At 40.4% G+C, this 72,089-nt stretch overlaps 2 protein-coding genes across 2 annotated transcripts in view; both read left to right on the plus strand.

The window, feature by feature from the left end:
* Positions 1-1,778: 1,778 nt before the first annotated feature.
* LOC117732029 (voltage-dependent calcium channel subunit alpha-2/delta-1) lies at positions 1,779-57,904 on the plus strand. Its single transcript, XM_034534636.1, is given in 42 exon segments — positions 1,779-1,867; positions 6,365-6,446; positions 6,889-6,987; positions 6,989-7,003; positions 22,101-22,160; positions 22,863-22,898; positions 23,741-23,789; positions 23,792-23,869; positions 30,320-30,451; positions 31,419-31,488; positions 32,042-32,092; positions 32,292-32,391; positions 35,977-36,135; positions 36,845-36,949; positions 37,604-37,682; positions 38,099-38,148; positions 38,235-38,324; positions 38,435-38,509; positions 38,605-38,685; positions 38,973-39,047; positions 42,394-42,465; positions 42,867-42,938; positions 43,220-43,281; positions 43,780-43,856; positions 44,767-44,778; positions 46,417-46,477; positions 46,571-46,662; positions 47,667-47,748; positions 49,422-49,484; positions 50,076-50,179; positions 50,716-50,805; positions 50,905-50,972; positions 51,071-51,109; positions 51,328-51,399; positions 52,647-52,799; positions 53,062-53,114; positions 53,512-53,567; positions 53,692-53,821; positions 54,581-54,693; positions 55,588-55,670; positions 56,015-56,094; positions 57,868-57,904. Coding segments are annotated over 42 exon segments (3,246 nt in total).
* A 10,534-nt stretch (positions 57,905-68,438) lies between these two features.
* LOC117732827 (hepatocyte growth factor) overlaps positions 68,439-72,089 on the plus strand; it is a 17,867-nt gene continuing 14,216 nt past the window's right edge. Inside the window, exons 1-4 of the mRNA XM_034536020.1 lie at positions 68,439-68,626; positions 69,877-70,036; positions 70,243-70,355; positions 70,961-71,075. Of these exons, the coding sequence (XP_034391911.1) occupies positions 68,578-68,626; positions 69,877-70,036; positions 70,243-70,355; positions 70,961-71,075 (437 nt within the window). The 5' untranslated portion in view covers positions 68,439-68,577. The remainder of the gene's footprint in view (positions 68,627-69,876; positions 70,037-70,242; positions 70,356-70,960; positions 71,076-72,089) is intronic.

A 72,089-nucleotide genomic window follows, 5' to 3' on the forward strand; every position in this document is an offset into this window, starting at 1 on the left:
TCAATTTATATGTAAAGAGACACTTGTAATTGTATAATGGTTGTACATTTGAGTTATGTTACCTACATTGGTGTCTCAGGCTTTAGGCAGAGATACACTGTCTGTCAGGGTCTGTCTGACAGATGTCATTAGTTTTTATTCTGGTCTTTTATCCACTTCAGATAATACATTAGGAGAGGTGTAGCAGCGCAGGCATTAGTCTGACACCTCTTCCTATTCAGGATGTAGTGTGAGATGTTCCCAATATTGCAAAGAAGGCTGCATCCTCTCCACTCTGCTTTTTCTGTTATGTTCCTCCTCTCTCTACATCAGTTCTCACCATTCACTTACTTTTCTCCATCCCATCAGCAGGTGCATCTCTTCCATTGCAGGGGAAATGAGTGAGAAAAGTGTATAGCGAGTAAGAATGTGGAGAGGGTGATGTGTCAGCGAGTGAAGGGATGAGAATAGTGGACAAGGAGGTGTAGTGTAGTACAGTGAGAGCCAGAGGAGAGGTTGGGATGGGAGAAACAAAGAGAGAAAATGGAGGAAGGGAGGAAGGGAGGGTGCGAGGACACGATAGATGGTGTGTGGTTGCCAAGCAACGATTGATAACCAAATCCCCAAGCATCTTGCTTGTGCTACCCTTCCCTCCCTCCAGGCCACACACACACACACACACACACACACACACACACACACACACACACACACACAAACACACAAATACACACACACAGTAGATGTATGCTCTATTAAATGTTATGCTTTATTAAATTATTTAATCAAAGTGTTGATGCTCTTAATTTCTAATGATAAAAACTGTGATTTTATACATTATCCTGCAGTGGTGCAGGAACTTATGTTTATTGATACATGCATGTTAGAATACGCAGCACATATATCTGCAAATCCAATCTCATAAAACAGATATGATTAATGTTACTGATATTTATAGGGCTATGTGCTTTGCCCATAAGATTTTACACTATGTGTGTGAAATCAATAGATCTCTCACACTAGCACTGATTCCCATGTGGGATAGTTTCTCTGCTCGCTGCCACTCATGCTCCTATGACTGATAGCGACTGGCAAAGATTGTGCTATCAAAGCCACTAAATTCTCCCATCTCTCCAGGTTGAGGGAATTGAAAGGTTGTAGACCATTTTAAAGAGCCAAACCCGCATCTGTATTCAGTGTGGGCGCGCTCCTGTGTATGATACCTGTGTCAGACCCTCCTTTTAGCAGGTGTTTCTTTATAGGGAGGTAAAAAACTAAACAATGTGTTGCTCCAAAGAGGTAATGCTGTACACCTTGAGAGAAGAGAAACAAATATAGAGTGATGCATTTTCAACCAAAACAAATATCTTATTATTAATTGTGTAATGTTTTGTTATTACCACTATTAGATATAATAGGCTAGATAATTGGGAGAGGTCTAAATTGAATTAGGTCAAGTCACTGAAGACTGACACAAGTCGAATTGCAAGTAAAAAGGAGCATTGGGTGTGAGGTGAGTGAGAGTTAGCGTGTGTGTGTGTGTGAGAGAGAGAGAGAGAGAGAGAGGGGGGGGGGGAGAGAGGGAGAGAGAGAGAGAGAAATCCAGGTTCACCTGTTAGAGCGCCGGATGGCTGGGTGAGCAGATTAGAGGTGTCAGGGTTCGTTAATCCGGGAGGGAGCGACAGACTGCCGCTCACGCTGCTCGCGCACACCGCTCCCACTCATCCGCGGGGAAGGAGAGCGGCGCACATTTGGTGTTGATGCGCGTCGTGGAATTTCCCCCCCCTTCTTTTTTTACAATGGATACCTGCAGGGTACGAGCCTGGGTGTTCCTGGTCCTGTTATGGCAGGGCGGCTGTTTGGCATCACAGTTTCCGACACAGCTCATGTAAGTACATCCCCTGTAATCCCATTTCGAGCAGTTGCTGTTCTGGTCTGCGGACTCGTGCTCAAGTGCTCGTGTTGTAGAGACAAGTCGCCCATTAGGCTAATGAGCCACTCACGGTGTGTCGGTGGGTTCAGTGGGAGTGGGATGGGCAGGTCGTTTCATTCATGCACCACTGGTCATCTTGAAGGTAGACACTGATTCAGTTCTCCTCCCGGATGCTGGGTGATGAATCTTGGTTACTGTAATCAGCAGATCTGTCTGTGGCAGCGGAGCTCTGTGAAGTTGTCGAGGAGTTACAGTGGAAGCCACTGGTCTTGTTCCTTCTTGTAAAATGACCACATGTGCCTGTGGCCCTTAGGGATTTGGAAGAATCCTGTCTAGTCTTTTGGTATAATAAAATAGTAATAATAGTAATAATAAAATAATCTTCTGCTCTCCAGATGTGGCAGAATAGTATAGGAATAATTTGCAAAAATCCGATTTTGTTAATGTTCCTTTGCTTTGATGTGTAATTCCATACAAAGTTATCTTGAAATCCATGTTCACAAGATTGTTCACATTTTTAAGAGCCAGCCCAACAGTCATTTTGTGACCATATACATTCAAGGAATATTCACATATAATTCGAGAGTTTGAGTGATACAATTGATGGAAAATCAACGTTGTAACCATAAACACAATTGTATCAGTATTTGAATCGATTCAAGACTCATCAATCTGTTTAGGAAAAAGAACAGACTTTAGTTCTGACGATGCTGAAAAACACATTTATTTACCAGGACATTTCTTAAGATACATTATCCGAAGTGGCAGTGAAGAGTAAAAATTTCCATATATTTGTACAGTTACCTGCATTGTATGTGTACAACACAATTTGCATTTAAGTCATTTGTATTCGATTTTTACTTGAATTAAATGTTTGACAATAGACTACAACCCCAACTCTGGCATCAGACATTTGTAATATGTTGACCCTCTCATTTATATCAAAGTGGACTGACTATTTATAATGCCTCTGAGTGCAATGCAATACAATATGATGCAATGAATGTGATATGATATGATAATACGATCAGAAGAGATACTGCAATAGCATGCTTTTGCTGTGAGCTGCATGAGTGAGTGTGCCACAGGTTGGACAATTATCATTGCTCAAATGTGGATTAAGATTCAGATCACCAACAAGCATTGCAAATCTAAGGTGATAACGGTTGTAAGAAAAACAAAGGATTCTGCTGTACTGGTCAGAGTGTGTATAGCAAGCTATGTCTTAGGCTATAGGAGGACTGAATTGGCCACTATGAGTATGAGTATACTCATACTCATAAGTGGTCAATAGGCTACACAATGTGAGCAGAGCACCGGGGTTGTTTTGGTGCATCACTGTTGGTGGTTACACGCCTCATTCTGTTTTGCTGTCTGGACTTCTGTCTTTGCCTCTGTACTGCTGGGTAATTAGACTGTAGTTTAGCCCAGCCGCCCACCGAGATACACACGATGGGCCAGTGTATTAATCTAGTGCCAAAGTTATGACATCACAACATCTGTCTCTTTCTTTCTTGTATCATCTTTTTGTCTGTCTTTCTGTTTTGCTCTCATTTGCTCTTCCTGTGTCTGAAAAACAATGTAGGGCAGTGTCTGACCCAGTTGCCATTTGTATGTGCGTTTGTATGTGTGTGTTTAATTATCCAGCGTTGTACCAGAGGCTGTAGTAATCAAAGCAAGCTACCAGAGCAGGAAAAATTTGCTACTTCAGCTTAACAACAACTACTTTATTAGTGTTTACGCATCTCTAAACCACCATGTTGTTTCAGACTGACTTCACATAGATCCACCACGACAGGATGTAAGGCCCCTCACCTTATGGTATTTATGAAGCATTGGCATTAAACTAGGTTGGGACCTCAAGGGATGGTTAGAAATGCATGATTTAAGAACGATGAGTTAATGTTCAGAGACTTTTCATGCCAATGTATAATACATTTGACCTTTTAAAGCAAATTAAACAAAGGTATTTGACTGCAAATATTCATAAAAAAGCAACAGGCATAGGACTTTTGAGAGTAGCAAAAAAAGTCTATCCAGATTGGATGTGCAGAAGAACTCATTACCCACAAACTGCATCACAGCCTTGGTTGTCTCATCCATTTGTCAGCACCTGAGAGTTTTTGTTATAGAGATTTGCACTGGTAGCCGTAGAATTCACAGAAGCTAAACTCTGGAGAGACGTCCCTCTGCTCCTCTGAATGTCAAGTCCCTGGAAGAACATAAACACACACGTACACACACACACACACACACACACACACACACACACACACACACACACACACACACACACACAAATTAAACATATAGACTCTCACTCACAAATGACTTGTCAATACTGCGAGCAACACCTTACAATACGTTCAATGTTTGCAGATTGGGGGACAAGGAAGGGTGAGGCAGAGCAGAGGAGAGGTGAGGATCAAGAGAAGAGAGTTCCTGAGGAGTGAAGATAGTGAAAGAGATGCAAAAAGGAGGAGAGAACTGGCAGTTTCTCAACATCTCATGCATAGTTGTAGCTAATAATAACTATGTAGCAAGTATCATAAATAATTTGATTTAATTAAATGTACAATAACAGATAACTGTAAGCATAACATTAATATACTATATACACATATAATAAATAAACAATACACGTAGGTGTACACATGAGCATTATCAAAGAGTAATTATAAGTAGTACAAAGTATAGCCTGTGACCACTGAACACAAGGTTTAGGGTTATTCTGGAGCCTTTGATCAAATCTCATAATCTTCATATTTATCAGCAGAGATAAGTTTCCAATGAACATCACCATTTAAGCCACCATACATTAGAAATAATGGGAAATCTACAAGCTCATTATAATTGGGCACACTCAATCTGCTGATGAAGATCATTTGCTATGCTCAAAAGCCCCAGAACTGCTGGCAAGATGACTGGTATCATCAAACAAGTTTCTCCACTATTGTTTCTCCAGTTTATTAGAACTGACCAACAAATTGAAAAACAAATCTTGTGTTGCTCTTATGGTTGGATCTAGCACCACTGGTCCATTTAGCCCCTGTTTGCAGATGACACCTGAGTACCCAAACACCCTTTTGTGGCTCTAAATCCCCCTAACGTACATTAAAGTAGCTGGATCTATGTCACATAACCATAAATCCGAGCCAGTGTTTTCCTGAACCGCTAAACCATCTGATTTTGGGAATTACGGGATAGCTTCAGAATGATTGCTGACCCTGCTCTAATATTCCCATCTACCCTCTCTTTTCCTAAACAATTTCAAACTGTGCTATCCCCTCTGGTATTCCCACTTTTGAAAAGTGTCTCATCTTTCTCCACAAGCGACTTGTTCGGTATTTTACCCATCCACTGTGGATTTTGTGTCTCTGATGTATCTAGACCCGTATATATTTTCTGGCCTGTGGATCTTATACCTTTCTCTCTTATGTTTTCATTGTATCACCTCCCTCATCTGTATTGAGCCTTGATGTTTTGCACACAACATGCCCGACACTCACATTACTGCAATGGCACTTTTTGAGAAATATTTTCTGGGTGAGAGAATACAATCTCTTTTTGCCATTGGGAGGATCGCAACTGAGTCTGTGTAGTGTGAATGCATGGCAATGAGAGCCTCTGTATCACATGCCAACCTGTTATCATTCTCATACAATATTAATGGGTTTTGTCTCAGTGTGCCTGATGTGGGTGTGTTCATGCATGGCCGTGTATATGGTGAATTAATGCATCCACATGCACAAAAGTATTTTTGATCCTCCAAGCCTCTCAAACCAGATGTGCCTCTAGATGCGGTCAGATAATTCTAGTATCTGTGTCACTTAATGCACAATGTCTTCGGTCTTTGACATTCTTTTCTCGTCTGTCTCTATCCGACAGCCGCTGTAAAGGCAGAATGTGATTATACTTTGTCATTATATTATAACAATTGCTGTGAGCTTATGTGGTTCTACAAGATGATTGGAGGTGGATGAGAGGAATGTATAAAATTCAGTGTGTGGCACTGTCCAGCTGGAACTGATTTCCCCTGAGCTCTTATACAGAGATAGCATGTTGGTCGTGGCCACCGCCCACCTCATCGCCTGTCCACTCACATCTGAGTCAACATTGGTTGACACTTATCCGATTGTCTGTCATCATTTAAAATTCTCTGAAAGTAATTGTATTGGGTGATACTAAATTTCACGTGTTTGATCAGACGACATTGTATTTGTTCCAGATATTTGATTGGTGGACCATTTTTGCTTGACCTATCAGAGTGATTCTCTTTGGCCTTGTTTGATTTTACACGTCCAGGTGGTAGTGTTAGACAATAAACATAAGGTAACTTGATTGTTGACAGTTTATTTGGACTTTGAAATGTTTTGTGACGTCTCTTTCCAAACTGGTTACATTTCAGATACAAGATTAAGATTGGTTGTGTGCTTTTGCCTTGTCCCATAGGATTAAAGAATGGGTTGAACAGATGCAGAAAGAGCTTGTAACCCTGGCAGACTCGGCCACAGCTGGGAACAGCCTCACTCAGGTATAAACAACACATTTGTTTACTGCTATATTAATGCTCTGAATTTAGTACCTTTAACACTACTATGAATGCTGTTCATCTGTACACATGACATCTATTGCTTCTGTCCATCCGGGGGAGAGAGATCCTCCTCTGTTGCTCTTCCTGAAGCTTTCTTCCCTTTATTCCCTGTCAAAGGTTATTTTTGGGGAGTTTTTCCTGATCCGATGTGAGGTCCTGGGACAGGGATGTCGTATGTGTAACAGATTGTAAAGCCCTCTGAGGCAAATTTGTAATTTGTGATATTGGGCTATACAAAATAAACTGAATTGAATCTCCCACATACATCAATTGATCAAGGAAGATGCTATATTAAAAAAAAATACATTTTCAAACATGAGAATTTGTTAAATCATCAATTATGTGTGGGATTTTACACGTTCACTACTCTCTTTCTGTCTAGATTTCTGAGAACCAACACCTGTATACTGTGGAGCAAAATGACGCAGAGGAGCTGGTGGCAAGAGCAGCCAGGAAAATTGAACAGCTGCTGCGGAAGAGGGTCTGCTGCCTTGGAGGTACGAATCAGTCCACTTAGAGGAGCCAACTGTCAGTTTGCAATTTTGACTTTGGTTTTTAAAACTGTACAGAATGATAGCTCCATTAACCAGGACTAGGAACATAAGTTTCCGTCTGCCTTCTTGTCAAGACATTGTAGACTTGAATAAGTATATTCAATAGCCAAAGTGTATGCGGTGAATCATGTGTTCAGTCCACTATTTGTTTCAACTATTGGAGACTGTGTTCATTTTATCAATATTTATTGAAAAGCAACAACAACAAAAAATCAAATATTGAAGATGCAATGTATTAGTATACATCTTTTGGACATGGTGACATTTGTGACATTAAATCAAATCAAATTAAATATTGAAAGAAATTAAATAATAACTTTGCACATTCTTATTACAATGAACAAGCTTACTTCGCTGACATGCATCAAAGTTGTAATACTGAATACATCTTTAAAATGCCATACTTCTATTTTTTTTCTATTCTATTTTATGGATGAGATAATATAGTTTTGATATACTGTAACAGCAGTGGGTGAAGCATGCAAACAAAAGAATAGAGAGGGGACTGAGATCTTTCTTTCAAATGTGATAATGAGAGCTTTGACCCTGGGGATGTTCCCTCTTCCCCCCCTTTCAACCATTTTTTACTTAGAAATGGGTCAGAGATTTTCATCTAGAGTTTGAACAGTTTTTATACATTGAGAGTTCACAGCACCTCTTACTCTGCCTTTATAAGGCATCACCATTGTTGTCTTATTAGTAATGGAGAGAGAGTATTTATGAATGTCGATAAACACAACTCCTGCCAAGTGTCTGTCTTGTGTATGGTAAGTAAACACTGGTGTTCTTATCATTTTTCCGAGTACTGGGGCCATAAGATGCGTAAACAACAAGGAGAAAATTGGCTTCAGTGCATTATCCAAGTTATAGAAGAGAGATGCTTGTGTGGGTTGTGTGCGTGTGTTTGTGTGTGTTAAGGGTAGGTGGTGGGTGGGGGGTGAGCTGGCCTGATGCTGACAGACCATTAAACCTTGGGACATCGATCATTCTCACATTTTATTGTGTCATTTTGTGTCATCCTCACCTACGTGTCACCTTAAGGCACACTGACATTTCTTTTTCTGTCCTGAGATGCATGCATTGGGAGATAAATGGAAGAAGGGATGATGTGAAAGATTGACAAATGCATGAACTTGATGGATACATGGAGTGACAACAGATAGAACGAACGGTCTAGTTGTGGGAGTCTTTAGGACTTCCGGGGTATAACACATAGAAGTGACACTAAACTAGAAACTAGAAACCATCTTGCAATGTGATTGCCGCAGCACCAAACCAGACCAGGGGGATGTAAATACCTGGCATAGCGCTCAAAGTACTCAAGACGGTCCCTGTAGATTTTATATCTGTACTTTGAGCTGATTTTTGCTGACCGATCGTCTAAGTTAGGGGTTTGGCTGTTTAATCAGACAGAATACAAGAAGAGAATCTTCATTCCAGTTGGGAGATCTTTTCTTCTTGAGTCTCTTTGATTTGATGTTGGGGGTGACTATTAATTTCGATATAATTGAAAAAATCAACACACTTGAGTCACTTTTACTCAGGTGTCAACCACTTTCAAACTTTTATCCTCGCTTTGCCTCTCCATTTCTCTCTCTCACCCTCACATCTTTTCATCATTCTGGATGACCTATGAAGGGCCACAGTTTACCTAGCCACAGGTGTGTTAAAACAAGTGTCTGTGTTAACGTGTTTCTACTCATGCTCCCATAAATAAATGTGTGACACTTATTTATGGAAGCATGGAAGGATGTTATGCACATGTAACATGCATTATTAATGAGTACTTGGCTACACACTGTTAGGAGAGATTGCTTTATCAAAGGTTTTACAATGTATACAGGCACTTCATCTCAACAGGAAATACACACACACACACACACACACATTCACACTCCTGCTGTGATGTAACGCATAGTGGCTATAGTGGCTCAAGACAATTCCTATTTTCGCTCTCTGGTTCGCTATTCCTGACCAAATAATCATTAGAATCATCACTGTTACTTGTGGCATAATGCAGCTTTATGCTAAGGACAGTAATGGGTTGGTCAATTATCTCCATTGCTTCACCTATTAAGTTAATTTACATATTAATTCATTTTTATTGTAGGCCACACATGGTACTCTATATATGCTTCGCTACTTTACCTTCCTGCAGTGAAGTCCATTGAGTGTCCTCTCAGCTCAGTCACTCGTATATCTGTCAACACAGAGCACTCACTCTAGAGGCCCCTAGTTTCCATTGTTATTAAAGAAACATGTTATGTCCGTAGGTGATGACAACAGACAAACTCCTACACACATAGAAGTGGAGCTGTGCAGTAGTCATTTGAAAACATACTTCAACTTAAAACTGTGATCAGCAGTTTATATTTGCCGACATTGGGCAATAATTCATAATTAGCCTCTCAGAAAATTATAATTCAAGTGGTCTTAGTGAAAACTAGACTTCTGCTTCTTGACTCTCTTTTCAGGCTTGAGAAAATTAGCCTGTGAAGGGAGACTTTGGCCAATCACAGGTCATTTCAGCTAAAGGGTTTTCCTTATGTCTGTTCTACAACAGCAGATGCTTTTGCACATCCCTTCAGATTCTGAAAGCCGTATTCAATAGTTGAATACCCTGCAGGAACAGTTATTATTCCAGCCTTGGCCATGAGTACATGGTCTACACTGTAAAAGGAAGACTGACTTCAGACTATCGGCAAAGCGTTTCACAGAGGAAGAGTAAATGCTGCTAATAGTTTAGCCTTCTGCTAAATCTAGCTGGCTCTATTAGAAATCTATTAGCTATTAGAAAACTATTAGCAAGATTTTCTCTCCATCTCTAAAGTGCTTCGCCAATATCTCACAAAAGCCTTTAGTCATAGATTGTTATTTTAAAGAGAGAGAAAGAGAGAGTGAATGTCTCCTAAAATGTGAGAAATATATTCAGACAAGACAAACATACTTAAACCAGCTCAGCTCTTAAGTCTCTGGCTTCAGAGAACTGGATGAACTAAACTGGTTCCAAACTAAGAATCCTACTAGGAGAAGTAAACACAGCACATTGTCGCACAACCTGAAGGACAGTGAGTGATCAACACATACACACACACAAGCAAACTAATCCTTTTATTGTGTGTCAAGAAACACAACTGTGTTTTCTTTTAAACTCATTTACTGTAGTTATTTTTACTCTGTTATATTATAATTACCTAGCTATCACTTGTATGTTGAATTGTATATTTGTATGTTGTTATCTCTTAATGCTTTGGCAATACTGTCTTTGCATTCATTCCAATAAATCATATTGAATTGAGAGAGAGAGAGAGAGAGAGAGAGAGAGAGAGAGAGAGATAGAGAGAGATAGAGAGAGAAAGCAGTTGACCACATAGTGCATGAGTGTGATGTGCTGGAGGCCAGATCCAATTACTTCAACACATCTCTCCCTCCCCCATCCACAGCCTGTTCTCGCTTGGTCTTGCTGCCTATGTACACTGTAATTCCTTATTATATTATAAGTACTTAATCATTGATGCTTCAGAACTGTTTTTCAAAAGGCAAACTAATAAAACACTGAAGACAGAAATCCACGAATGCTCACAGACCAAGATTCACAGGTCCACTGTCCACCACTCAACTGCTAACCACCAGCAGCCATGTCTGGTTTATCCTCCTTTTTTTAACAATCCGCATGAAGTGAGTCTGTGTGTGTGTGTGTGTGTGTGTGTGTGTGTGTGTGTGCGCCACACAGTATGCCTAACATACTTGCTTCTGTCATTATTACTTTCACAATATATTTTGATATTGTCATATTCAGTAATGCAGGTAGGTCTCAACATTCACAGTCATTGCAACATATATATGGTATGTTATAATAATAATAATAATAATAATAATAACAACAATAATAATAATATTAATCCTAATATTACTCATACTAATTAATAGATCTCAATGGCATATAGCATTTGCATCAGGTGATAAAGCCATGATATTGAGATGATATTTACTGACACCATTTTACTGGATAGGATAACATTATTACTGCTATAGAATTGCATAAAATGTCTTCGATATTAAATATTGTCTGAAATGTCTACATTGAAATCCCAATTACATTACAGATTTGAGTTATTATCCTTAATGCATGACTAAAAGTTAGTCTATTACTCTCTGTTACAGAGAATCTCAATGCCAATACCCATATTAACATTCAATCTTACAACATGTAACAATGTAACAATGTGATCATATTTCATTTTCTGCTTCTTCTACCCGGTAGTATTGTCACACTAATTGTTGTTTTTAATTCTTTGTACCACCCTGGATTGTACAAATAGGCTTTCCCTTCTATATTTGACCTTTATGTCTACATTTAAGAGGAATATTAGGTCAAATAAAATGTGCTCCAAATAACTGCAAACATTTCCAATTACTTTAGATTAGAAATATATACTGTAAAAAAGATACAGTAATCTTTTTTTTCCAAAATTGTAACCACATATAATATCTGCTAATTTATATATTTTAAGGGTTCTCATCTTCAAAATTCCTTATGTAATGCAGTTCAGTTCAGTTAACCAGTTCCCTTCATTTAGAGGCGTGTGTTAAGTGTTTGGTGTTTTATTTGTGCACGTGTTTAACAGTCTTGGGCCCCAGGTGTTGGACCATATTTGTATTGATTCTGTTGCCTGCTGTGACATTGTGATAATAATGAGCACAAGATGCGACATTATGATGTTTTCATGTGTGTGTGTGTGTGTGTGTGTGTGCCAACGTAACACAGTAATGAACAGAGGCTATGATACGATCAGAGATATTCCAGTCTCCAGATGTTACTCAACCTCCCATATCTGCTCTGATCATGTTAAACAGTCAAGTGGTGTCTGCATGTGTTTGCATTCTTGTTTATGTGTGTTTGTGTGTGTGTCTGTGTGTGTGTAAATGGGATAGACAGTGAACGAGAGAGAGAAAGAGTGAGACATAGTTATAATATATTTAATAAATAAATATATACATTTGATATGTATATTTTTCAGAATTATTATTGTGATCCTAATAAGTTATATAGTACAGTAATCAAGATGTGACGAGGTTAATGGTCTCTCTCAACGACAACCCACGGGAGCATTGCTGGCCTCTGACACTGTTCCCATCATGCCTTTCCACATTGCTTTGTTTTTTTAAAGTTTTGCCCTCCCAGGAAATTGCAGCAATTTAGATTTTATAAGTCTCACTTTTGTAATCAATTTGTCTTGATACCACCTACGGAAAGGGCACCCAGTGTAAAGGAGTCATACACTGTAACCATAGACTGTAAACAATATGGATATAGTCTCTGAGACATGAGCAATAGTTTTCTTGAGAGCCTTTGTTAAGCTCATAGTGGGTCGCCGTCTCGCCAGTGACAATTTACGGCTAATCTAAATCTTCCGTTAGTAAAACAATGTATTAACCACTGATGAATCCTTTAGTTGCAACTTATAAATAATGCAGTCTTAGAAAGTGGTCCCTTTCTCGTTTTCCCTATTGAATTAGAAGAGTATCAATGTTTGTTTTGGAAAGAAATCCAGCAGATTCCCAGTGAAATCTGATCTGGTGGCACAAACTATACGTGTTCTGTAGTGGGCAGTAGAAATACGCTGTTACGGCCTTTCTAGTGTGCCTAGGGGTACACAGGGCGTAACATACGGCTTTCAAAAAAGGTGGCAAAGGTGGAACAAAGGCGGGTGAAATACTTAAGGAGCAATAAGTAGCATTTATTGACATAGATTAACACAGATTTTACTCAGCTTGCCTCCTTTTCTTTTCATCCTTGCACTTCTCTGATTCTGTCGCCCTCTCTCTCCAGTCTACTGTATCTTCCCTGTGTCCAGCTCCTGGCCTTTGTCACTGTTCTCGGTCCAACTGGAATAGGAAATCAACCTTTCCTTATCTCATCTGTCTCTCTTTTAACATGCTCAGTCATTTCTCCTGTGTCTTCCATCTCCCTCAAACTGTCCTCTTTACTACTTTGTGCTCTTTTGTATCACTCTTTCTTACCCTTCCTCCAGTCTCGTCTCTTCCTCCATTTGAGTCTGTCCATCTCCCCTATTTTCCCATTTCCTGTTTCTCCCAAGTCTCCTCTTTTATTATCTCCCACTTTTCTCTCATTACTCCTTACACACACGCACGCACGCGCACGCGCACACACACCCCGAGACACACACACATACACACACAGACACACACACACATACCTTTTCCCAGGAAACAAGCTAATGCATTGCTGGGTAAGCCCCCATCATTCTTTACTGAACAACCTCCACCCACCCATGTATATATCTCTCTTTATCATCCAACTGTTCATTCGCATGAGCAACATTTTAATGAGAAGTACGAACACTGTGATCATGCTGAGTCAGAGTATTATTGTTCTCTCTTTGGACTGGACTTTCCATTAATCAATATACTCGTAAATGTATTTTTCTCTTTTATTTTTCAGACTCTTTTCTGCTTCTCATACTGACCCTTCACATCTTCCCCATTGTTTACTTTCCTGTCACCGCTTTGAGTTGGGACTCATTATGGCGAATAGATAACCAGTGTTCATGAAAGTAGACACATTGTCAGAAATGGCGATGGAAAAGACAAGACTGGATGTGGGTGTTAATGATCTTTTAGACCATTACTGCTCTTGTGGGTATTGCTTTGTTGTCTGGGGGAGCAGGCAGTGTGCTCTGAATGGCCCATTGATTTCAGGCGTGTGGAGAATTAACACACACACAGGGAGTCTGGGAGTCTCTGTGAGGTTTAGCAGAGCCTGTCTCATCTTCCCTGTCTATCCTTTAAGCTGTGCTCTGCTTTCTCACTAAATGCATGGTGGCAATATCTGTCTGTGGGGCAAGCCGTTCCAAGCCCGATACCATCCAAACACTCAGGCCGGCTGACTGTTTCTATGCTCTCTAAGGCTGTAATGTAATGACATCATGCATCGATGTGTATGAACAAGGGAAGGTGCATGAAACAAGAACTATTGTATTACGTGCCCTATTTGGTCGTTGGAATATTGATAGACACAGTTGTTGTAGTCATCATTAGGCCGTTCTCAAGTTCAACTGGGAGTAAGATATAACTAGTATGTATCAACAATTCTGCTTGCATATTGTTTTTGCCTCCTTGTTTAAGTTTCTCATTAAATATTTTTCTCACTGAAGCATCACATTCCACTTAAACTTCCCTGCGCCCATAGATCCAATTCCCAGTCTCTCCTCTCCTTCCTCAATTAGAGCTGCAGGGGATCTTCTCCGGTCTCCACTGGTCATCCAGTGACAGAGTGGACTCATTATTGTGTGGAGCCGGGGTAGCTATACCACAATAAGTGAGAGAGAGACTAATGAGCGGCTAGATCACGCTGCAGGAGTGTGTTCGCAGTGTCATTAACTAAACAGTTGCAGTGCTAAATTTGTATTTTTCAGTTGAGAAACGCTGGCTTCTAATCAAACTGTCAGAGACGGCAACTGGCAGTGTCTCTGTAATGAACTGTTATGCCAGTTTAGAGGACGCTAGCTGTCACTCAGGGAGTGGTCTAATCAAATCAAGGCTTGGTAGTTTAGAGCGGATTTGATTGTGGCTTTGCTTTCTTTGGGAAGCCTGATAACCTCTCCCTGCATACATGTTTGACAAAGAGAGAGATAGAAAGGGATACAGAGAAAAGAGAGAAAAAAGAGAGGGTAATTAGTTTCTTTCCCTGTACACCCCTCCTTGCCCTCCCCCTTATCTCCCAGAGGGACGGGGAGCCTCGTCAAAGCCCTGTCATGAATTTTTAACAACCCTTTTGGTCTGCTCTCTTTGGAGTGTGTACGTGTTTTTGTATTTGCATGTGCATGTGTATTTACAGTAAGTCTGTGAGGGAAAAGAAATATTGAAATATTCTCTATTCTTTATTAATGTTAACAAGTTGCATGATATACCGTATATTGCATAACGTATTGGACAGCTGTTGCTTATAAATGTATGTATCATATCACAGACAACATTATGGAGATAACTGTAATCAATATCCATATGTTCACGCATTGCTTTAATGTGTGTTTCTGCATACATTTTCAGTGAAAGTATACATTATGCATTTAGCAAATTAAAACATGTTTGAAAGATGGTCTAGATTTGTGCATTGTGATAAATCTCAGCTCAATGGTGTGACATTAACATGATGTGATGTTACATTGTCATTCGCTGACATTAATGGCGAAACCCTCTGCACTTGGCCTTTTCAACATGGATAAGAACTGCTGCTCCCGCTTTCCTCAGGTGGTGCATTATTAGTCTTTCCTTTCCTTTTTTTCATGAAAAACTCCTTGAACGAAAATATGAAAAACTGGGTTTCTGTTTTGACTATTGTCCCCTTGAATCTATTTGTAGTATCGGTGTCACTGAATTTAACTTACAATAAGAAACAAATGAGAAAAAAGACCACACCCAGGTCTACCGGTGTTGTTAACACCACTAAATACTAAAGGCATTGATAAAGCAAGTAAGCAGTGGGTTAAAACATCTGGGTTAAGTGAATACAAACATTGTGGTTGCTACTGACGGTAGCTTGGCTATTTCAAAATCATGGGTTTGTGCAAGATGTTCCTGGTTCGCATTATTGAAGATTCTCTCTGACCAACCAATTGTCTGCAGTGTTAACTACAGCTTCTAGCTTGGCACCTCGACTGAGGTGATACAAAAAAAAAAAAAATACTTCCTATGATTTTTATTGATGGAAAAGCAAAAATAACTGTTGTAAGATTTAACAAACTGAACTTAAATGGAGTAATTGGTTGAAATGCGACTTTAAAAGTGTTTAACAAGGCATCAAATATCTGTCCGGCATGTTTTCAGAGTACTCATACAATTGTTCTACCTTATTGGAGCTATTGATTCAGTAGTACATCTCTAGACTGAATCACTAAAGTAGTCTAAACACAATGCCAATGTCTGGTGAATGCAAGCATCATTGAGTCTTTGATGGACACCATTTTTAAATCAAAAAAATATGATTTAATACTTGATGCAGTGACGAGACTTGCTAGGTTTGCACATGGTGCGTAATAACTTTGTGATCACTATTTTGTGTGAATGTGTGCATATGACAGCAAACAGTCGTGATTTTGTTGAGTGTTTAGCTCGAAGTGAAGGAGCTACAAGCCGATTGGCAGAAGCCGAGCGAAGTGAACGGGCTGGGGTGTACGGTTTGACCATGTCCTGGATGTAGACCGGACCCGATCTGTTCGCAGCAACGGTACGCAAGTACCAATGTTTTTGAAGCGGATGCGGGCGGCCACCGGTAACCAGTGAAGGTCGCGGAGGAGCGGAGTAGTGTGGGTAAATTTCGGGAGATTGAAGACCAGTCGAGCAGCTGCATTCTGGATGAGCTGTAGAGGTCGAATGGCATTAGCAGGTAGACCTGCCAGGAGGGAGTTGCAATAGTCCAGCCGTGAGATGACCAGAGCCTGGACCAGAACCTGTGCCGCCTTCTGAGTGAAAAGGGGTTGTATTCTCCTGATGTTGTACAGCATGTACCTACAGGAGCGTGTTATTGCGGTAATGTTGGCAGTCAGGGAGAGTTGATTGTCGAGCGTCACTCTGAGGTTCCTGGCAGTCGGAGTCGGAGCCAGCACTGAGTTGTTGAAGTTAATAGTTAGGTCGTGGGTGGGAGAGCCTTTCCTGGAAGGAGGAGAAGTTCAGTCTTGTCCGGGTTAATTTTCAGGTGGTGAGCGGACATCCACTGAGAGATGTCGGTCAGACAGGCAGAGATTCATGCTGCTACCTGTGTTTCGGATTGGGGAAACGAGAGGATCACTTGGGTGTCGTCAGCATAGCTGTGGTAGGTGAAGCCATGCGAGCGAATGACAGAGCCAAGAGAGTTGGTGTACAGAGAGAAGAGAAGAGGACCAAGGACTGAACCCTGATGGACCCCAGTAGTCAGAGGACAAGGCTCAGACACAGATCCTCTCCAGGTTACCCGGTAAGAGCGGTCGGTGAGGTAGGATGAGAAGAGTGAGAGCGCGGTGCCTGAGATACCCAGGTCCTGGAGGGAGGACATGAGGATCTGGTGGTTCACTGTGTCAAAGGCAGCGGAAAGGTCTAGAAGGATAAGGACAGAGGAGAGAGAGGCTGCTCTAGCAGTGTGAAGCTGCTCAGAGACAGCAAGGAGGGCAGTCTCTGTTGAGTGGCCTGTCTTAAATCCAGACTGGTGGGGGTTCTAGAAGGTTGTTACTGTGAAGAAAGGAGGAGACTTGGTTAAAGATAGCTCGCTCTAGAGTTTTGGAAAGGAAGGGGAGGAGAGAGACAGGTCTGTAGTTATTGACTTCAGATGGGTCGAGAGTGGGTTTCTTCAGGAGAGGGTTGACTCTTGCCTCCTTCAGAGAGTTAGGGAAACAGCCGGTTGAGAGGGAGGTGTTAATAAGATGGGTGAGAAAGGGAAGAAGGTCCGGAGCAATGGACTGGAGAATGTGAGAAGGGATGGGGTCAAGGGGGCAGGTGGTTGGGCGGGCAGAGGTTACCAAGGAAAGAACTTGATTAGGAGACAGGGGGATAAAAGAGGAAAACAAGGGGGAAGAAGGTGAAGTTACTGGAGGTACTAAAAGCATCTCATCCAGTCTTTGCTCATGCACAGTTCTAATATGGCCTTTGTTATACTTTCTTACTTGCACCATCCAATAGATGGAGATTCAGCTATAAATAAAGTTTAATGCCATTACTTCTTATGGCATTTATTTAAAAAACACATCCCTGAGTGGAGTTTATGTGAGGCTATGGTAACTTTACTGTTTTGAGGGAGAGAAAGAGTGGGTTTATTTAAGGCCAATGCTTTCCTCCACAGGGTTAAGGAGGTAAAAACTCCAGCAACACTAGTGGGAGTATATAGATCAACTTTATTGTAAGACAAACCTGTTTTGTCTTGAGGCCGTTTCAGCTTCTGTGAGGCCTTTATTATTCTCCATGCACCTTGGAAGTAGATGAAATTGAGCCAGAAACCCCCACTTCGCTTTCCTCCACAGGGTTGTCACATGCCAGGCTAAGGTTTGATCTGGATTAACATACACAGTCTTGAGCAATATTGTCATTTTTGTGTCTCTCTCCTGGCCGACTGCCTTGGGGTCTCACTGATCTCACTTTTCCATACTGCAAAACATCCATTTCTCAGTAAGAAACTCTTATATCTATATTGTTAATACACATTTTTAATAAACAAGACTAGTCTAAAGACATATAGCAGACTTGTGAGGCGGAAGCTTTGAGCTAAACCCTGATCTCAGCATGTTAGAAATCAACTTTTTTTTAATAAACCAAAGTACTGAATGAATTGAAAGGGTATTATAATGGTGCTAGAAAAGTCAGAGGATCACCAAAGTACATTGAAATTAATCCTGTAGGGATCATGAATGTCTGTACTAAATTATGTCCCAGTCCATCGTGTGTAGATGTTTGATATTTCACAAGATAACTGAAAACACAAGAGGGAAATCAGATGATCACTAAAGTTATTGAAACTGGCGGCAGCATTCTTGATTGCCTGCAAAAAGTTAAGAGCAGACATACTGAGGAGAAAAGTGAGTTACAGTAATTAATGCGAGAAGAGATAAAGGCAAGTATGAGCATCTCTAGTTCAGGAAAGGTGGAAAGGTATCAGAGACAACGTCTCCAGCAGAGACAGCCAACACATGATTGTGCTTAAGGAAAATCCAGGGGATCACCAAATTCATTCAGATATGTAATTTGGGGAACATGTCTGTACAACAATTCACAGCAATCCAGTCTGACCAACATGATGGACCTTGTCATGGGTAGAGCCATAGCACCAGTCGGCAATTGACATGGTGGCTCTTTGGTAAGCACACATATCTTACAAGTAACAACTTAACAGCAACGCTGATGCACATTAATTTTCAGTCACATAATAATTTCTGACCACTCACGAAGAAAAGAAAATGTTTTACTTTTTCCTTTGCCGTCAAAGCTCCCACAACTTTAATCAATGGAAGAGGATAGCCCCTGGGAAAAGTTTAAGCTCTTGACGGTAAACTAAACAATTTCTTTAAAAATGTCCATCAAAAAAGGCTACAACTTTACTGTAAAGAAGAAAACAAAGATTAAAAACACTCACCAACAACCAATAGTCTCTTTGGCAAAACATTATTAGGAACTGGACGTTAAGGACTGGGGACCAAAGACAGCAGGACTCGAATGCAGATTTGAGACTCGGTAGTAGGGTGGGGTTTACTCTGGCGGGGGTTTCGGTACACGGAGGATCAGTCAAACAGGCAGAGGTAACAAAATTGGCAGGCAAAAACGTGTAGGTAGACAGAAGGGGTCGAAGCAGGAACTGCTTGTAGGTTCACACCTGTGAAGTTGAGATCAAAATAAGTTAAAGAAATTGGCATGGCCCCAGCAAGGGGAAGGAGGGTCCATTGCACACTTCAGAGCTCCACCCTGGCTGATTTTGCATAATTAGTATTAACTAGTTTAGTTGTTGGCTGTATTCAGCTGGAATATGCAGTACAATGATCTTGTTAACCAAGGTTAACTTAACAGGAGTGCTGTGTGCAAAGCATGGTGAACAGTGCGGGAGTCTGTTCACTCTGATTGCTGTGTCCAACCGCGTATCTTGAGAAAGCCACGTTACACCATGTGGAATGGCGAGTGTGTAAAGGAACTATCCGTCGATGTCTTTTCCGGGAAAATTGATTAACATTGCTCATAAAGACCGCAAGTTAGCTAAACGCTCAAATTAGCTTAGTGTTAACGGTGCTGACGATGTTCTGTCGGTTCACAACGTTTCATGTTACATGTTCTTGTGGCTAACGCTAGCTAACATCTTTTCGATATAACGTAACTCTATTAATTAATAGCAGTATAGTTGACCAAGCAAATCTTTCAAATTAGGAGGTCATTAGCAGACTTTTGTTATTAAGGTTAGGAGCCAAAAGCAGACCACAGGAGACAGAATCAGATAATGGAATATATTTGGAGACCCGGCAATGAAGTGTAGAGCTCGAGGTCCGACACATAGGAAAGCAGATCCCGGCGTGAGTTCCGTGGCTCGACGCCAGAGGAAGGCACAGAAGATTACAGGCGTAGGAACAGTGGAGAACTTCACAGAGCGGCAGTGGCGACTACTGGGGAAGAAGGACGTAACAGACTGACAACCCAGGTCGTACAGGATGCTGTTGCAGTAGTCGGGTTAAAGTATGAGAGCTACAGTATAACGGTTTTTCTTGCTTAGACCAAGACTGTTTCTGCACATTTAGCTTAAAGCTTTGTGGTTAGAACAGTGGCGGCTGGTGGAATTCTTTTGGTAGGGCCATCCAATAAATTTCAACAAACATCCCAGGATGATTCAATGCAAAAAAAGTATCAAACACACATTCACTTTGCCCAACATGGCTGCTTGACGAAGTTATCCACGTGTGTCCTGGTGTTCTCATGTTTTCTGTGTGCTAAATGTCCCTTTCTCTCGTTGGAAGAGAAGTGCTCGCACTTGTATGTAGTTTGTTGATGGTTTTGGGTGGATGTGTCGTACAGGATGCTGTTGCAGTAGTCTAGTCGAGAGGTGATGAAGGCGTTGGATGAGGCAATGGCTTTCTGTGGCTGAAGAGGAGAGGGAGGGGCGTAGACCGGCAATGTTTTTTAAGTTGAAAGAAGGTGGTTTTTGATGTGCTTGATATGGCTTAAAAAGGAGATGGTTGGAATCAAAGATGACACCAAGGTTACTGATGTGTGTGGAAGCAAGAACAGAGGTGCCATCGATGCAGAGGGGGAAGTTGTGGTGGGTTTGTTGAGTGATTTGGGGACAATGACGAGGACTTCGGATTTGTTGCTGTTGTGTTTGATAAAGTTGGCTTACATCCAGATCTTTATATCTGTGAGGCAGTTGCTGATGGGTAGGTAGTTGGTGTGATGGATTTGGTGGAGATGTAGAGCTGTGTGTCGTCAGCGTTGTGGTGGAAAATACTTCTGGTAGCTGGACACCGTATCTTATTTTAGAAATATTATCAAGTGAAAATCACATAATGCACTGGCTGCAACATTTGCCTGTTCCAAACATAACAAAGCTCATGTCTAAAATGTATGTATCCTTTTTTGATAGGGCACTTTTGCAGTGAATTTAAAAATGCATGAAATAACAGTTAAATACATATCAACTGTAAAATGTAGAAATCAGATCTCTGTCTCCCCATTTTCTGCATTTTTGTTTTCTTGTTCGTGTTGTTCTCAGTTTTGCCCTCATTTACCCTACAAAGGAAAGAATAATGATGGCATCAAACTGTGAAAGATCACAAAGAAAGCCAGTTAAAGCATTGAATGTATTGTGCAATTGGAAAGCAATGTCTAAATATGTTGTGATGTTTCAGTTATGAATGAATGATATACCCTGGATCTCTACAGAGCACTTAAGGCAGTCATTTGTTCCCAGAGTGATACATATGTGCCTGTTAGTATGTGTTTGTCTGTTTTATTGTTCTTTTTTTTCATTTATCGTACAATGTCCTTGTACGATAAATGAACTACTCTTACCACTATTCTCTTTCTCTCTATTACTTCTAAGTGTGAATGTGTGTGCACTGTGCATGAGAGATGTGTAAATCCATATTGAAGTTAATTACAATTATATCCCCCTGTTATTTAGTATTATCCAATTTGATTGACAGCCTCTCAGTTGGCAATTTATTTGCACTTGACTTTATTCAGGTATCTGCTGTTTGTTACGCTGCTGACCATTTTCTCTTGCTTTCACACTCTCACTCACACATACACACACAAACACTACTCTCCAGTACAACATTTTCCTTCTGCCAGTCCTACACTGTGGTGTGGCCTTTAGCAGACAGTGCTGTAAGACTGCGACAGCCCTGTGGTTTGAGCTCTGCTCGTGAGATCATAATCACTTCTCAGTCTTAGGGATGCTGTCCATCTTGCTTTTTAACATGCTCTCTTTTGCTCAGGCTTTAGAATTAGACTGGCACCGTGAAGGAGGCATACCTTGTGCATTTTACAATCTAAATCCCTGTCATATTTCACTCTCCAGAAACTGGCCACATCTGCTGAGATATTCCAAATGGAGCATTCGTGGAAAGACGAGTTTGAGGTAACAGAAGGACACAGAAATACAGACCTGCACACGTATATTTACGTTTTATGTTTGCGTACTGTTGGTAAAACACAGGGAGATACTCAGACAATAACATTAATGGCCATCAACTTTATCTGGATTTCCAAACCATACATTTTTTTTCATTGTCTGAATGGGTTTAATTTGTTTGCATCTGTGTGTCGTTAGCAGTGATTACAGCTCCATTATTAAATTGGTTTATTGCATATTATACTCTGTGTTATGACTCATTATGCCCTTCATTTCAGATGGCAGGTACTCTGATTTCTAAGAACTACAGCGGCACGCAATTATAACGCAGAGTAAAGTGGTAGTCAGTAGAAAAATACTTGTCACAGAGATGTTTATAGATATGTCTAAGCTGTGTATTGCCATATTGAGTCCTCAATGGCTTCCCTGGAGCATTGAAAAATGGCTGTAGGCACACAGTTACAGATGTAAAGAGAGGAACGCTGTACACACTTAGCTCAACTCTTACAGTATTTATTTGATAGTACAGACTAGTGTCTTCATTAACATAAAATTGGAGAATACTAATGGAGTTGCTTGCCGACAAAATACATAGCTGTTTAGAAAGGGATAAGCGTGTCATGATTGCACAAATGTTACGCATCTTTGTGCAACACCCTAAAGCAGCCACAAAGTGATGTTTGTGCTTCTGTGTGACTTGTTTTACAGGGTGATGAAATGTCCTACTACAACGCAAAGGACAACGTGAGTGCTTATATTTTGCTCTCCTTCCATATTAGCCCCTGCAAACACACAAATCACACTCAGATGGGCCATCTCTCGTCCTCCCTTTCACCTCCTCATCTTCCCTCCTCTCCCTCCACTTTCCTTCTCCTATTCACCACAATGGTATCTTATTTCTTCACTCTCGCTTTCTATCATCGCTTCAGCCTTTTACTGCAATCCCTCCCTCTTTTGCCTCCTCTCCAAGCTTTTCTTCCCATGTAGCTTCCTCTCCATCTTCCCTCCTCCCACCCTCTCAGGTGAAGAGGTTTTCTGCCTTGTTTCTCCTCTAATTGACAGATGAGATGTATGAGCTGGCTACACTGTTGCTTTATTAGGAAGCAACTCTCTCACCCCCCTCCCCCGTCTTGCTTGTTCTCTCCCCCTCGACCTCGTTCCCTCTCTACCCTGCCTCTCTTCTTTCCTTCATATCTCATCATGCTTTTCTTCATATATCTCTGCTCTTATTCATGTAAATTGGTGAATGCACACTAGGAGTTATAAATCTCCACAAGGGGCAGAGACAATCTTTCTACTGCTACTCCGAAGTGAAGATGATAAGAAATTGCAAAAAAGTAAGATATTAGGAATACAGTCAATGATGCTATTAATTCTTAAACAAGCTGTAAAATGTGCAGCGATGACATTCTCACATCAGACAGGACTTGATGAGGAATATAATCAGTCTTGTGCTCTTGAATAAACCAACAAACTGTTTTTCGCATGCAATGACGCTTCAGCAAATGGAATAATAAGGCTTTGTGTGGTGTCTTAAACTTACAGTCAGCATTAATGTCTGCATCTTGATTTGGTTTCCCCCTCAGCTGGATGCAAATGAGACAGAGGGAAGAAAATTTAGGATTCGACCCGACTTTAAGAGGACCCAGCGTTTAAGCGTTTGACTGATCACAACCACACGGCTGTCCACATCCCTACTGACATTTATGATGGTTGTTGAGTACACACACACACACACCCACACAGCACACACCAAACGATAGTCCCTCAAGCAAATTTGCCATGGTTAAATGATATATATATATAATTTGTACAGCATAATAGGAAGTTCTCCTGAACTCTAAGCATGTGTCCTAGGGATGAAAATGAGTAGAGGGTCCTCTAAATAAAAAGGATTGGTGCCTTTGTCTGGGCAAACCTACCAACGTTTTGATAAAGGATCTTTTGATTCAATCTGTTCATGTGTCCCAAGGCTTTGAAGGAATTGAAGCACAATCATTAATACATAGTTGATTGATATGAATTCTAGGAATCTGGAAGGAATCAGCATTCCATATATTTAATGATAATCCTGCACGGTTTTCCACAGTATTGTTTTATACTTGCCTGCCCAATAGTGCCTGTACTGAGAAATCAGTAGGGTAGGCACTGTGTTTTGGGTATTCAGATGTTCAATTAAAATTTGTGTTTGAAGGGGATGTGTTTAGTGGGAATTATGACCTGTTTACAATACCTTTAAGCAGCTTATAAAACATAATTAAAACTACTAATGACCATTATATAATAATCCATGATACAATCTGAATTGTGAGTTTTATGATCAGTTGCACCTCTAGTGACAGAGGAATTGTGCTGCTTTCAGGACAAAAGTTTGTGCCTACTAACCAAGAGGTCTCATTGGCCTCAAGCAATGCAGGGACTGACCCACATTTTTACAGCAAAAAAGATCTTTAATAATAACAATAATAACTTTATTTATATAGCACCTTTAAAAACAGAGTGTGCAGCAAGGCAATAAAACAACAGAAAGATCAACAGTGAGGCTCAACAAAGCAAGACAAACTCAGAGTTAAACCCTGATAAAGCAGTAAAATAGATAAAACAATAAAACCAATCGATACGATAAAAACAAACTAAATTCCACTTACTGTTATCAAATCTGTGCCACTCACTGTGTGATGGCCATATGCAGGTTGTCAGTTGCATTTTAACTGTCTGGTATTGTAGTTTATGCCTCTTTAAAACCATTTTAGATTTGAATGAAACACATGAGCATCTGTTCAGAGTTTGCCCTTTTAAGAAAAAGTACATTTCTGATCATTTCATCATCACGTGGTGACATTTACCCTGAGTGGTTCAGAGTAATTTGATTCTCTGGAGTCTCTTTGACATTAGCACAGATCAAGTTGAATTTCAAGGCTTAATGATTGTCGGTTGAATATCTTAACTGTGGTCTGAATTATGTATTATATTGAATAGCTTTCTTTTTTGTTCTATTTTTAAATTTTGAGCACTTTGATGGTTTCTTATAGCGTGACTTACAATGAGCAATACAGCATTCAGAGCCTTGCTCAAGGATACTTCACCAGGACACACGGTTCACCATGAGTATGAACACAAGTCCAGTTCCAGGAAAGTTTCTCTAACCACCGAGCTGCATTGTTACTCTTTGGCTTGTGCTTGTGTATTTTAATCTGTGGCTCTTTGAGGCTGAGTATCTGTGTGTATGTGTTTAGATATTCAATGATCAGTGTACAGTGGGATGTGGTGCATCAGCAGTGACTTGGAAGGACAGCAGAAGGGAGTGACCTCCTCAGCCTGCTGGGGAACAGTCTGGCCTCAAGGCTACTCACTTCAACTTTCTGCTGACCCCAGACACAGGGGCAGAAGTGAGGGACAGGGATGGCACACTTTGTTGTCAGGGTTGGTTATCTGTAAATGTGCCAGCCTGGTTTATTAGCATGCTTTTGAACTTGTCGTGCCTTTGTAATTGTTTTTCCCCAGAGACACCTCTCTGTCCATAATCTGGGCTGGGTGCCATGCCTCATACTGCTTTTCTCTCAAGATACTGTTTATTGATAGCCTGTGATGAGTATGCATAGATACGCTGAGCTGCTGGGACCTGGGCCCTATTTCTCGTACCTGGCTAACGTGGTTAGCGGGATAATTTTGCGGATGAGATTACACAAGACAGGGTTTTCGGTTCCTTGAACCAAGTTCGGCAAAATCACCATAGCAACACATCCAAAAATGTGAACCTTTTCCAGCGCAGGCTCATTCAGTTTAGCTGGATAATCTGGCCACGCCCCCTGAAGAAAGTGGCAGCTCCCTTCCTCATTGATGAGGAGCGATATTAGTTAGATTAACGTTTTATAGGGAGAGAGTTCTTATCAAGTCCTGATGACTTCCTATACGAGCGATATCGATTCTGTCCACAAGGAATCCTTTATTACAGACCCTTCTGGAGCCGTACATTGAACACCACACGCCACAGCATTGACTCACAGACTGTTTGCAGAACCTGGTGGTACAGTGTGGTACAGTGTGGTACATTTGGTACATTGTTGTACAGTGTGGTACATTGTTGTACAGTGTCGGCAATGCAGAACATTGGGATAGCTGCTGTATGTCGTGGTTTTGGTGGAACTCATGGATGTGTTCATTACGTTCCCTGGCCATGTCCGTATAAATGCAATAAAAGTTCTATATGGTCATCTCCACATACATGAATATACACATCTATATTATCTACTTGTTCTGAAAGAGTTGAGATAGTTATTTTAGATCTCATTGGATGATGAATGCCATTAAGCCGACAGCCAGCAGGCACATTTAAAGAATGAGGCACTAAAATGAGCCGATATATTTTCCCAACACTGATGCTGCGTTGCGAGTAGATTCATGAAAGTCGATGCACAGACGAATGGATGCGAATAAAGAGGATTTTCATCCATTTTATCTAGACGTAGTCGGTGAAAGTCACCGAGCTGTGTGAGCCTACACGTGATGTTATGTATGTGTATATATATATATATATATATATATATATATATATATATATATATGTATGTATATATGTGATATTAATGTTATGAACCCAAACACAAGGGCATTAGATGTTCTGACGTTTGTGGGATTTCCACATCAAGTATAAGCAGAAATAGTGGTTATTTCTTTCATGGTGGATGGCGGAAGTTATAAATGTTTCCATGGAGATAAGCCACGCCCCCTCTCAAGCGCGAGTGAAGTGAATGAATTGATTAGATTTTGCCATGATTATGATCTGCAATTCCTCAAATACATTCATGATCATCTCCTGCTCCTCAGCGAAGAAAAGAGTCTTCCTTTGAGTTTATTTGCCTTTGTGCTCTTAGTAAATCATGTTTTCTGTGATCGACGCTTCCCCCTTGGAAGTCGGACGGGCACGCGCAACTATCCTGTGAACTGACGTCTGGCTCGAATTAACGAGATGGTTTCACCGCGGATCAGCCTTTGAGAAACCGGGATAGCCTGATCTCAATCATCTTGTTAATTTAAACTGGCTAATAGAGAATTTGATCGATTTAGTTGAGCCACGTACGAGAAATAGGGCCCTGTTCATGGCTGAAGTCTGAGCTCAGTGAAATGAAAGAAACAATGTGTGTGTGCAGAGGACTCAGATCCGGTAGCTGGGCTGGACCCATCGTTTACTTTTTTAATTTTAATGATTATTTTCTCAATAATCATTTTTCTCAATAATCTAGGGACTAATTTATTGATTATTAAAAGAAAATCTATAAACACTGATACTGAACCTAAAATTCAAAAGAACTGCTGTGACAGATTACTGTCATAGAACGGGAGAATCAATATTTTTACTTAAGTACTTGCTTTACATGTAAACATGGTTGTGACGCATTCATTTAATCTCTGGAGTAATATGCCGTGAACATAATCAATTGTATTTTTGCATCAGTGCAGTGCAATTGAAAATAATTGAAACTAATTTACGGACTATTAGAGTCACAGACTGTTACAACACTCTATTACGTTAGTTAAATCATTCTTCTCCTTTTGTCATACATTGTCGTTAAAGTAAACAATAGATGACGCATGGTGTAATGTAACTTTTTTACATGGTGCGATGCCAAAACATTAAGAAAGTCTCACTGTCATCGATGACGTTGATTATGTTGACAAATCGCCCCAACTGGTCGCATACTTATGTAGTGGAGAACAATCTTTTGGACTGAAAAAGCCAGTCCCTGGAAGTTTATTTTTAGGTCTGACACAAGGTTTTAGGATTAGACTAAAGTTAGAGTAAGCCAAAGGGGTAAGATTTGTCATGTGGTGCTAATGGAAATGGGGTACAGAAGGAATATATTCAAAGAAGAATCCCCACTTAAATATGTAATATATGTCATATAGTCTGTCAAATATTGGCACACATGCAGAAGTATATGTTTTGTATGCCCGGAGAAAAGAGAGACAGAGGATTTATATGTTATTGCAGTTCCAACTCTCCAATTTGATCTTGACTCTATAAATGTTCCAGGAATAGCATTTGCTCAGCTGGAGAAAATTGGATTTTTCTGGGCAAAGTGGGAGGCAAGTTTATGAAATCAGCTTTTATAGGCCGCAACATTTCACGTGTCACGTGTGTGAGACGAGTGTACAATAGGAAGCAGACGTTCACTTCATATGACAGACAGATGACAAAAGCCACATCTGTTGGTCCAGTGAAGGACATGGTCACATGTGTGAAAGAGAAGAAAAGAAAATGATTGAATTCAGTGGTGTGGCTTTTAGATACAGAATATGACAAAAAAACATTTTGAAGAGAACAGTATACAGTATATGATATTCCTGATCCTCATGATAGAATGCTAGTTAGCAGTGTTTTCTCTTCCAGAAAAACAGAACAAAACAGCCAACAAGAAAGACGGCAACACACAGTGACACAACAGAGAGAGACTTATGGACTGATACAAAGAGTAAGATGTATACAAAGAGTGAGACCCCCAGTTTCTCATATTCACAGAAAATAATATGTTATCTAAAACAATAGAGTATGATCTTCCTTGAGTAGATTCCATTTTTAAATACAATCTAAACACTATAAACAGCATCACTAGTATATACACCTCCATGCTCTGGCCCAGTCCTACGTTCTAAAACCACTACCGTGCTGCACTGTTCTCCACTGTCGCTACTGGATGAAACACATCACGATATCAGAGGGAGTTTCTCTTTAGTAGAGTAGGCATAAAGAATATGATGAGTGTATTAGGGGATGGACTAGCTTATTAAGCAGTGAAATACAATCTACTCTTTAATGTTCAAAATAAACTAACCCATGTTATGTTAGTAAAGCATATTGAACCCCACTGAGATGAAGTCATCATAGGATGTAGATTCATCATGTGTGGCATCAAAGCCAATGCCGAGTGCAGCCGGGGAATTCATTAGTGTCAGTGGCAATATGGTCAACTACTGGATACTGTATCCCTTATGAAGCAGCAGTGGAGTTTAGCTTTTAAAATATTATGACTAAGTCCGGAGTACTCAAAACTAATAAAAACATAAAAAAGAACATATTTTCACTAGGTTAGATGTTAGCACTGTATTTTAGTTTGTTTGTATATACTATGTATGTATTTGTATAATTATGTGTGTATCTTACTATACAGCCATTTGGCTATCTACATAGCAATTAGCAGACATGTGTGTATACCTGTCTGTCTGTCTTCATCCACCTTCACTTAAAAATCACACATACAGTTTGTAATTTTCTCATTATCTAACAAGGTCTGTGGTGTAATTTTCTCTCCTTTTCCCTTTAAAAATCAACCCTTAATGAGGGAAAAACATTACTGAGCACACACACACCACATGCTCTCTCTCTCTCTCTCTCTCTCTCTCTCTCTCTCTCTCTCTCCTCTTCTATAATAAAAAGCATGCACTCCTGGCAACCAAGGCTTCATTAACTCACTCCTCTAGAGGCATGCATGCAAATGAACAGTGTTTGCTTTGCACATCAATGAGCTACGTCACACTCAATACAGAATACCAATCTATCTCACACATGCACACATGCATAGACATATAGATGAACAGAGACACATAATAATAGTACAAGAGAAGGAAGGACAGAAAAAGGATAAGCAGTAAAGAGAAAGACAGAGTTGCGGCAGCATGTGCTGTGTCTCCATCCGTCATAGTAAGTGTGATGTGGCTCTGAGCTGTCTGGGTGATGTGTCATAACATCCATAATGTCTGTTGCCTCTCACAACACACACTATCAATCACACGCATGCACACATACAAACACACGCCTACAAACACACACAGGTTACCGAGTGTTTCAGGTAAAATTAAACAGTTCACTGCAAACCCATTACAAGCCATAAAACCACTCCTCAGTATCTGTTACTAAATCCCTGCACGGCTGGGTGGGCTGGCCTCATATTTGCTCATGCGTCCCGCTAGGCGAGTGGGTAGAAGCTGAGCAGACTTGTGTGCATGAATCTTAATGCATTTGTTAATCTTGGATGCACACATGTCTACAATGGCCTGCTCATATGTCCATTGGTCATTATTACAGAACACACACACTGACATGCACACAGAGCAGCAGCAATGCGTATTGTAGTTTTTGTTTGATGTATATTTGTGTGGTTTTCTAGCCACCATTGTGCTGAATGAACTGAACTGGTCGGATGCATTGGAGGAAGTGTTTAGAAAGAACAGAGAGGATGACCCGACCCTTCTCTGGCAGGTGTATGGCAGCGCTACGGGCCTGGCTCGCTACTATCCAGGTAATTAAACTACAACCAACAAACAGTCTTTGCAGTTTAACACAGGGGAGAAACATTTAACACAGAATAAGAAAACACTGGTAGATTATTTGGCCTAAATTGTTTGTGGATCTGTTGATATGACACTAAAGTTGTGTGTGTTTACTTCCATATCAAATCATAGGTTCACTCATCAGCCGATTATTATTTGGTTAACCTACAGTAAGATGCAGGGTGTGGCTTTTAATCCAAAACTACAAACAGCCAGGGAATATATTCATGGGTTTGCTTGTTCCCACAGCACTGGGCAAATAAGCTCAATAAATAATCGTCCTTGCTCAACTTTGCATTGATTTTATATGTGGTGCCATAGATGGTGTCACGCTATCTTTAGCTGCATTAGTCTACTGCTGCTCACTATCGGCAGTGTTTTCTCTGCCAAGCTATTCATATGCATGAGATTCCCTGTCATAATTGCCACTATATAGCTTTATGGGAAAAGTGTATTTCTAATATTCATGAATCTTCATTGCCGCAAAATGTATTCCTCTTTGATCTTTTTTTCCCCCTTTTTTAACCTCTTAGCGTTCATGATAGGCAGTCACACACCTATACTGGTTTGTTTTCATGGTGCTCCTCACTAACAATATACAGATAGGAAGCACATGATTATTGTCAAAGCAAGTGAATCCCGTGTTTTGCATCTTGGAAGTATTTTATCTTATTTCCCTGCTGTTTAGCTCTTTGTGAAAAATGATCATAAGCATAAAACATGTTGTAATGTAGAAGGTGTGGGAATTCATCCAACAAGCCATGATGGCACAAGTCTATCTTCCCACGATGACTGACAGGGACTAGACACTGCTGGGCTGAATATGACACATGCCACATGCCAGCTATTTGCAGATCAACACTTCCGTCAGAGGTGTTTTTTCCCCTTTAATTATAGAAAGGTTATCGTCAACTCATATCTTATCTTGTCTGAAAGCTTCTCCCTGGATGGATGCTCGCAAGACCCCCAGTAAAATTGACCTGTATGATGTCCGCAGGAGGCCATGGTAAGCCAACTGCAAGCAAAACTACAAGTAGCATGACACTAATTCAGTGTTGGTCAGAATGTATGTTTTATGTGGCTTATATGATTCTTTTTTTAACTGTTATGTAGTATGTAGCCTGTTTGGTTGTATGTTTTTATGAATATATGTATTGTATATGTATTTTTAGTATAGTAAGTGCAGGAAGGGCTGGGTGATCATTAAATATTATTTATCAGCTTTCAGTGGAATTTTATTGTGACAAATATAGTAATATTGTGTACTTGCTTTACACAATTATGTTTAATTAATGAATCCAAACAAATTGTATTAATTGTTTAATTGTACTTAAAGTTCTGAAGTGTTGTGATGTAATATGTCATATCATAACATATATATCATAATATGTATCAATATCTGAAGTATTCTTATTAACAATGTAAATAAAATGTCAGCAATATTTAGTAATATTGTGTTCAAAATATATTATTATGAATGATACAGTGTTGGCTTTCGACGTATTTTACCTGCTCAGAGTGTGTGTGTGCTTTTCTTTTCTTCATTAATGTCCTTCTAGGTACATTCAAGGAGCTGCCTCACCCAAAGATATGCTAATCCTTGTGGATGCGTAAGTTACTTTACAGTCTCATTGATCCATAACCTCTTCACATCAGTCATGATTTCCCCTGATTATAACACATGCCTTTCTAGAATTACCACATAATGTAATGCATGTCCCAAGGCAGACGCATTTCTAATTATATTGAGTACAAAACTGAGCAGACAGATTGCAGTGAGAATCTGTTGGGTATTTGTTGTTGTTGCAGAAGCGGGAGTGTGTCTGGCTTGACTCTCAAACTGATCAGGACCTCAGTCAGTGAGATGCTGGAGACTCTGTCTGATGACGACTACGTCAATGTAGTTTATGTGAGTATTAATAAACCCATCACTGACTGTTGGGTGGTCTGTTTGAGCGAAGCGACGGGGAAGGCGGTGCACGCTGAGAAGAGAGGCAGAGTGACGGACGGATTCAGAATGTGTGCATGAATGGGCTTATGGACATTTGAAGGGAGATACACACATGAAGAGAGACAGAGATGGATGACAAGTAATGAAATATGGATTTCTCTCAGGTCTGGCCACTCTGAAACAAAACTTTAATGAAATACCCACTACTCCATTTGGTGTACAGGATTAAAACTCTGTACTACATGCCCCTACCCCACCTTCTACATCCCCACTTCTCCTATAGATATTAAATCCACACTTCTGACAAGAGTGGACCCTTGGAAACACCCATTGATCACTCCATCGCTCTTTCCTTTCATCATTGAGTCGTGCAATTCCTCTCAGCATTCTGCCGTATAGCTCCATACATCTCTTTATGCCATCGAAGGATCACCTTGTCCACAATATGCTTTGCCTCTTCTTTATACATAACCACAACTTTCCTCCTCTCACTGCCTCCACTTTCTTCCCCTTCGTTCTTATTTTTCTTACCCACCAATCCTTTCGATAGCCCCCCCATTCCACCTTTATATTCTGACCATCTATTCTAGGCTTTTCACGCTTGTGATAACATTCAAAAGGAGCCAATCAGAAGACTGTGTGATACTAAAATGTGTGCCTGTGAAGGTTTTTATTGAGATGGGTCTTTATAGAGATTGGAGCTGTCTTCTTTCTCATCCCACAAAGACAGCCATTCAGTCTCCGTTTCCTCTCTCCGGGGACGCTTTGTCTTGGACACAATGTATTCTGTTTCACGGTGGACTTGGGATTCTGCAAAGATGGGCAATTATCGGAATCTGTCGGGGAGCTCAGTGTGTGTGTTTATGTGTGTGTCTAAGAAAGTGAGACCGAATGAGATAGATTAGTTCAAAGTCCAATTCAGTTTTCTTAGAACATTTTTCTTTAAATTGTTTTCCAACTTCTCTCCAAAACTGCATTACACCCACTGATGTTAGTAGTCCAAGTAAAATGCACCCAGTTAAAGAAAATAATCATTTACGTTTATTACAATTTGGGTCTTTAAATGTTTAGCTTTGGCCAATGTTTCAGTCAATTACAATAACATTGTCCTAACCTAAGTCATTTCTGTAATCTGGGAATACTTAAACATTGCTGGAATGAACACTTTATCTGGAGGTGAAACTGAAAGTGAGCGCACGTCACCGGGACTGTAAACTAATGCATGCATACAACAGACATATAACATTCCCTTTGATTTTGTTTCCAAAGGTTTGGCTAACCTGGGGATTTGTTTACAACCCATATGATCAAGTGATCGGGTTTCTTGTTTCATCTTGACTTTTTTGCAATGTTACCCCATTTTCAGATCACAGTAATGTAACATGGTGGGTACAATGATACTGCCAATAAGAAAGGATTTCCAAAGCCACACAAATTAGAACAAAATACATCCCGATTCCTTATATACCAGAATCGTTATTCTTTCTCTCAGTCACCCTCTTTCTTTCTATCCATCTGTTTCTTTATGTCATTGACTCACTTACTCATACACACGCACACGCATCACCCAATGTCTGGCCCTGAGGGTTTTGTAATCTTACACTATATAATTAATCTCTGATATTACCCATAAATCCCTGCCCATTAACACTAGCCCAGGGACTAAATTGGCATTTGGTCATGTAAGATGCTCACACACTTCATGCAGCAGGTCAGAAGAATGCTGATGGCTGTTTCCTTCCGCTCAGTATTTCCATCTCTGTCATCTCATCATTTCCCCCAAAAAATGTGGCACTTTGGTTCTCACTTTCCGTCACACTCCTATCGCACTGTGCCCGCTCACTTTCATCAAACCGGTCCAGTCGATTAAACTGGTGTCAGCGGTGTTAGACAGAATCAGTCGGGGCAAGCCAGAGAACCAAACCTCCAGCTGGATTAGGGCTTGAAGATTAGCCTTCTCTCTTGTGTCATCACTAATCCATTACCAAGATCTGGACCATCACACACACACACACACACACACACACACACACACACATACACAGACACACACACGCACATACCTACACAGAGCTGTTGTAATAGGATTACAAGGGAACAGTGGAATCTGTTATAGATTGTATTGACATTTGTTTGCAAGGCCAATAACGCGATTTGACAAAGCCTGAATGTGTTTTGTTAGTACTTACAATTAAAATCTACAACAATGTTACATTGCTGATCAGATTAGGATTGATGTGTCACATACACTACGTGAGCTCATTACTTCCTCTGCCATGGAGTTTTTGTTTTTGACTGTTTGTTTGTCAGCAGGATTACGGACAAACTAGTTGCCCAATTGTCATGAAACTGTTTCAGAGGGTGTAGTATGGGCCAAGTAAGAACCCATTCAATTTTGGAGTGGATCCAAATCACGAGGCAAATACATGCATTATATTTCACTTACATAAACAGCCATGGCAGAGGTCTGCCCTTCTGGTTTTCTCGATGAGATACATATTACGATTTTTCCTTCTTTTAAACCCTGTATTCACATGCTCTCCCAACTCTTTTTATGTCCTATTCCTGTTATTTCCTGTTCCTCGCCCATCCCACATTCTCATCCAACCTTCCTCACTTCTCCTTGTAATAGATTATGTGATGAAAGATCCCTGTCTGCTCCATGGGGGCAATTATGTGAACTTCCATTCTGTTTGTGTGCACACCTTTTTAAGTGCTGTCACCTTGATTCAGTCTTTTGTCAAACCATGGCCATTGTGATATTGCCTTTCCATCCAATGGAGATGTGTATGTCTGTTATTGTCAATCTAAAAGGAATTTCCAGGCTGTCAGGCTCATTGGAGACACACACTCAAACACACCCACACACCCATATGGCCAGGGATCTTTTAGTCTCCTTGCTTGTCTGTGTAGATCAGTGTTTTCAGCCTCCCTTTTGGCCATCTCACAGAGACACATTGATTAGTTTAGATCGATGAGGTGCAGTATTGTTTTAGAAGAGTTCTGCAACACACTAGATGTGCTGGCTAACTACACTGCTGTCCCATGTCCTTCACATACCACTATTATATATTCTATTATATAATGTATCTGTGTCATTTGTGCTTATTGTCATTGTGAGCTCTTTGAATGTCCTTTCTGTTCACTCATAAACAATCATTTTGCTCCTGTTCAGATATTTACCAATGAAAACATGGACCTTCAGTGAGACTTGGAGCACGGCTCCTTGAGTGGAGTGTGTGTGCATATGTGTGCTCTGGGGTGGAAATGAGGAGGTCTCACCTTTAAAAAAAGATGGTGTTGCTGCCTAACCTCGTTCTTATATGGCAGAATCTTGTTTCCATGGGTACCAAATCTTTGAGCGCCGAGGATGTGAAGTAATTAGTGGGGCTTGATGAATGTGTCTATTTACCGCTGCCTGATAACAGCTAAGTCCAGGTGGGAGTGTTTGTGTGTCCTTCATGTGTATCATTTATTACATATGCACACATGTTGTAATTGTATGAATAATGTGTAGGTCATAAGTCATTGCCTGTTTCACAGTTTAACACCAGGGTGAAGAAGACGGCGTGTTTTGAACATCTGGTTCAAGCCAACGTGAGGAACAAGAAGCTACTGAAAGATGCTGTTCAGAACATCACAGCCAAAGGAATTACAAACTATACGAAGGGCTTTGAGTTTGCTTTTGAGCAGCTCTCTACGGTAAGACTTTACACTTTTATTCTGAGAGCACAAGAGGCTTTAAAGAAGTTTTGAATGAATGTTAGCCGAAGCCTGCATTATTTCAAAAGCATCATATCATTGTCTATTACTGCCACCTGCTGGTTGAAAGTGTTACCTCAACACAGGCTTCTACAATAAAAGAAAGATAGACTGCTATTATTATTTTCATTTGGCTGACAACCCTGCAATGGCAAAGCATTATCCTCAATGGGAGTTATTTAACAGTATTGCATAAAGTAATATGTCTGATTAACTCTGAACTTGCACTTCCACAAAATGATTCTGAGATGATAGGTGATATGATGTTATGATGGTTTATGACTTGAGACCTGTTGACAAGTCTGAAGCCTTTGATATCCATTCCTAGAAGCTTATGTCGGGACGGCACTAGAGGGAAGACAATTGGCTGATCCAAAAATCGGGAATGTTTCTTAGAAGGAGATCAAATTAAATTTCTGGAGATCAGCAAAGATAATTGGCTTTATCATCTGCGGACTATGCATATTCACAGCAGAATATCTCTGCTTTGACTTGATGATGACAATAGACGGGTCATGTAAACATCAAGTATGCCAAATTATATGACTTTTCTTTTTTTTGTGCCAAAATTGGACTTGACCAACCAAACCTTCCACTACCTGGGTGAAAAGAAAATGTAATCATAACATCATTTGTTTCCTTTGACTAGACTAATGTGAGTAGAGCAAACTGCAACAAGATCATCATGCTGTTTACTGACGGAGGAGAGGAAAGAGCTCAGGCCATACTAGAGAAATACAATGCTGAGAAAAAGGTAAGTTAAAGATATGTGCACACACACACACAAACACACACACAAACACACACACAGACAGACTGGGGCATTTGATCCTGCAGTGTGGAATTGTGGTTGTAGTTTCTATTAGACTCAGCTTTTTGGAGCTCCCTTTGGGTGCAGACTTCCGCGTGCATATCCTCCCTGCCCAAAAGTGTATGCAGAAGGCAGATTAGGGTTTTTTGCATAATATGCAAAACATAGACCTTCTCACACACACACACTGGTGCACGTTAACACCCACACATATGCACATGCACGAGGTTGAGGATATTAGCAGGATGAACAAACACTTTTTTTTTTAGATCAAACTCTCTCAAATATTATGCTTGTGACTATTTTAATATGAATTATATTTGATTTGAAGTATTACAGCAGCATCCGCATATGGTAAAACATATGTTGAAATAACTTATGTCTGTTATTTATATGATATGTAAATAATTGAATAAATTTTTAAATTGTCAAACATGATTTTCAGATTATATAATACCTTTATTTGGGACAAGACAATCATCAATTAATTTACATTAATATTAAATTAAGATAAATGGGACTACCAGAATTATATTTTTTAACATTGTAAGAGGTTAGGTTCTGATAAATATTGTTGAATTGAATCTCGTGCTTCAGGTGAGGATCTTCACCTTCTCAGTCGGACAGCACAACTATGATAAAGGACCCATTCAGTGGATGGCCTGCTCCAACAAAGGTACGGCACAAATCACACGGCACAAATCACAACACTCATCAATACTGAATAGTGTTCAGTTTGTAACAGTCCTGGTATTAGATTAAGTTGGATTTAACAGATCTTTGTGGTGATTTTAGAAACAGAGGAGCCGCCTTTGGCCAAGCAGTTGCGTAACACTTTCACAAGTGAATCAGTAAAGAATCAAATCACGTCTGGATTTCAATTTACTGATTAACTGATCTAACACTAAGCTATGAGTCATGATGCAGTACATACACTACACTGCAGTATTGCAAGCTGTTTCCTTTGCTCCATGTTTATGGGTTGCTTGTATGTACCCTTGCCATCTATCTCTGTCTGCTGTTGTGTTATCATTGTTGTGTGATCATGGCATTGAGTTCCATTGACATGATTGCGTCTGATCATTTATCCAGGTTACTTCTATGAGATTCCTTCCATCGGAGCCATCCGAATAAACACACAGGTTAGATCATGGTTTATTATTTGTTCACATTATTTTATAGCACTTCATGGAAGCATTACTCTGGTAAAATATGTTGTCCAATTTAGGAGTACCTAGATGTTCTGGGAAGACCAATGGTTCTGGCAGACAAACAGGCCAAACAAGTCCAGTGGACTAATGTATACCTTGATGCTCTGGTACTTGTTGTGTCCTACAATTCATTTGACAGAAATATTGTTACTGCCATGTTTATTTAACTTCATAAGATGCCTGAGTTGAATAGTGCATTTGCTTGACTCTCCATCAGGAACTGGGTCTGGTCATTACAGGAACACTACCAGTTTTCAATAAAACAAAGACCAGAGATGACAGGAATGGCGAGGTGCAGTAAATACATGCATGAACACGTGAGCAGTAGCTGGAGTGGATGGATATCATTTCCCTTTGCTCATCCTTTTCTCTCATACTGTCTCTCAGCACCAGAATCAGTTGATTCTTGGCGTAATGGGGATTGATGTGTCTCTGGATGACATCAAGCAGCTCACACCACGCTTCACTGTGAGTTTAAAACCCAAATGTGATCACATGCATGCAGACAAATACATTTATAAAACCAAAACTCTCGTGGCTTTTTCCCTCCAGCCAGTGATATGATTCTATTACATGTGTTGTTCTTTTCTAATCATCCGCGAATCAGAAATATCCTTGTTATTACTTATAATCCCTCTTGTCTTTTGGGATCACTGAGGCCATTCTTTTACACACTTTCTAACACAAACTACCAGTTGTTTTGCCATTACACTGTACACTGGACACAAATATTTAATTTCCCCCTCCCCTCTCAGATTGGTCCAAATGGGTACTACTTTGCCATTGATCCCAATGGATATGTCCTGCTGCACCCCAATCTTCAGCCAAAGGTATATCATCTGGCCCTATGCATCACTCAACGGGCCCATAGCATTACATTGTATTCTGACTATTCCATATGGTTAAACATGAACTGTTTGTGCCAGTGAATGATATGCAGGCCAGCAGATGGTGCAGGTTCTCCTCGAACTTGTCCATGTGCCATCACCTTGTCATGAATCTTTATAAAAATAATACATTCTCCAGTTAGAGTATGACTTGATATCTTCAGTCCTTAGATATCGGCTAGAAGGTCACTCATTACCATCTGAGATAATATAGATATACCTGTATAGACTCGGCAGCAAACTGGAATATATATATCTTTTTATATATATATATATATCTATATATATATAGATATATAGATATACTGTATCAATATATTATATTAGAGTATGTGCTTTAAAGTGAAAGTAGTACACCCCAGAATATAATTGTATTTACTCCACCATAGGAATATATCATGCTACTGCTGTTTGTAATTCCTTCCTAAAGATAAGAAAAAGATTTTTTTTACGATAGCCTTTGCTGTACTATCTTACTTTTAGCCAATCCAATTCATTAAGCATATTTTAAGTTTACAACAAGGCTCAAAGTAAACCCACATAATCGTTTTACCTAGACACAGACAGATTGGGATCTGTCTGTTTGTGTGTGTGTGTGTGTGTGTGTGTTTGATTGTGTGTTTGTGTGTTTGTAAATAATTTAAATGGTTACTGACTTGCAGCTGGTAGGGACATACTGTATGTATTTTAATCATGTTTTTCTTTGGTGGACTTTGAAACCCCCAATCTATACCATAAAACACCAAAATGCATCACTGTGCATCTTTTCAAAACTTTCCTAGAAAAGGATTCATAACAGGAAGCTCAGGCTCAGTGATACGTATGCTGTCACTTTTCATGAGGTGAGACACATACGTAGTGTAGATTGCAGAAGTAGTTCCTAAAGATAGCAATGTAGAGTTTTCTGTATTGTAGTCCCATATATTCTCTCAATTCTGAATAGGTAAAGTAGCAGTCATTGTAGTATTAATTAGTTTTATGCTGGAATCAATGTATCTTTGCAATGTATCTACTACCTCTGATTTCCCCCAAGCTGAAGTGACGGCACATTCTTCTGTAGCTGTTTTGTAATTGCCCAGATGTGTTTGTGTGAGCAGATTGTGTGACCCCTCTGAGTCCTCTCTTGTCACATCGATAGCACAAATGAGAGGGAACGTTGCTCTTAATGCTCTATGACATTGGATGACTCAGCATTACCTATTAAAATATAAATGGTTAAAGGAACAGTGTGTAGGAGTTAAGGGATTTCATTGAAAGAACTGAAATAAAATGTTACTATTCGTGCATAATCACTTGAAACTATCAATTGTTGTGTTCTCCTCACCTTAGAATGAGACGTTATTAATATTCGCTATGTTATACCGCCATGTTTCTACAGTAGCCCCGAGTAGAGAGCCTTTGTGAGGCATGAGCAGTGGGGTATTCAGTTGGATGCAATCTCAAACCTCACCACTAGATGCCACTAACTTCTAAACACTGCTCCTCTAAGTTAATTAAAAGGCTTTTAATACACCTAAAAACGTCCTGGTTTTGAGTTGTGGCTTTGTAGAGAATTTCTTTTTTGTGCAATCAACAGGTTTTTTATGGTTTCCATAAAGGTTGTTCTCTAGTTCTACAAGTGTTGTTGATTTTTATTTTTTATTTTTTTAACAGGGCTTTTGCCTCTTTTTCTTGTTGCACTTTGATGTTAGAAGTGAAGCTTGAGAAAATCCATTGGTACGAGGTTGTCAATAGATTGTTTTGAGCCCACGCTTTGTGGCCGATAGAATTGATAATGTGACTTCAGGTCAAGCAATGTTAGCCGAGTGTTAACTTGAACGACGGCTGGATTATCAGAATGTCGCGAGACGGCATCACATAGCACATGAAAAGGACCAATCGGTCTTCAGTTAGAAGCTACGAGCAGCTAAGGGCGAGTCTGAGGTGGTTGAGACGACACGGAGAGGCGACTGCTCATTCTGACAAACAATGGTGGCTCCTGAAGATGTTAGCGTAGATGCTGCGATAGCATCAGTTATACCAGAGCTGGAGGATGCTTCTTTGTTTTAAAGAAGAGCAAATAACGGCTGCAAAGGCGTGTGTGAGGCCTCGAGCCTGTCAATCACTCATTGCTTCATTGACTCGTAGCGATGGTCACCTTCGGACCTTTGAACATATCCCTTCACCTCCTCTGTCTATGTCGTGGCACTTTTTGTATTTGATTATGTTTTTACGTATTTCATATTCATTACACGTCTCTCCCTAGTTACAGTTTTTTAAAACAATTTCTTTCTCTTTTTTATATCCCCTCCTGTTTTGCTTGTGTATGTCTGATGTTTCATTCAGTGTTGTACCTCTTGATCTTTTATTCTTTCTTTTCTCATTTTCATGTTGAGACCCTTCATCTTCATCATCTTCCTGTGCTGCTTCATTTCATTTAACTTAACATCAAATGTAAGGAACTCAACTCGTGCTTTTTGATCAATTGAGTATTTAGTTTATTGCTTCTCTTGTCCAGTAACTGATTCACACTATTATCTTATTTTTACATTCAACATCAATCCTCATTCCCTTTCTTTCGTTAAAGTTGGAATGCATATGTATGAATCTATTGACTCAGTGTTATATGAGCATATGTCAACATAAAAATAATAATCTGTGCAGAAAACATTAGTATGCTCTTACCGCATCGCCCCACTTTTTGAGTCACAGAGTGAACAATCGCTGTGGAGGACAGACTGGTATCAGATTCCATGTACTGCTGTTTTATAGAGCAGCACTCGATTACTGCTACCATTTTATACCACCATAAAGCCACTCAGACGTATAGGGTTTTTAAGAGAGGACATTAATAGGGTCCAGTGTCACTTTGTATCAAATCTGATTCGGCTGTGTCTGGTGTCACAGATATGTTGTCAAAACGCTGCCATATGGTCCCTTCTATTTTTTATATGGATTCCATGGATTTGATTGGATTCATGTGTTGAGGGAAATCATTGGCATTGCTCCTGAATTAAATAAACAAAAACATATTAAAGTCGACTAGATGTTTATTCAATGCAATGCCAATACCAAGATGCAAATATATTCCTCTATATGGCTAAATGGCCACAGTAAAAAGAACCAGTCTCTGAATAACAATTGTAAATTACTTTAGAAACTTTGCTTCCACCCAAAATACTCAGTATAAGCTTAAAGTGTTGCTCTTTTTGTGTTTGCATAAATCCTGTTTTTCGGTTATTAGGTTTTTCTTTTTTAAATTGTCCTAAGTTGTGTCACACTTCAGACTGCAATGTCATCCTTTCCACAGAATCCTAAATTCCAGGAACCTGTTACCCTAGACTTCCTCGATGCTGAGCTGGAGAATGACATCAAAGTGGAGGTAGAGTGTTCAGATGCATGCGATGCCCTTGCTATATACACACACACACATTCTTAAGGTTATTAATAAAAAATCAAAGATGGTAATCATTTACATGCACACAAACACACTAGCAACCCCCTCTCTGTGGATAATCTGCTAATGAGCCCAACTACACTGAGAACACTGTGCAACAAACAGCATACAATGTGTGAATTAGTAACTCTTATTAATTAGGAATTTATTAGGATATGTTGTACTGCTCCCATTGAAACTGAGGCTGACGCACTATTGCGCGCACACACACACACACACACACACACACACACACATATAGCATGAGGTTATACGACTAAATGTTTTCAAATCAGCTGATACTCTGTAAATCAGATGCAGTGATGCTTCTACATCTCTTCCTATAGATCAGAAGAATGATGATTGATGGTGATACAGGTGAACGTACCATTAACACACTGGTGAAAACCCAGGATGAGGTAAGATAAAATACTGGAAGGGGCTTAACATTTTTCACAGGGATATGTTGCATTATATGTTGCTAGAGCCAACATTGCCATGTTTCCTGCAACAAGACAACCGTTGCCACTTTTAATATTGTCTAAATTTTCACATTGATTTTGTAAAAAGTTCACATATAGTATTATTTACATTAAATCCTGATTCTTTCTCGCAATGTTTTTTGAACAATTAACAACACAAACATGAGCACTACTTACATAGCAGTTCTTAATGCCAGTTCCTGTGTCATCTGTGGCAGAGGTACATAGATAGAGGGGTCAGGACCTACACGTTTGCACCGGTCAATGGAACAGATTACAGGTGAGCATGTCTGCAATTTTGTCATATTTATTTATGGTTCATTGATCTGTCTTCGCTTCAGACAATACATAGCCACAAACAACAGAGAGCACTCCAGCTGATGGAGGACACTACCAACAGGGGTCACTCTCTTGTTTCTAACAGCAGGCTCTGCTTGGTTATTGGGAAATACGTTTGTGAGATTGTTTTTGCATTTCACTGAACATACAGAAGAGCAGGCTTTTCTGAAAAACATGGACACTTGATTAGCTTCTAATCACATACAACTAAAGCACAACAAAAGTATTTAAAAGCAAGTCACAGAACAGTTTCCAAAATGTTCTGTGACATGCTTTTAAATACTTCAGTTGTATGTGATTAGAAGGAGTTGATGTAAATCAAGAAAAACTATATAGGCATTAAATTACCTTTTTTTGTTTGACCAGACTAAATAATTCACTCAAACTTGACCTCCAACCACAAAAGTCTGAAGTGTTACTGTAACTGTCTTCTCTACAGCCTGGCTCTTGCCCTGCCCAGATACAGTGAACACTTCATTCAAGCCAAACTGGGAGGTGACATGAAGAGAACTATGTGTAAGTATAACATACTTTCTCATGATAAACTGTGTGCAAATAAAGTCAATCTGATTTAATTTTGGTGGTGCCTCAAAACCAACTCCCATGCATACTTTCTGTGGGTCGTACTCTTGAGTATCTCCTCTTGCTTTGTATTACTCGCTCCTAGCTGGAACCACAACCACTCCTTTGTATTTGCTGCTCAGATCAGCGGATCCCCATGGTGCTTTTCTTTTGTAGTGTAACCCACTGGTCAGTTGTCCCGCACTCCCACACACACTCATCCACATGCTTTCCTTCTCCCACACCCAGCCGAAGCACTGGCTCTTTTGATCTTGTCTACATTTTGCGCTTCTCTCCTTCTGAACTCCCCTCTTCTGGCCCTCCTCCTGGTTTAGGAGAAGACGAAGCCTCACTCCTCTCCATGCTCATTATCGCCTCTCCTACAAAACATTTTCTTTTACATCTTCTGCACTTTTTGCTATGTTTCTGTTGCCAACTCCATCTACTTACCTCCCTGTGCTTAAGCCTATCCTTTCCTACAAGTTTCAAGGGGTAACAGGCTACTTGAAGCAGACAGGCTTTAATCTGGATTGTTTTCTCTGTCTGTGTCTCTCTCTAATCTGTAAACCTGTCCTCACCTTGTCCTCTTTTTTCCTCCTATTATCCCTCTCCTCTCCCCCTTGTTATTTTTCTTCAGCTCATTTATTTACTTTTTGCTCTGTTTGTGCTCACAAGGCCGTTTCGCTGTATGATCCACACTGGCTTCTTCTAACAGCTCAGAATTTAACTCATAATCACAAGGATAAAACTCTTTAAAATACACACATACCGTATGTGCAACTTTCACTCTTTGTACAATTCTTTACATTTGTATTCTGATGTAAGTTATCCTCTCCTGTCCTGCTTCCACACTGGAATCTTACAGCTTCTTCTTGGGGCAAGTACTCACTATTCCCTGTCTTCTGTCTTCATCTTGCCATGTGATGCTCTTCCATAAGCATCTTTCTGTTTGTCCTCTATACATTTGCATGATTACAGATGGATAGATGGATGGATGGACGGACTCTGGAATATGACTGCGTAATCATTACTTTATAGATGAATGGTTGGGGGCTTTGATGAAGGGATATAATTAGAAAAAAACACCAGAATCAGCACATAACCATCTGGCTTTAGTGTATTTTTATGACTTTGATATGACACCACAAAGCATAAACGGCTAATAGCTCAGTTGTTCCAACAGATGAGATTTTGACTGAGTGTTTTGACCTCTATATCACTCCCTCTCTGCCATAACGTGTCTGTCACCGTGCCATAAAGACTGTCGAAACGTTTACAGGCCTGTTAAAGAAAGTAAGACACCGTGCCGTACTGCCACAAACTACTCCGACGGGGAGTTTGGGACTCTAAAGTTCTCTGTCAGCCAGATAGAGTTTCACACTGGAGCGTGGCCACCAATACCTCGATCCATATTACCCCTTTCCTACAGTCGGTGGTTCTTGCAGCCACTTGTCCTCCTAATACAGTTTGGTGAATCCCAAGTCAAGTGTGTGATGGATGAACATTTTTTCATCCATGAAGCAGAAATGCTGCATGCATTGAATAAATGAACTGATACTGGGTTTGAAGAGACGGTGACAGAAAAGTAAAGAGCAAGAAAGAAGAGAGAGAATGTGGTGTGGAAAGCATTTGGACGTACAGACACCCTGCCCGGTCTAAAGAGACAGAGGGACAATGAATCTGCCCATTATGTTTTATGTGAAGGACATTGTTTCATCCTGCACCAGATTTCCATGGCCCCGAGGAGTGCTCATTGCTCAGTAATTTTTTCCGCAGACTGCACCACACGACTCAATATATTTTAAAGGCAATATCCAAATTGTTTTCATTTTAAGAGGCTATTGAATGAAGGCCATCCATGCCTGTCATGTCATTTATGAGAAAAGAATTACCAGACACTATTTGAAAGGGAATCCAGACCCAAGGCAGACAAAGCATTAAGTGGAAGAGGAATTTTATTTATTACAATATATGTTTGCATGCTGTTTTTTTTCATTGCAGTCCCCAGCTGATCATTTTCTGTTTTAAAAATCTGCACACAATGTTTTTTTTAAGTTTGTCTGTTAGATCTGTTCTTTCACTGCAGCCTATTGTTTTATTATCTACTGTGGGAATATTTTCAATTGTCAGCTTGTTTTTCAAGGACTGAACCTATTTGTCAGATGATGAATGCATTTCTTACCACGCCTTGTCTTTCCTACTTTCTCCTCTTCTCATCTCTGTCTCTCTGGGGTCACAACAGGGCAAGAAGGCAAGTACTTCTCACTCAGTCATTCTCTCATGCCTTCCCACTGCACTTCCATCCACATTATCTCCCTTGATCCATCACCTCATAGCTGTCCAAAATGTTATGGCTGTGTGTGTGTGAGGGGCGGGGGGCGATGTAGCGATCTCACAGCACATGTAGCAGTGCATCATTTGATAAAGGGGGAACACACTTTTAAGTTCCTAAACTGCTGTGTGGAATATTCACAAACTTATCGGCCTAAACCAATTATTTTTGTGTTTTCCAAAGCCATGGAAACCATACAGCAGGAGAGGTTTGATGAGTTTGGTTACACCTACATTGCTCCCAGGTAAGTGATCCTGACGCTATTGTCAATCCCACTCTCACTCGGCAGGAACAAACAAGAGGCTGAGATTGAAATTGATCAATACTGTTCCTTTAGGGAGTACTGCAAAGAGCTGAAGTTGTCACTCAACAACACCCAGTTTCTCCTCGACTTCAGCCAGCACATTGATAACAACACTACAGATGCATGTGAGTCATGCATCCTTTTCACTGTTTTTTTCACTCTACACATTTGCACAGCTTGTAATGTCAGTTTGCAGCACTGTTTGATGAGAGTAGAGTTTGTGTGTGTGTTTGTGCCACGTGTGATATCGCGACGGTCAGCATCTGAAGTTCAGAGCATTTCTTTAGTCATTAGATTACTGTGGTATAAGCAGAGTGACATCAGCCCGATCGACTGAGTTTCCTAGAAGCCTGATGTTGTCATGCTACATAATGACTCATGGTGTTTGATTTGTCATCATCTAATGGGTCTGCCCCATATGGCTTACCACCATCATCCAGCTAATGGATCTAGGTATCCAAGATCCATTTTAACCCAAGGTCAAGCCATATAAATATGCATTAATGCCTTTCTTGTTGCAGCTGTGCAGTATGGTCTCACAATTTATTCCTGAGTCTTAAGTCTGCATGAAACGTTATGGACAAGATTTAAAGCCACACTCTGGGGAATCTGTGTTGAAACTGTGTGCTAAGGTTTTTGACAGCGCTTTCAAGTACTTTTCTTAACTATGGGGTTCAAACTCAATACCTTGGCATCATCTCTCTCCTAAAGCTGCAACAACCAATCCTTAACAAAGTACTTCCTTCTGTCTTACTGTCTAATAATCACTCAGAGAAGACCTGCAAAAACATGTATCCCTGCTGGATGGTTTCATAACAAGTACCATGAGATCTAATTGTTTATCCAGGGAAAAGATTTGGCATAACACACCTGCTCTTGTTCAGCCTGACTTTCCCTGTCAGACACTTAATCACTTGTCTCTTCAGCATTCTTTCTGTTCACAAGTGAACAGATCTGCTGGGGGAAAAAAGCTGGTCAATTGTGGAAGCCAAAACTATAACATATCCATCTTCCCCGCAAAGATTCGTAAATAATAGGCTGGCATTGCCATATTTTCCTACTAATCACTGTTATTGTGGTGTGACACTGTGTCGCAATAGGTCAAATGTATCTTGTCCTTAATCCACAGGTAATGTGTCCCTGGTGAATCGACTAATCCTGGATGCAGGTCTGACAGCTGAACTGGTTAAACTTTGGAACGAACAGCCAGTGTGAGTGCCAAACGTTTCTGCTGATTTTACCTTGTGCTATTTATCTGTACTTAACGTACAGATAACTTTCTTACAAAGAAATTTACCAAACAAAAACGTTTTTCTTTTTATATGAAAATCTGTCTAGCATGTGCACGCTATTGCTCCACCCTATCATAGCTGATGATGCTTATGTCATACACAACCTACTGACTGAGCCAAAGTTTTATTTCTTTTGTCTCTATTTCGGGTGATTTGATCACGTCCAACTCGTGAAACACGATGAAAGTGAAGCACAAAATGCATATCGCACCCAACCATACTAAGCTCTGCCAAGACATGCTGTTTTCAGAACAAAATACAATAATTACATCAGTATGTTTCCTTTCATGCTATGCCCACTTGTCTGAAATAATCTGAACACGCACTTACACATAGCGCAGGGTATCTGTTTAACATTAGGACAAATAGAAACAAGTGACTGGTCATAAAACGATTTGTGTCATGCCCAGGGTGATCATATCCATAACACCAAAAAGGAGGACACTATGCGGTATTTTGTGAGGCTGTGAATAATTGCATAGGACTCTGGCGTGCTCCCCTCTACAATACAACTTTGTGTGATTGCTACATGATGTATGTGTAACAGAATAGGAAAGAATAGTCTTGAAGAGTCAAAAAGTGTTTGTTCACAGTATTTGTATTTATTCCATACATTGTGGTGTTCCAAAACTAACCAGAGATGAATCTTTTAAAGTGCTGAGTGCCACAAAGCATAACATTTGTCGACTTAAAATGTACAAATTAAATCACAGGTCACATAAATAATAAATGAATGAATGTTAAAAGGGCAAATTGTTTGCTTTGATGTAATCTGTATGTACCTGTACAAAGTAGGGCGCTAGGACATTCGTTTAGTTCGGCCACACATCATCCCCTGAGCTATGGGTGAATCACTAAATATCTCTCTGTCCACCATCACGCCGCAGTCCCCACCCCGGTACGACTGGTGGTGCTTTACAGCACGGTAAACCTTACACAGCTCAGCAGCGAACATTTTGTCATCCAACGGCGACGTACCTTCTCGAAAAAAATGTTTTGAGTGAAGAGCTACCTACGGCCCGTCGGTTACCTTTCTGCTTCTCTGTTCCCGCATGTCTTTCAATGGCAGCTTTACCCTGACTGCTTATGTCAACATCACAGCGACACAGAGGGCAGAAGCCATGAAAGGAGTCTCGACTGCTTTTTGAAATAAAATCATGTTCTTTTGTCCATTCTGGGTTGAACGCCGTCTGACGTTTTGGCATGTTTTCTTCTCTGTGTTAAGTTTCTGTCAATGTAGCCAGCAGCGTAGATATGACGTAGTCAGCACACAGAGCCTTGTTTACGTTGTCCAATGATATAGGGTTAGAACCTAACCTAAGCCTATCAGATATTTATTTGACAACGCTTTTAACCAATCATTTGTTAGACTGCGTTCCAGCAACATATTCTATCGCGCGGCTCTTTCGGCCCAGTGCAACTCCAAAAAGGAGGACAAATACGCGTCCGGCTGGCCATTGAAAATCTGGACTTCCGGACGTCTGGTCACCCTAGTCATGCCTGCAGCTTGGTCTCGCAGTTCACAAATACTTTTTCTAATATTTGTCACTGTGATTGGCTTTGATGTTCCATTGGCTGTTCCATGTTCTCAGGGATGGAGTAGTGGCCAGATTTGTAGCCACAGATGGAGGAATCACACGAGTCTACCCAAGAAGGTACTCTCCCCTCTTTCCACTCAGTTTGACTTATAGCATTGTGAAACAGCACAGCAAGCTTTGCCCAAATATTTGGTGGTGTAAATGTGTGAGATGAAAATGGATACAGACTGTACTGCTCTTAGGTTCGGGGCTTTTGGCTGCTTTACTCACCTGCTCCTCTGGGTTACTTTCCAGAACATAGAGGATTAGACTCTTTAAGCTGAACTCCCATAGCTCGCCAAGCCAGTACAGGACAATCCACACATCCAGCAGCCAAGCATTGCTCATTTTCCTCAATTTCCTTGCTGCTACTTTTCTCTGAACTAAATGTGGGGGTTCTACTTAGTCAGAATTTGATATTCCAGCTGCAGATGAATGCATATTCCTCTAGCCTATAAAACATGAAATATTATCAGTAATTGTTTTTCCTGGATCATGCCCTTGACATACTGTATATCAACTGCATTGGACGTGACATGTATTCTGATGACTAACATTTGCTTATAGATTAAAATACAAATTGTTCAGATACATCAAACACATTTGCTAAGTGCTTTATGCAAATAATGGTCCATATATAATATTATGTGACTATTTTAATGTTTTTAGTGCGGGGGAAGAGTGGACTGAGAATCCTGAGACATATGAGTCCAGCTTCTACAAAAGGACCTTGGATAATAAAATGTATATTTTCACAGCTCCATCTTTTAACCGTAAGTTTTCCCTCAAGGTTTGAATATGTGAATGTGTGTGCTATCGTAAGTACAAGGATATTCAATGTGGTTTGGCACTGAGCCTATCCTGCTCTCTGCCTTTGGACGTCATCTCAATCCTACTGGCAAAGATCGCACTCTCAGGCCTCTGATACCACTGTCTTTATCCTTCTCCTTCTCCCGCTGTGTCTTTCAGCGCTCATCCCCTCTCTCCCTCCCTCCCGCCCCGTATACTTCCTGTTATCTCCACTGATGTCTCTAACAGACATCAGGACAGGCAAACGTCAGTGTAATGTAGCCGCGCTTTCCGCTACACTTGACTGGATTAACACATGGACTGGCCTCACAGACTCCACTCACATAAATTACTAGCAGCTAAAAATGTATGGAATTTCCCACAATGGATAGCGATTATTCCATTTTACTGTGATTCTCACTCTTAAATGTTCTCTGCCAACACAATTTTTTACATGATTTAGGTGAAATTGCTGTGATTATTGCTTTATTTTCTCTTGTGTATCCCTTCTCAATTGCAGCAGAGGGCCGGGAGCCTGTTACTGAGTCAGGTATTATAGTGAGCAAAGCAGTGGAACTCAGGTTTGATGAAGTCACGCTCAAACCAGCTGGTCAGTCTTGCTAATCACAGATAGATTGCTTCTTGTGTTGCAACATACATTAAAGACTCAATAGCTGTACATCTGCATGTTTTGTGGTTTTCTCTGTAGTGGTGGGAGTGAAACTCAATGTCTCCTTCTGGATGAGCATTTTCATGAATGCTACACTGAAGCTGAATGTAAGTTGTATTTGTATTTTTTACACTATCTTTGACACAGTTATCTATTGGTGTGCAGTAGTAATGTTGTTGTCTGGCTCACTTTTGTATCTTTTTAGTGCAAGGATGAGATTTGTGGCTGTCTGAGGAATGACAAGGTACAGCAATGCAGTTTATTGAATCTAATCTGAAAATGTTTTTATTGTCTTGTCTGAGATGCTTAGAGTTAGCTTACAGGAGAAAAAAACATTATAATAAACTGCCTGCAATATAATAATGTAGTCAATCTTGACTGGTATCTCTTTAAAATACTAAAAGATGATTTTAAATGTTCACATTTCTACCTATTTTTATTGTTTGTCTTTTTACATTACAGCATGTAGACTGTGTCATCCTAGATGATGGGGGATTCCTCCTCATGTCCAACCACGATGAGTATATCACACTGGTGAGTTACCGGCAACCCTTCTCTTCACCTCATCACAACCGTATCATTTATGCTTTACTTACCGGTATCTACTTTTTTCAAAATGATGAAGTAATTGATAAATCATTAGCGATAAAACATCTGTTGTGACATCGCCAGATAAGTTGAAATCAAAGACTTTGCCAGCATTCATAATTCTTACTTTTCTCTACCTTTTCTTCATACCTAGCTCCTCTTTGTCAGGGATCCATCAGTCTCATAGAGAGGTCAAATAAAGGGCCCATGACTCATCTAAGTAATGAGAATGGCCTGTTATCTGTGAGCTGTTTGAAAGTTCCTGTAGGACAGCAGTACATGCATGTCTCCAGTAAAGTAAAGCACTATCCACTGGAGGAGGATCAAAGGGAAGGTTCTGATGGATTTTTGTCAGGCATGGAAGCTGTAGTGAAGTGTGTCCCCTGTGTATGCAAGACGTCAGCTCTGCTGTGTTACCTCCACTCTTCCAGGCTGCTGTGCCTCTGTGTGTCAGTGGTGGGACATACAGTCGGTCTGGAAACTTTACATGTCAGTCAAGACAGCACATCTGCTGTCTTTGATCCTCTTTACAATCAGAATGTCTGGCGTACAGTTTATGGTCATCGAGCATTCAAATAAGCACCCTCCTGTCTCTTTTTCTTTATACATCTTGTGATACATTTGGTGTCCGTTGGGAACACGCAGAAGTTTTTGGTTAGTTGTGCCGTTTTAAAACAACAGTCGCATATCGTCACCCTCGTTCTATGCTCAGTTATGGCCAGAGTCCTTTCATCAGGAATATATAAACACAATCCTCATCCACCAGGTGGAACAGTGACCTGTTGTCCCTGTAATCATAGGAGTATAAATGTGCAACCTTCATTCAATGTTACACAGACCTCACCTTTTAACTGGCCTCTTGGTTGAGCGATCAAAGTCTCGCCACTGTTGCACAAAACCAGCTGTGACACTGACAGCAATATAACATAAAAACAGGAAACACTGGAGGACACATCCACCCTCCACCTATCCAGACTACTTGAGTATAGGGTGAAAGGGCATGGCAGTAGAAGCAAAATGGAAAAGTAGAAGGTCGACGGCTGTCTGTTCATAGAGACTATAAAGCCCCATCAGAGGAGATAGGACACAGCTGCATGTTTTTTTTGGACGAGCAGAGTCTTACACACTTTTTATTGACTGCTGTTTGTTTGTATTTTTTGTTTGTTTGTGTGTACGCATGTGAACGCGTCTAGATAGGTCAGTTCTTTGGCGAGGTGGATCCTGTGCTGATGATCAACCTGGTCAACACCTCCCTGTACTCGTTCAATAAGACCTATGACTACCAATCTGTCTGTGACCCAGAGAAAGACAGCAAGGCTGCAGCAGGACGCCGCTCCGTCTATGTGGTTAGAAACTCACTCCACAAGCTGTCAGACGGCAGCCACTTTGACTCTCATTTCATTATGTGTTTGTTCTACAAGCAACTACATTGATTATAATATTCCTGTAGTTTCAAATATTGATTGTATTGTACATTTCTTTTATTCCTAGGTTCGCAATAGTAATATAATAACTTACAATTGAAAGAAATCATCATTCTTGGCTGACTTACTTTTGTTTATCTTTCTCATCCCTCTCCAATCTCTTTATTGTCCTGTCTCTTTCCAGCCTACCATTGCAGACATGCTCAGTATTGGCTGGTGGGCCTCCAGTGCAGCCTGGTGAGTGTACAGGTTGTGTTTGTGTTTCTTTGTTTTGTTTTCCTCCAATTTTTGTGTTTGTTTGCTTGATAGTGGGAGTTGATTTGTACTTTAGGGTAGGAGTTGCAGGGGAGTTGGCTTGTATGTTATTGAGGGATGAAGCTGGCTGGATCAGCGTAGGACAAGGGCAGTTACACAACATTGTACTGCATCGCTGTACGTACGACTGTCCAACTGCAATATGAACAGCTTTTACAAAAGAATGACTGATGCTTCTCGTGACATTTACATCACCAGTGGCTCTAGCCTTAAAGAGATGCGTGGCTGTTATTAAAAGTGTTTTGTCATTCAATATCTATAAGATGATATATTGACGAATCCATGTGACTCTCGTTTTTCTTTCTTTCTCTGTGTCTAGGTCGATACTCCAGCAGCTCATCTTTGGTCTTATGTTCCCCAACCTTCTAGAGGCAGGTGAGCAGCAAAAGTTGTGATTGTGTAAAATGTAACCGCCAGTGTTTGATAGATTTCAATCTCACCGCCCTCTCATTAATCTTTTCCAGCGTTATTCTTTATTACACCTGTCTCTTATTTCCAGTGGAGTCAGCAGATGATGACATACCAGATGCCATGTTTAAGGAAAGCTGCATCACAGAGCAGACCCAGTACTTCTTTGATAATGATGAAAGTTCCTACTCAGGTGTCCTGGACTGTGGAAACTGTTCCAGGTATGTGGATGTTTTGTCATATGTGTACACATCTGCATGTGCTCCCTGTTCAGTGACTCTCCACTCTCTCACTACTGTAAATGGGTTTTGCGTCATTTCAGATTTTCCACCTCAAACTCGATCTTCTTCCTGGACATCCTTCTGTTTATTGGTCTGCAGGGATGGGTCCAGAATAGTGTTAGTTTCCTGGCCTCTTTCTGTTTTCCAGCCTGATTTCAGGCAGCTGTTTTCTGACTAGTTCTGATCAGATGCACATTACCTTGATCTGTCAGTGACCGGAATTGTAGAGGGAAGCACAAAAGCTCTTTTATCTGTTTTTCTTCTTTCACTCTCTGGCTCTACTTCAAACTCACTAATACACACATTCACGGACCACTGCACATCCACTTTGCTCTAACCTCCTTTTGTGTCAGTATGAGCTGTCGGAGGGGGTTAAATATGGCTGTAATTACTGGATGTTATAAGTCCCACGTGTCTGGTGCTTTATCCCCCAATGTTAACGACTGTAGACACAGAAACGTTCAGTACTACCATAAAAAGCCAATCCCATGAGGAGAGAAGACGCACATCTGCACAAATACCCGTGTGTATGCAATATAATACTGTAAACTATATACGCTAATTCAACATCTTGGAGATAATGTGTTATCTATAAATATATGTATTTTGGAGTATGATACCCTCACACTACAGGTATATTACTGTATGAATACTGTATACACTGTTTAGCAGTATGTATGTGTTATGTGCGCTTTCTAGGATGTATCGTGCCGAGAAACTGCCAAACACCAACCTAGTGTTCCTGATCACCGATGCCAAGGCAACATGTTTGTCATGTGACCCCAGGCCGCTACGGCAGGCTGAACAGCCCTGTATCCTTTCACTCAGGTCGTAAAAATCGAACATCCTTTTAGCTTTCCATCCATCCCCCTGATGACAGGCGGGGGCTTTAAACTCTCAATACAGGGACACACACCTAAGGAGTTTGCACTAGGTCTCCCCTGAAAGTTCACGGGTGAACAGTAAACCAGATGTCTCACGTTACTCCCGTAAGCCCATAAGTTTAGTTTAGTTTTCTGCCATCATGATGAAATAAGGTTAGGAGCAAAAGTGTTTGTGTGTATGTACAATATGAGTGTATATGTGTATCTATACTATATATATATATATATATATATATATATATACTGCTATAATATATAAATATATATATACTGCAGCTTTCTACTGATGTAACTGTCCAGATGTTATCTTCAGAGGTCACCACCATGGGGTCAACAAGGGCCTCCAGTTACTAATAAGGACACCACTCAACACATGCAAACACTGGCACTCATACGAAACACACATGCTGCGATTGTACACTATATATATACATATATATATATATGTATGTATGTATGTATGTATATATATATATATATATATATATGTATGTATGTATGTATGTATGTATGTATGCATGTGCGTGGGTATGTATATGTAGAGAGAAAGAGAGAGATTACAGACATTACAATCGGTTTGAGCACATAGTGTATCATGTATAATTATTTAAAGGAGTAATTCTATTTGAATGTCTCTTAGATGTCAAAAGAAAATCACCACATATATAATAATAAATCAGCAACCCAGGCTGATGAGTTGGAACAACATAAGGCATTTTAGCAGGCAAATTAAGAGTCAGCATATCAATTAATAGTTGTTCTTTTAAATTGTTAAATGTGCACTGCTAATAGTAAATGGCTTTTTCCTGAGTGTCCTTTCAGCTGAAGGTCCAGATCCGTGCGAGCTGGCTCAGAATCCTAGATACCGCAAAGGGCCGGACGTATGTTTTGACAACAATGAAGACGTAAGACACAACCACACAAATGCTTCCGTGCAACAAACATTGCTGGAAAAAGTTATATTAGTGAGGCTTCACAGTTGGCCTCTGTCACTTCTGTCTGGTTTTCATCAGCATTCTGCAGAGATTTAAAGCACTGCTTAATGTTTAACTCTAATCCATGCTTAATTTATTAATTCAGTTTATTTGTTTTATTTATACATTTAGATCTTTTTTTATTTCATGAATTTTGTCTTCAATTGACACTCAATTGTTTCATTTATCTTGCTTTTTATGATCTTTTCAGTCATCACATATCATTCTTTTTTTTATGATTCTGCATTCCAATGGCTGCTGCTCTTGTCTGGTAGGATGAGCCCTTGTGCCCAATCAGCAGAGGTTCTCCATTAAGCGTCACACCTCTCTTGTTGTTTCTGGTGCTGAGTTCAGGGTCAGTGTCCTTACAAAGCTTCATGCAGACATATTAACCTCTATCAGTTTGAGGGCTCACACCCGCCACTTGGTTGGTTGATTGGTTTGTCACAATGCTCTTTTCCGACCAAACTATAATGCATATTTTTGTGGGTTGATTATGCCAGGCTACAAGGCAGAGTGCACAGTGTACTGTAGCCAATTTGGTTTACCGAGACATAGAATACAGATTTATTTTCCCCCATCGACTAATTGATTAGTTGAAGTGTTTGTAGGATTTCAGTCGACGAACATTTTTAACAGCCCTCTTGATTTTGACTGTTCCTGGGCCGCCGCAAGGCGCTGGGCCAAGACAAATCAGGTACTACAATGGTTGGCTTGAGAAGTAAATGGCCCACAAGAATTAAGTAAATAACACGCTGTGGTAAAAAAAAAAATTTATTTCTCAGTTGCATGCCTACCTCCCTAACTCTTTCTTTGGCATCGTGTTTTTTTTTGTTTTTTTTTTGTACCCAAACAGATGGAGAACAGATTGAATCTTGGCAGTAAAAAAGTGTTGAATCAATTTGTTACAATAGCATCGTACCACCACAATTCAATAATAGCTGCACAAAACTGTATACATTAATAAATATATGCATAGCCATAAATGTTTTGTTTAGCATTGCTAAAAGCTTTATCAACCAAACATTTGGATGTATTTCCTCTTGAAATAAGTCTTTTAGGGTTTCAGAGAATGCAATGTAAAAGTCAGACCTGATACAGTAGCAAAGGCCCTCATGTAGATTCCCTTGAGGAGATTGGATGGAAGTTCATGTGTTGTACTGTTTGAGGTAAATTAGTAAAACAATGGAGCACGGTGGATAACTAGTGTGAGATAATTTCTTTGCCACCCAACTTTCAACAGTTAATAAGACGTCTAAATATTTGGAAAAAGTATTTCCCATATCTTTATGAACTGAGCCTTTCATTGTCTTCTGAAGGCGTAGATCACACACATCATGGGCCACTAATTCATGTGCCTAGGTGATTATATTGTGGAGAATAGGTGCTGGGAAGCAAAAGGAAGGGGAGGAATGGCTGAGGAAGTCAATGAACAGAGTAAAAGTAGGCCGCATCCCTTTTCATTTTTCATCTGTCCCATTACTTTTGGCTCAGCTCCTCATAGAAAGACAGTTTGTTCATTTCGTCACTGGAGTAAACAGAGGAAGCTCCACGTGGCTTTCCTTCCCTTTGAATACAGAAGACTCCCACCTCTTTCTCCGAGGCCTTTGGCATGCACGGATATTCCGAATACTTGCATCAAATTTAAAAAAACCCACACACTGTCATAGGCAGGGGCATGCACATACACACACACACATGCACATAGAGCAGAAGGAGGTCTGAACGCCTCTATAACTGCAGCAGTGGAAACTTCATTTGAGGAAATTGTTTTCCTTTTTTGCCGAGATAGATGAGAAGATTGACACCTCACTGGTTGATATAAAGCCACTGGCAGCCAGTTAGTTCAGAAGAAAGAGAGATATCAATCTTTTCATATAATTATCAGAGTGAATACGCATGACTCCCAAAATATTGAACTGTGCCTTTGATATCACAGGTAGACTTGGGAATACGAGAGAGTAGGATATAATATGATAGAGATCCATAGGATTGGAGACACTACGATCATGAACTTCTCTTTATTGTTAGTAGCAAACATAGTGGTGATGTTGGTAGTTTTAATGGTTGTACCGGATGAAGGAGAAGACGCTGTATCTAATTGATTGACAACTGATTTGTCCAACAGGAAGATGATTCTGACTGTGGAGGAGGGACCTGCCTAAACCTGTGTCTTTGGCCGATGCTTGGGCTCCAACTACTGCTGCTGTGGCTCATCACGTCTTTACAGAACTCATGACACCTACACAGACACACACACTCACACACTCACTCACTGATCATCTCATCCCATAAGAGGCCAGAAGACACTCCAGTTATGCCATCCAGGATGTATGCAGAATATTTGCAAAAAGACATTTTCTTTTCTGACAACAGTATCCGCATTTCCATTGTCCAATGCCAAAGGGTGCGTGTTCATTTCCTTCTTGTCATTTTCAAAATCAGAGACACGTTTACTGTGCTCAGCTGCGCTCATTTCCATGACATACTCCTTCATACCCTCCAATGGTGCAAGAGTAAGAGCTAACCAAACCCTTTAATTCTGCCTCATTTGTTTCTCTGATTTATTAAGCAGAGGTTGAAGAGTCCCACTATGCCAACTAAATATCATTAAAAGTTTGTGTAGTTGTCAACATTGTTTGTTGCTTACTATAATTGCGTATGAATCATAATGCTGCAATGATTTAGTATTTTTGGCAACGAGTGCAACTAGGAAGAATATCCCTTTTGTTTGAGTGTTTTTTAAATGTACGTACAGTACCTATTTATTTAAATGTTTTTTTTTAATTCAAAATCAACTAGCATTTTTGTGACTAGTTAGGTGTTGTATTGTAGCAGCATGTGCTCAGTACAGAGCTAAAGACAACACCAGTACTCTGACACCAAAGCTCCACACAGACCTACTACAGAGAATCTTCAGGCTAGTTTATTTTAAGAGATTCCTCAGACGTGGGTGTGCATCAGTATTCAAGTTACAACGTTAGCTAAATAGATAGATATAGTCGAAAGCTTGCTGAAAAGTAAGTGAGAGCCTGTGAATTTAAATGTTAGCATATTACAATTTCAAATATGTTTGTACTTGGTCTGACAGCTTTGGTTGTCTTCAATTTGATGCATCAGATTCCCAGTGCCTACATAGTAGCTCAAACAGTCTGTTATCTAAAAGAAAGAGTTGTATTCTTACCATCTATGCTCCTTTGCAGAGAAGGTAGCCCCTGCAGTAATATGTTGTGAAATGGACCAAATCTGCTGCAGTTATTCTAATGTATATGGCTCAGGCAGCAGTAGAAACTACTTTATTTGGGGAAAATATCATTTCCCTCCATGGTCAAAACAAACCTATACCAGACTTGAGCTTTGTTTTCCATCACCTCTCTTTATTAGTCCTGTTTCTGTTCCCTTTCTGGATCACCAGACTCAGGAGCCAAGATGACTTGTGAATGAGATCAGCATATCAAAATGACTGTTTCATTGTTTTCTTCTCCTTGCTGTTCTCCTTATGCTAGTTTCCTCTTTGTTTCGCTCTATAAGTGCTGTGAAGCAGGCACTGAAGGCTCAGTGTCTTAATGCTGCAATGTCATGGGATGAGCTTGTTCTGTGTTTGAACGCTGTCTATGCCTATGATCACCATCAGGGCCTGTTGGAGAGAACTTTGACAATACACTATTACCAGTGGTAATTTTGCATTGCCTTACATTACCATAAGTTATTAAGATCACTTTAGTGTTTTTAGCTATTTAAACAAAGTAGTGTTCTCTCCACCACGCCTTCATGGTGACCTTGTTGAGTGTTCAGGTTATGCCTGTCTATCAAAGTCGCGTGTTTTAACGAGGGGGTCCCGTGTCTATGTGCAGGCATGTGCGTGTCCCTCCGATATCTAATTGTGCTTTATTACTGCACATGAATTACTCTTTTGTGGAACTCGATTAGCCTGAGTAGATTTTGTATACATTTGTACACTAATACTATTTACTGTATAAAAGAGAAAATGAAAGAAAAGAAAATGTGTTTATAATATGGTTTTTATTATTATTGTGCAAATATATGTTCACAATAAAAGTGTTGTATTGTTATGACTTGAGGTGCTTATTTTTATATTTTTTTATTATTCACATCTGGTCACTTGATTTGGCTCCCCATGGATCAGACCATACAAGTGACATCTGCTAAAAAATCTGTTTCACCGTGTTTGGGTACGAAGTACACGTTGGTGATTGTTACTTTGCCACATAGCCTTGACCATTTTAATTATTTACTAATAATATCAGATAATTTGCTATATTAGGATTAAAACGTTATTTAACACCCTCTCTGGTTGAAAGCGTGTAGTCTTCTACATCTGAACACACACAGCATCAGTGATGCACGTGTAACTATGGCCGACAAACAGGTTACACTTCTACAGGAAGGTGAGAAGTTAAGTTCAGTTACCTTTAATGTGAAACCAGCTGTGTATCACTACAATGCAGGTATATGCAAATGAAAAACGTTCAATCTCCCACAAAGCTGCTTTTAACTTGTGCAATGTTTTCCATTAAATTGGGTATTAATATAATAATAATCCACGCTCCTATATATTTTTCAACATAACATACTTAAGTATACAAAACATGTGCATATAGTAGATACGCACATATTCTATAGTAGAAATGGCCAACCTGGAGAATATCTATTTGCTCTTTTTAAAAAATCTATGAACTACTTATTTAATGTTTGTAAAATAAGTTCTTCATCCTCCACACTGAAATACAAACTGCTCCCGACACACACACACACACGTGTTCACACCAATTCCAGATTGAGAAGGACAGCAGAAGCTCGCTCTGAATGAAGAGCTTCACTGTATGTGCTACAAGTGGGTGATGCCTCTGGCACCACCCACTTGACACAGACAGTTTAGTCATCACCTCAACAGCAGCAGAAAGCCAGATGTGCATTACGAGCGCTTTACTTCATGGTATTTGTGTTTACCTGATGGAAATCTAAGAATCAATACAGCCACGGTTTTGGGTGGAAAATAAAAAAGACGTTTGTTTTTCTTGTTGATGTGTCGGACTGGGAGGTCTTTGTGTGTGTGCTGTATAGCGATATGTAGAAGGGAGGTTGTAACAGGATACTCTTGTAAATTGGGACGAGGTCGTACCCTTTAACATGCCTGACTTAAGAAGTTACAGACGCAGGAAAAGCAGGGATCAAGTTATTCAAAAGCTAAAAAATCACAAGAAAATGCATCAATGGATGTTTTTCTACAACTTTTGTAATTCTGCCTATTAATAATTTGAAATTGTGACAATTTACCAACTTCATTGCTTATATATGGAACTAAAGTGGCTCAACTAAGTCAATTCAGCACATGCCACAGCTTCAACTTCTTATTCTCTTTTCTGTTCTATTCTCTTATTTTTCCTTTGCTAGGTGGTTGACAGTCAAATGTGACTGGAGTCATGGTAAGAGAGCAAGAGGGGATGAAATGCAATAAAGCTTGCAGGCCAGAATCACACGGTGGGTTCACGGTTATGGCATGTGCGTTAAACTGCTGTCCAAACACGTTCATATTTCTACCATGGTTTTCAAACTGTATGTTTGGAAATACAATTAAGTTGGACATTAAAGATGTCGCCCTATGTCAGCTGGGATAGGCTCCAGCGCCCCCGCGACCCTAATGAGGATAAGCGGTATTGAAAATGGATGGATGGATGGATGGATTAAAGATAATTACCTTGTCAGTCTATTAAACATTTTATTTTCTTTCAACTTTGGCCTTCCATACTTGCAAGAAAGGAAATATGTGCACATGTACATTTACAAAAAGATGATTACAATGGATATTTTTGAGAGTAAAACTCCATTCTGAGTTGTTCTTTCCAATTAAGATGTTGATGCAGTTGTTCTGGTTTTGTTGTGATGTCAAACAGAACAACAAAACACTACAAAACAATACAATAGAGGGAGTTAATTTGAGTGATGGGCATTTTTTTATTTAGTTTTAACCTCATTATCAAATACTGTACCCTATTTCAAGCACATTTTTGATGTTTTATTCTGCCAATCAACCTTTCTATTTATCTACTGGCCAACTAGTATATTTCTGCAGAACACCTCAAGTTAGGTTCCTCAAGACAGCACATTTCATCCAATCTAGAACCTTCAAAGCAGAAACCTTATGGATAAGTAAAAGTCAGGATGTCTTTTTGAGGAGGTTCCACTAATTGCAGGAAGTGACGCATGAGATTAATGCTGCATCAACAACATGACCCGTGACTGGATCTCCAAGGAGGCAGGTTTTTAGTGAACCCCTCTAAAGTTCATTTGCCAGTAATATAACATCCATTTGCGTAGGCTTGTCCAAGTAAATGCTTGATTGTACCATTAGTCTTATATTTAGCCCCAACACTCTCAGTAGCCTCTGGGTCATGACACCCCGGGGCCAATCAACCCAAGTCAGAATAAACTTCCCTCAATCTGGTAACTTTGATGTGGTTTACTTTAGCTGCAACATTTATAATTGACACCATTTGCTTTTTTTTTAATACCAAAAAAAGTGTACACTTCCTCTAAGCAGCAACATAGAGGTCACAGTTTTCCATCACCATAAAACCCAGCCGGGGCGAGGGCATCAGGGTCACGGAGGTTCTGTACATCCAGTAAAAAAGCCAAACCAATTCATTACTGTGCAGCAAAGTCTTCCAGTATTGTCAGTGACTGCTTGCTGAGTGTCTGACTACTGTGTGTTTCCATGTTTAACGCACACTTCTTCTACCCCCGACTGGGATCAAACAGTATTTGTAGTAGTATCTTTTTATTTTTGCTTTATTATCATTATGGAACTCTAAATCTATTTTATTTGTCGCAAAAGGAAAATACAGAACCTGTCAAATTCATTCTTTATCAAAATCAAGAATCCTAAATAGGCCTCTGATTTCTTCCTGTGATTTTTAAATTGTTTGGCACCTGTTCCTAAAAAAAACACTGAATCTGAAAAACAACATAAGCCAACAAAAGCCGTAACATATATTTGCAAAAATGGGGGGGAGAGAGAAGGATTTGTGTGAGACAAACTGAGGGTTGGAAAGAACACCATACACACACTTAGGCATAGATTCACAGGAAATGCCACAGGCTTTTCTTTGGCAATAAAAATGACCACACACTTGTATGCTCTCACTACCTATGTTTTTTCTCTCCTCTTCGCTCAGGTTGTAAGCATGCTGTGCGTGCGTCTGAGTGTGTGTGCTCAGTGTGATTGGCAGGCGTAACACTGGAAAACTCTGTCCAGGTGAACAGTCTCAACGGGACGCATTCCATTCCAGCCCGGATTGGGGATGATTTGTGGATTTTCTCTGTGTTTAGAGTGGGGCCTAACATACATTAACTGGTAACATGAGGTGTTATATTTGTGGAGGGCATGCACATTCACCAAGGTTAAAGAGTATGTCATTCCCTTTATGGGATCATTTTGTTTAGTCTCTTTCTTCATACATTTTTGTAAATATGTAAGCACTAGCAGCGCTATGGAGTACAGTTCTTACAACTGAGTCACGGTTTTGTTTGTATCGAGCACACACGTGAAGATGCAACAATTTACATCACATTCAAAACAATACAAACCCATAGAGTTAAAATAATCTTGAGGCCTTACACCAATATTGGTCAACTACTAAACACAATATAGGCCGATTGGATTGGAAGTTGCAGGTATTTAGTCGTAAACCAAAGTAGAGGAACATTTTAAACTTGGACCCGATGATGATGTTAAGAAAAATGAGGATCACTGGAGTCATTGAGATTCATCCTCTGGGGATATTGAATCTTGCAATTTTGTCCCCAATATTGTTATATAATATAATATAATATATTGCTCAAAAGATAAAGTTGTTCTGGAGTAAGGCATTTACCAGTCATAAAGCACTTTCAATGTTGGTGTCCTGCTGGTTAGGTGACTGATTTGTTGATATTCAGCATATTTAATTGACTAATCTATATATCGTCACGCCTTATTATCAATCTCACTGCTTTTCTTGCCAAGACCCACCCTGCTTTACATTCAAGCGCTAGGATTGGCCAGACGTCCAATGCTCGCCGTAACCCGATTAGCTCATGTCCTATGTCCTGACTAGTGAGCTACCCTGACCTAATTACTAGAGGTCAAAATAAATATTGTTAACCGATCATCTCTGCCTCAATCAGCCACACAGGCCAGGTCTTGGGCGCTGACTAAAGCGGAGCATGTCTTCTTAGAGGAGAGCTAGTTACGTTAGCTGGTAAGCTGGTTGTCTGCCGGTAGGAGTTCTGCGGCGTGGCTAACAAAGCTAACAACTAACATTAAACATGCGCAATTGTGGTTTGTATTTATTCAGAACTGGTCATTGCAGAGACACGTGGCGGAGATCTGCACACTAGTACACTTTTCTAGTTTGAAGTGTTTCTTCACGTCTCACTAGGTTACTACTCTGTAAATAATAGAGAGAGGGCGGAGTCGAGAAGGTCACCTTGTTGTAGACTCATTGAGTGTTGTGTCACTGGCATCTTTGCTTGCTTCTTCTAAAAGAGTGAGTGGACCGGTAACACTTTTGCAACTGGCTCCTTAAGACCCCGCAGAACATGTCTGTGTGTTTTCATGCTTCAAGTTACCTGCATGCGTGTCTGGAGATTCACTCAGGTGGGCTCTAAAGATCCAGGCTGCACGCTGTTCCGCTCGCCCAACGCCATGTTCGCCATCAACATGTTAATGACACGTATGAGGTCTGACACACAGGCACATGTGGGATGAAATGTACCTGCTGCCCCAGAGCAGCTTTTTTCCCCTCTGTTCTTTAATTTTGCCGACCACCCTCCCTCCCCTGTGTCTCCTCAGTTCTATGTGAGTCATGCGGGAGTAAATTAGCAGTAAGCAGCAGACAAGACAAGCTGACTGTTAGCAGATGTGTAAGAAATGAGGAAACACAGGTTTAGGCACTATTTTAAGATCTGCTCCCCCCCTTCCCCTTTGGGCAGTTATTCTTTTGTAGTCATACATGCGTGGAATTTGTGCTTCAAGTGTTTCACTTAAGCCAAATTCCAGATTTTGGATAGTCTCTTTGTGTGCAAGGGAAATGTTTAAACACATTACTGTGTTAAACACCTTCGGTGGTTAAACGTGCTTTTATGGAGTGAAATTTAGATCAAATTTGAAGTCATAATGAAATCAGGAAAGCATCGGTAGGCCTACTACTATCCACTGTATTTAGTAAGTTTTAAAATACATTTGTATCTGAAACCAAGACAATAGTACAAAATAGTCCATCCTTTACAATATAGCTTGTGTATGTAAACATGACCCATGTTTGTGTATTTTCCAGTTGGTTCCAGGGTTGTGCACTTTTGGGTGACTGACATACTGTCAAAGGGCCAGCACAATAGAGTGTGTGTGGGATGTCGATGTGTTTGCGCGACACACTTCATGTGTACCATGCTAAAGGATGTGTGTCATTTAAACAGTTATGGCTTGTGTGGATATACAAACTCACCAGGGCATTTTGTTGATGAATTGTTCCAAGGTTCTGTCTCAAATGTTCACGTCAACACCCATAAACACAGGAGGAGGTAAAGACAAAGGGCTGAATAAGGACTCTGAACTGGACTTTTGAGTTTAAATCATTAGTGTGTCTTAACACTCATATGGGTCAAAATAAGAATTATCTTGTGAATTTGAAAAGCTTCTGGCTAGACTCACAATATTTTTTTATAATTTTGACTTACAAAAGGTTCTTTTATTAAAAGTAAAATCCCTTTTGCCCCCCCACCCCCCAAAAAAAGAAATACATGCAATGTCCAAGACACATCTGCAGACATGAAAACGTTATTCAATTTTTAATGATTCAGCACGTTATGATTCATTAGTAAGACTTTGCAATATACGTTCTTTGTAAAGGTTTACAGTAATTTTCAGTATGTTAGTGACAATGAAAAAAGCAGTTATTCTCTGTTAGTGAAGGAAAAACAACAATGGCATATTGAGTGCTTTACTTCTGTCATCTAATCATCTTCAAAGCTATTTTTAGGGATTTGTTGGTGACTCAGTCAGATAATGTGCAATATAATGAACGGATTAAATTGTGTTAAACTACAGTGTTGCATTTCTATCTGCGACACACTCTCCAGAATTTTCTTTTCAGTGTTGTGATCTGAAATAACAAAATGTGACTTGAAGGCAGACCACAGAGCTGAATGGGGAAATAAAGGTCTGGTTTTACACAAGTTTTATCTGAGGAGCTATATCTTTTAAATGTTGTGGACGGATAGTGCTTGTGCGTAGTTTATTTGTGTTACCCGTAACTGTCAGCAGATCTCAATTACGAGCAGTGACTACAATCGCATGCACTGACAACAGGAAGTGTGTGTTTGTTTAAAGAAGGATCTTTTGACAGAGTATCTGTGTTTATAGCTTCTAGGCCCACCACTGTCATCCTAAAACCAACACGCACACACACACACATACACACTCACACACACTCACGTGCACACACACAGACACACGCACACACTTACACTCACACACACTTACACTCACACACACACATACTCACACACACACACACACACACACACACACTCACTCACACGCACACACTCACGTGCACACACACAGACACATGCACACACTTACACTCACACACACATATACACACTCACACTAACACACACATACATACACACTCGCACACACACACACGCACACACACACACACACTCACACTCACACACACACACACTCAAATGCACACACACAGACAGACGCACACACCCACACTCTCTCACACACACACACACACACACGCACACACACACATGCACACTCACACAACCCATACATGTCTTTAGTTTCTCATTAGAGTGAAATACCTTAGCCACCTCTGCTCTGCACTTCCTCACTTCCTCAATCTGGGTCCCGTTTCATTTTTCCTCTCTCTCTCCCTCTCTCTGTCTCACTCAAACTATCACACTGTCTATCCCTTTTGTCCCTTCTTTTAATTTTCCATCCCACTCCCAATCTGCTGTAATCTGGAAGAGAGGCCAGAACGATTAGAGGTCACACCGAGGTCCAACTAACTCTCTGCAGGTGAAAACACATACACACACATGTACGGGTATATCACAGTATACAATGCATGACTCACATCATGCACACAAAAACTTCCAAACAAATCTGCAGGAAGTCTATTAATACTCCCACACTCCACAAATATGCACTCAGACACACTGTCTGTATTGTGCCTTCCTGCTACAGTCCATCCATTTTACTCTCATTGCTCTTCATCTGCTATCCCAGAATCAACTTCTTCATTCTCCATATCATCTCCATCTCCCACTGAACTTCCTCCCTCCATTGCTAGCTGCATGAAGATATGAAATTTCTGGCAATAACCAGCCCCAGATGTGAGAAGTCTTGGATGGTGACGGTGCTCATATGAGCGAGCAGTGGGCTACCAGGTCTCTGTAATTTCCATCTTCTTGCAGAAGCCGTGGCTCTCAGACGCAGTGAAAACACCCACTGGATTTTTGCTCGGAGAGTCAGTAATGAGATTGTGGTGATGGGGGATCAAACTAGCTCAATCTGTTGCTTGTTATGTGTGAACATGCGTGTTTGTGTATGTGAGTCTGAATGCATGATTGCATGCAAGAGACAGCATGTGGTTGCATTGCATGTGCGTATAACTGAAGGTAGAGAGACAGTGAGAGAAAAGAGTGCTCTGCTCCAGTGAAAGTATCTGACTCATGTTGATGTTTATTATTGCGAATAACTCTGTGGTCCTCGCATAAAGACGCAGGAGCATTACTCATTGAACCAGAGAGGGGATAGAGATGAAGTCCTTCTTCCCCTGCATATTAATCCATTTATTCCTCAGTTTAAAGGAAACACTGGGAAACCCCACAATGATGTAACCCTCAATCGGGAGCAGGATAACTAAATGTGATTTATATTTACCGTGTAACCCATCAGACAATGAGCGCTGCTCTGTGACTGCCACATCAGAGATGTTTAGAGAAAACGCTGAGGCCAGCGAAGTGTCACATCTCCTATCTCATGCTGTCATCGCTGGAAATAGAGGTGACACTTAGGAGATGGATTGGGATGTCCTGTCCTCACCCCCCCCCCCCCCACCCCACCCCCACCACCAGTAACTACACTTCTTATCTGACAAAGAGGGGAAGGAGTAAAGTAGCACGAACAACACCCCACCCCTCCTCTTTTAAATCTCCATTGAATTTCCCAGTGCTGACAAGTGCCTGCCAATATCTGTTTTATTGTGCACACTATGGGGGGGTTACAAGACAATGGTTGAGTGAGATGCTGCTGTCTGACAGAACAGGATGAACCTGTTGAATAAATACAATTATTATTATTATTATTATAGTGCACCAAGTGTACCTGTCAGACCCAACATCTACGTATATGTTCTGATAAAGGAGGTCTTGGTTATCGGGCAGTTGAGTCAGCTCATACTGGTAAATCAATAGCCTAATAACATACAAAATACATTTCAAAGATATGCACTAATAAGGATGGAGAGAAAGGAAGGAAAATTGGCATGCGTCACTGTTACTGAAGCTTTGGCTATGTGTGACATACGATGCCAATGAAGAACACGTAATTGAAAAGGGAAAGAGAGAAAGAAAGGGTGAAAGAGATAAAGTCATACACACGCGCGGGGAGGGAGGGAGGGAGGCGAGGAACTACTTAGAGAGGAGACGCATCATCTGTGCAGTGGTGGAAGCAACATCTCACAGTTGCAGTCCGACAGCACAGCAAGCAGCATTTTCCCTTTTGTGTCTGACACTGTGGCTCCGTGACGCGGCGATGTGGATTTACACGCTCATTGTCGGACTCTTCGTCATTTCTTATTCTGGTAAGTTTGGATAAAACCATTTTGCTCCATATCGTCTTCCACTGGGCTGGAGCTGGTGTCACGAGTTGGTGCGCGAGCCGCTCGAAACAGACTGTTACACATGAGTTAAGAGAGGCTTTATTAGGATAATAATGTATAATGTTCTCGTAGCCTATTAGTCCTTCAACCCCTTTACTCTTTAGAATCTATGGGGCAGTGCTTTGTTAACTGATATTCCTATTAGTTATTAGTCCGATATCATTCTAACATGAAAGTGCAGTTAAGTGGTTAAACATTTCTTAAATTGTCAGTTCCTGGAAGAAATAGGAACACGATACTTTTTTTATCTGTACCAACGATCTTGCGGTGGCTTTTTAATCTCAACTCATGCTGTGGTGCCATCGCTCCATGACAGCGCGCATTACACCGCACCGGGACGCAGCGAGAGAGACCGAAACACGAAACGAGATCCATAAACTCGCTGGCCGGTGCTTCCAACGATGCGGTTTGAACACAAGTTGAGGATCGGACGCACATGATGCCTCCGGTCCCTCTGCGAGCCTTAGGTTGATCACCACATCTATGAACACCCAGACACGCCTATTGAAATATTAACACCCGCTGTGATGTGTGTTGTTTACATGAAAGGCCGTGCGCGCGCGCGTCAAAGAGTCGACACATGTTCAGGCACCTTTCCACCAGAAGCACCACATGATGAAGTTGTTTTTCCGTGTTGTACGTCACTGGAAAATGAACTGATATCGCAGAGATGCAGAAAACATGCTGCTAACAACTGAGGAAACATGCATTATTAATTCCCTTCACTGTGTGTGTGTGTGCGCGTGTGCGTGTGTGTGTGTGCATTCGTGCATCAGCCTCAGTTTCAATTGGAGCAGTACAACATATCCTATTAAATTCCTAATTAATAAGAGTTACTAATTCACACATTGTATGCTGTTTGTTGCACAGTGTTCTCAGTGTAGTTGGGCTCATTAGCAGATTATCCACAGAGAGGGGGTTGCTAGTGTGTTTGTGTGCATGTAAATGATTACCAGCTTTGCTTTTTTATTAATAACCGTAGAATAATACACCTTGTTTGCCGTACAAGTAAAACACAATTCAATGTTTCTTATATTCCATACATAATAAAATACTACAGATAAAAAGTGAATTTAAAACATAATTATTGCCATCAGATAGGCCTTGTGGTGGCAAGTCTAGCTGTAAATACTGCTAAATGTTCACGGACATGTTATGTAATTGTGTATCAGAGGGCAAAAGAAATGCACTCCAGGACTACCAGAAGACTGATGCTGTACGGCTGGTTGTTGTGTCTCCCGATTCCTCTCCGCTGACCAAAAGCAAGAAGCTGAGCATGGCAAAGTGTGCCAAAGTCTGCAGCCGCAACAGAAGACTTCCGTTCAGCTGCAGGTATGTTTGCTCTTTTTGCATCAAGCTTAAATCTGCAGGGTGTTTTTTTGTAACATGGTAAAGTGAGTCTCCCACACTGTGAATGAATGGCTGTCAATAGACAGTGATGATCCTTGTCTGCCTTGTTTAGTATTCCTTTGAGCTGCTAATCATATTCATGTACACTTTACTTACCCCCCTTCTTTCTTTTCCTCCATATTCTCCAGAGCATTCCTCTATGATCATAACAACAGGAAATGCCAGTGGCTGTCGTTTGACAGTAACTCACCAGGAGCTCTGAGTCAACAGGACTTCAACTACCAGCTGTATCAAAAGAAAGGTGCCCTCTATTGTTGCACCCTTTTTGTCGACCAGTCGACACTATAGTGGTGTTTGTGTTTCAACCCCTCTGTCACCATATCTTTCCATTAAAAAAAATGTTGCACCATAGTCTCACTTTTAATGAGCACAATCGCTTCTGTGTATTCCTTGATGATTTATTCAGGAGAACTCTATGCATATCTATTTTAAAAGTGATTATTTTTTTTGATGCCATCCCTTAAGAGCAAGTGAATGAAGGGCAAGAACCATTGTCCTGTTTATTGTGTGGCAGCACATTATGGTTCATTTTCTGTCATTAAGTTTGCATAAACGACGGAAACCCCCATCCCACTTGACTCTGACTTACCACAGCAGTGAACATGCAAGGCTTGTAGCCTATTTCAGTGGATCCAAATGTTTTGCAGAAGATTATGAAAACAGATTCAGCTTTTGGCATTGCCCCGTCCTTGTTAAGCTCAGCGTTATAGCTGAACATCTCCTTCTGTCTGTTTTCTTCATCATCCATACTGGCTCTGTGTATACAACACTGCATTCAGGTTGTTGGCTCATCCCACTTACTCTCTTGCTTTTGCTGTCATCTTGTCTGTCTCCTCTCTCTTTCAGACTATGTGAGGCAGTGCATTGTGGGTACAGGGGAGAGCTACAGGGGGCAGAGGTCGGTGACAGTGAGCGGGATCCTGTGCCAGGTCTGGGCCTCTCCTATTCCCCATGAACACAAGTAAGACTCTTTTCACCACAATGTCCAACAAAGTAGTGTCAAAGCTGCTTCGTATGGTTAGTGATACAATTAGCTAGGAGCTAGGGGCTAGTCTGTGTGTGTGTATATGAGTATGACATATTAGGGGTTGATTAGGCTCCTGGGAGCAGTCATTTCTCAGAACTGACCTCATTGTAACACTTTACACAGTCACAGATCATTTCCTGCTCTGTCCCTACTGTTTATCTAGGTGTGTGTGCGTGTGTATTTTACTGGGATTAGGATAATATCTAATATGCAGCCTTTGGTTAAACTTAAGGTACATCCCTCAGCCAAATTCATAAAGCTCATTTTTCTATATGCAGGCATACTTTCAGCAGGGTAGCTCCCAGCCAATTAAGTGAAGTTTAAAGACATAAGATGCAAGTGAGGCAATGCTTTCTATAGGATTATGAAAGTTAATTTAGCACTGATATTTAGTAATGACTTGGTTATCAACAAGATAAAACATGTTTAAGCTGTTTAATCTACTGTATGTGTGGTGCATCATCGGTATGTTATCTTTTCCCCTCATCTTTGTTAAAAATAAAAAAAGACTGCAATATTTTATGTGAAGTGAAATTCCAGTACAATAAGGACAAAGTTCATCACTTGCCAATATGAATAACCACCAGAGAACCTTGGAAATGACACATACAGTACACCTCATCTTAGACCTTTATTCTCTTTGAACCACATGCTACCTCCTACCTTCTCCACTACCTTCCACACGTAGGTATTAAATGACTTTGAAAGGTTTTGTAGTGAGATGTCGCTGCGGCAGACGAATCAAAGAGGGCAGTGTGTGTTTGTACCTCCAGTAAACCTGCTTTATCAGACTGCTGTTATTGTCTCTCTAGATCAGGTAATTAAACCCAGGCCCTTTGTATGTTTTATCAGTTGGCCTACAGGCACGAGAGACTCTGACACACACACAGAACACATTGCATTTTTATCCATGAAAGGTTTCTCCTCATGTTGGAGTCTCTAGAAAAG

The sequence above is a fragment of the Cyclopterus lumpus genome, chromosome 6 (genome assembly GCF_009769545.1).
Source record: "Cyclopterus lumpus isolate fCycLum1 chromosome 6, fCycLum1.pri, whole genome shotgun sequence".
Classification (NCBI taxonomy): Eukaryota; Metazoa; Chordata; class Actinopteri; order Perciformes; family Cyclopteridae; genus Cyclopterus; species Cyclopterus lumpus.